At 43.0% G+C, this 72,089-nt stretch overlaps 8 non-coding genes across 8 annotated transcripts; all 8 read left to right on the top strand.

Annotated features, from left to right (window-relative positions):
* Positions 1–48,909: 48,909 nt before the first annotated feature.
* On the top strand, positions 48,910–49,073 carry LOC135003793 (U1 spliceosomal RNA). Its single transcript, XR_010204679.1, has one exon. It is a non-coding gene; the product is annotated as a U1 spliceosomal RNA (small nuclear RNA).
* A 152-nt stretch (positions 49,074–49,225) lies between these two features.
* On the top strand, positions 49,226–49,388 carry LOC135003797 (U1 spliceosomal RNA). Its single transcript, XR_010204683.1, has one exon. It is a non-coding gene; the product is annotated as a U1 spliceosomal RNA (small nuclear RNA).
* Positions 49,389–50,061: 673 nt separating this feature from the next.
* On the top strand, positions 50,062–50,225 carry LOC135003799 (U1 spliceosomal RNA). The gene has a single exon (XR_010204685.1). It is a non-coding gene; the product is annotated as a U1 spliceosomal RNA (small nuclear RNA).
* Positions 50,226–50,377: 152 nt separating this feature from the next.
* Positions 50,378–50,540, top strand: LOC135003798 (U1 spliceosomal RNA). Its single transcript, XR_010204684.1, has one exon. It is a non-coding gene; the product is annotated as a U1 spliceosomal RNA (small nuclear RNA).
* A 671-nt stretch (positions 50,541–51,211) lies between these two features.
* On the top strand, positions 51,212–51,375 carry LOC135003794 (U1 spliceosomal RNA). The gene has a single exon (XR_010204680.1). It is a non-coding gene; the product is annotated as a U1 spliceosomal RNA (small nuclear RNA).
* Positions 51,376–51,527: 152 nt separating this feature from the next.
* On the top strand, positions 51,528–51,690 carry LOC135003796 (U1 spliceosomal RNA). Its single transcript, XR_010204682.1, has one exon. It is a non-coding gene; the product is annotated as a U1 spliceosomal RNA (small nuclear RNA).
* A 671-nt stretch (positions 51,691–52,361) lies between these two features.
* On the top strand, positions 52,362–52,525 carry LOC135003792 (U1 spliceosomal RNA). Its single transcript, XR_010204678.1, has one exon. It is a non-coding gene; the product is annotated as a U1 spliceosomal RNA (small nuclear RNA).
* A 152-nt stretch (positions 52,526–52,677) lies between these two features.
* On the top strand, positions 52,678–52,840 carry LOC135003795 (U1 spliceosomal RNA). Its single transcript, XR_010204681.1, has one exon. It is a non-coding gene; the product is annotated as a U1 spliceosomal RNA (small nuclear RNA).
* Positions 52,841–72,089: the final 19,249 nt, after the last annotated feature.

The following is a 72,089-nucleotide window of genomic DNA, read 5'->3' as shown; positions in this document are numbered from 1 at the left end:
GGGGGGGTAAATATCTGGCACTGGGGGCATATATGGCACGGGGGGGGGAGGAATATCTGGCACTGGGGCATTTCTGGCACTGGGGGGAATATCTGGCACTGGGGGCATATCTGGCACTGGGGGGGATATCTGGCACTGGGGCATATATGGCACTGGGGGGAATATCTGGCACTGGGGGCATATATGGCACTGGGGGGGGGTATCTGGCACTGGGGGCATATATGGCACGGGGGGCATATATGGCACTGGGGGGAATATCTGGCACTGGGGGCATATATGGCACTGGGGGGGAATATCTGGCACTGGGGGCATATGTGTACCTGGCACATGGGGGGGACGACTATATTTGGCACTGGGGCATGTAAGTACCTGGCACCGTGGGGGAATATCTGGCACTGGGGACATATGTGGCACTGGGAGCACTGCCCTAGCAACAAAGACTACCTCCTAGCAACGAGCATGACACCCAGTGCATGAAACATCTGGCAACGAGCATGACACCCAGTGCATGAAACACCTGGCAACGAGCATGACACCCAGTGCATGAAACCCCTGGCAACGAGCATGACACCCTGAGCATGAAAACCCCTGGCACCGTGCATGGAACCAAGAGCATGAAACCCCTGGCAACGAGCATGACACCCAGTGCATGAAACCCCTGACAACGAGCAGGTAATTGAAAAGTAATTAGAAGCCTTACTGTAGACTTAATGTGTAATGGGCATTACGGTGTGTGGCATAATGTATCACGGACATTGCGGTGTGTGTCATAATGTGTCGCAGGCATTACGGTGTATGGTATACTATATCGCGGGCATTGTGATATGTGGTATAATGTCTCAGGGTCATTGCAGTGTGTGGCATAATGTATCACGGACATTGCGGTGTGTGTCATAATGTGTCAGGCATTACGGTGTGTGGTATACTATATCACGGGCATTGTGGTATGTGGTATAATGTCTCAGGGTCATTGCAGTGTGGCATAATACATAACGGGCATTGCGATGTGTGGCATAGGGTATAACGGGCAGGGCATTGCGGTATGTGTCACAGGCATTACGGTGTATGGTATACTATATCACGGGCATTGTGGTATAATGTCTCAAGGTCATTGCAGTGTGTGGCATAATGTGTCACAGGCATTGTATGTGCTATAATGTATCGGGCATTGCAGTGTGTGGCATAATGTATCACGGACATTGCGGTGTGTGTCATAATGTGTCACAGACATTGTATGTGCTATAATGTATCAGGGGCATTGCAGTGTGTAGCATAATGTATAACGGGCATTGCGATTCCTGTCATAATGTGTCACAGGCATTACGGTGTGTGGCATAATGTGTCACAGACATTACGGTGTGTGGCATAATGTGTCGGGGGCATTACAGTGTGTGCATATTGTGTCGTGCATTATTGTGTGCGGCATAATGTCTAAGGGCCATTGCAGTATGTGGCATAATGTATACTGGGCATTACTATAAGGAGGAAAAATGACAAATAATGTAAGGGGCATGAATCAGGATAATTTTTCTTTCCTGTGGTGGCCAACGTATGGGCGTGCAGGTTGCAAAACTGGGGTATAAGGTAGTCTTTTCCTGCAATGCCACGCCCCTTTATGCGAAATCACGCCCACTCCAACAAAACCACGCCCCTTTTTTGACGCGCGCGCCTTAGGCGCGCGCATATTTATCCCTTTCTTGCTCCCAATTATGGAGCATGAAGGGGGGGGGGGGGGGCGCCGAAGAATTTTTTGGCTTGGGGGAGAAAAATTTCTAGTTACGCCACTGGATTGGACATATCCAGTGTGATGCGGCTGTAGATGATTTTTGCTGTTTCTAACTTCTACATCAATGAATAAGTTTCAAAATAGAATGCATCAAGAGAACGGTGTTGGTAGTATAAAACTACCTACAGCACCTGGTATTCCCAGGTGGTCTCACATCCAAGAACAAACCAGGCCTAAGATCAGGTGATATTGGGCATATACAGTGTGGTGTGGCTGTAGATGAGCTTAGTGGTTTCTGTTAGAGTTCTTCTACTTCTAACTACTCGTACATAAATGAATAAGCGGACGATTTATTAAACCTGAGAAACACCTACTGTATTTGCACCTGCCAGTGACAACCTAATCTACCACTCACGCCGAGCATCAGGAGGACTTTGGACGTATCTCCGGATAAGGCTCGTTTGGAACGGTAAATTAGCACCAGAGCCGGGAGGGTTACAAAGACGGAAACCTGAGGCGGAGTGGTAATTAAAACTTAACATGGCCATGTCTTATAAAAACTGTGACTATATCCATTAATCCTACTGCTTCACGATGAAATTGCTGTTAATCTGATCAGCGTCATTTAAAGTGGACAAAAAAGCTGCTAAATACTATACGTACTATATATGATTGAAAGCAAGCCCTATTCCATATTCCATTTTTGCAATATGGACAAAAGGCGCATGCCTTGTGGGGAAGGGGCATAACAAGATTGGTCTCAGAGAAAGCACATGAGATTACCATCACCAAAGAAAGGAAACAGCAGTAAACTAAATGAAACTAAGTAACCAGATATTGGACTCAGCTGTTGCAGTTGTAGCAGTTAAGTGAAACACTGGGACTCATTGAAACTATTGTATCTCTTTCTGTACTAAGAGGGCTAGCTAAACCAATTTGTGGAGCAGAGCATTTTCTTATATATTATTAATTGATGTCAATGTGGTTTTAGTTTTTTTATATATGTAAATTTGTTGTCAAGGCAAGGGAAAGATATTTTTTTTTTTATTAATCTATATCCTTGGTACTATAATAGTACTAGTGAAGAATTATCATTGAGATAATAGTTAATTAATAAATTTATAATAATAAATCTGCAAGCGCTATCTGTACTTCTTTTGTTTTGATTTATTAAACCTGGTGAAATGATAATTTGCATGGTGATAAAGTACCAGCCAATCAGCTCCTAATTGCCATGTCACAGGCTGGGTTTGAAAAATGACAGTTAGGAGCTGACTGGCTGGTACTTTATCACCTTGCACTTTATCAGTTCACCAGGCTTAATAGATCTGCCCCAATGTTTCAAAATGGAATGCATCAAGAGAACGGTGTTGGTATTGTAAAAATACACACAGCTCCTGGTATTTCCTGGTGGTCTCCCATCCAAGTACTAAAACCAGGACCAACACTGCTCAGCTTCCATGATCAGGAGAGATTGGGCAAATCCAGTGTGCTGTGGCTGTAGATGACCTCGTGGTTTCTGTTAGAGCTCTTCTACTTCTAACTTCTGGTACATAAAAGAATATGTGTAAAAATTAAATGTACAGTACCAAGAAAAGGGTGTTGGTAGTTTAAAAACACCTAAATAATCTGATAATACATGGATGGGAGACTGCTTGGTAGTAACAAAGTCCAATACTGCTTTGCTTCAAAGATCAAATGAGATTGGGCATATCCAGCGTGGTGTGGCTTTAGATAAGCTTTGTGGTTTCTGTTAGAGCTCTTCTACTTCTAACTACTGGTACATTAATGAATATGTATAAGGTTGTAGTTTATCCAATATCCCTTTACTACCTTACCTCCCCCCCCCCTCCCCTCCCCTCCCCTCCTTATAGCTTCCTTTGTTCTCTCCTCCTCGTGTGTGCGTTATTTGTTTTCTCATACGTCCTAGAGGATGCTGGGATCACATTAAGAACCATGGGGTATAGACGGGATCCGCAGGAGACATGGGCACTTTAAGACTTTCAAAGGGTGTGAACTGTCTCCTCCCTCTATGCCCCTCCTCCAGACTCCAGTTTTAGAATTGTGCCCAGTGAGACTGGATGCACTACAGGGGAGCTCTACTGAGTTTCTCTGAAAAGACTTATGTTAGTTTTTCTTATTTTCAGGGAGGCTGCTGGCAACAGTCTCCCTGCTTCGTGGAACTTAGGGGAGAGAAGTATGACCAACTTCTAGTGAGTTCAATGGCTCTGCTTCTGGCTGACAGGACACCATTAGCTCCTGAGGGTGCTGATCGCTGGGTACGCCTAGATGCCCACTCCCGTAGCCTGCCATCACCCCCTTACAGAGCCAGAAGTCAGAAGACAGGCGAGTAGCAGAAGAACAGAAGACTTCTTCTCCAGTGACGGCATTCTGAGGTACCACGCAGCGAGCGGAATGCTGTGCGCCATGCTTCCACACAAACACAGGCACTGCAGGGTGCAGGGCATGTGGGTGGGTGGGGGGGGGCACCCTGGGCAGCATAAATTCCTCACAAAAGGCTGGCAAAAGTGGACATTAGTGCCTGGGCACTGTCCTTACCCCGCCAGCGTAATTAATTATTTGTTTCTGAGCGGGACAGAAGCGTGCCATTACAGCGGCGGGGCTTCTTCCTCACCTCACCAGCACATCTATAGAGCGTTACAAGTCTATCACTATAGAGTTTATTATTTCCCAGACTGTGTACTTTTGGCGCTGGGTTGTGAGCTAAAAAATCCTCTCTGTCCCTCTGACAGATTTACTGTAGGTCTATCCCCCATAAGCTGATGTGTCTGTGGGTACTTGGTACATGTGTGTCAACATGTCGGTGGCTGAATGTTTTTCCCAAGAGGAAACTATATTAGGAATGCAGACATATGATGGTGGCCCTGTTGGCACCACCAATAACTGACTGGGTGAAAGTTTCAATAATATCAGAGTGAGGTTGGATAAATCTGTGTCCCAGACACAGACGTAGAGAATAGATGTGATGTTCATGGCTATGCTTCTTTTCCCTCAGGCCCGCAAAAATGTTACTACACACTGATACTGACTCGGATACTGATTCCTATGTCGACCATAATATTTCCTGATTAGATCCAATATTGGCAAGGAGCATTCAGTACATGATTGTGGATATTAAGGACATATTAACATCACTGAGGACCCTGCTGTTCCTGACAAAGGGGTCTATATGTATGTAAATATAGATATATAATGAAAGCTGATGTAACGTTCCTCCATCTCTGTTTGAGAAAGTCTGGGCCAGCTCGACAAGATGGTTTCAAATCCCCAAAAGGTTTCCGATTGTTTATTCATTTCCTGCTGCGGACAGAATAAAGTGGGAGTCACCCCCTGTTCTGCACGGGGCCCTGTCACAAATCCAGCAGATCGTATGCAGGAAGCTACATTATTTCTAGTTATGTAACCACGGGTACATTACTTAGACCTGCCATTACATGCGCATGGGTGAGTAGTAGTATTCAAGAATTGGTCGAATACCTTGTCTTCCGATATAGATATCTTGGAGAGATGGGATACTCCTTACGTTGGATCATATCAAGGACACTGCAGCATACTTACAACTGCAAGGGATATAGGACTCTTGAGTTCACGGGCCAATTTCATGGCAGTCTCGGATAGGAGGGCAGTGTGGATTCACCAAGGGAATGCTGATGCTGACTCCAAGAAGAAAGGGAGTCTCTTCCCTATGAAGGTGAAGCCTTGTTTGGCAACGGCCTAGTTAATTTGATCTCGGCAGCTCCCGCAGGTAAGTCAACCTTCTTGCCCTATGTTCCCTCTCAACGGATGAAGACGCATCATTGTCTAACGCAGTCATTTTGTCCCAATAGATATGCAAGAAGTTAAGATTCCCCTTTCTTTGCATTAGAGGAAGGAGAAGAGGGAAGAGGTCTGTAGCCTCTTCAAGATCGCAGGAGCAGAGTTCGTCCTCTGCTTCTGCCAAATCCACTGCATGACGCTGGGGCTCTCTTGCAGGAGCCCACACCAGTGGGGGCACGTCTAAAACACTTCAGTCAGTTCTGGATTAATTTGGACCTGGACTCGTGGGTTTTACAAATAGTGTCACAAGGGTACAAACTGGGGTTTCAAGACGTTCCCCCTCACCGATTGTTCAAATCGGCCTTAGTCAGCAGGGAGAAGGTTTTTATTCAAGCCTCTTCGTGCTCCCGAAGCCGGACGGCTCAGTCAGACCAATCTTAAATCTGAAATCCCTCAATTTCTACCTAAAGAAATTCAATTTCAAGATGGAATCTCTCAGGGTAGGGATCTCCAGTCCGGAGGAAGGAGATTTCATGGTTTTGGTAGACATAAGGTTGCCTAATTACATGTTCCCGTTTAGCCACTGCATCAAGCTACCTGAGGTTTGCAATTCAGGATTGTCATTACCAATTTCAGACGTTGCCGTTTGGTCTGTCCACGGCTCTGAGGATTTTCACCAGGGTGATGGTGGAAATGATGGTTCTCCTTCACAAGCAAGGAGTCACAATTATGCCGTACTTGGATGATCTCCTGATAAAGGCGAGATCCAGGGACCAGTTGGTGCAAAACATCTACTCTCCCTGACAGTTCTTCAACAACATGGTTGGCTCCTAAACTTGCCAAAATCGCAGTTGGTCCCAATGACGCGGTTGTTGTTTCTGGGAGTCATACTGGACACAGAAGAGGCTTTCTTCCAGTGGAAAGGCTATGGAGTTCCAGAGTCTGGTCAAACAAATTCTGAAACCAGCAAGAGTGTTAATCCATCAATGCATTCTGTTGCTGGGGAAGATGGTTGCGGCCTACGAGGCCATTCAGTTTGGCAGGTTCCATGCCAGAGTGTTCCAGTGGGACCTGTTGGACAAGTGGTCCGGATCCCACCTACACATGCACCGGAGGATAATCCTGTCTTCCAAGACCAGAATCTTACTCCATTGGTGGCTGCACAGTTCTCACCTCCTAGAGGGGCGATGGTTCGGGATCCAGGACTGGATCCTAGGGACCATGGATGCAACCCTCCGAGGCTGGGGAGCAGTCACACAGGGGGAAAACATCCAAGGAAGATGGTCAAGTCAGGAAAGTTTTCTCCACATAAATGTTCTGGAGTTAAGGGCCATTTAATAACTGCAGACACAGTACGCACTGGGACGGGTGCCCAGCATCCTCTACGGACTAAGAGAAAAGGATTTACCGGTAGGTATTAAAATCCTATTTTCTCTAACGTCCTAGAGGATGCTGGGGACTCCGTAAGGACCATGGGGATAGATAGGCTCCGCAGGAGACATGGGTACTTTAAGAAAGACTTTAGTTCTGGGTGTGCACTGGCTCCTCCCTCTATGCCCCTCCTCCAGACCTCAGTTTGATACTGTGCCCAGTGGAGACTGGGTGCTTTTCAGGAGCTCTCCTGAGCTTTCTGACAGAAAGTATTTTGTTAGGTTTTTAATTTTCAGGGAGCACTGCTGGCAACAGACTCCCTCATCGAGGGACTGAGGGGAGAGAAGCAGCCCTACTCTCTGAGTTGCAAGGTCCAGCTTCTTAGGCTACTGGACACCATTAGCTCCAGAGGGATTGGTACGCAGGATCTCACCCTCGCCGTCCGTCCCAGAGCCGCGCCTCCGTCCCCCTTGCAGAGCCGGAAGATAGAAGCCGGGTGAGTATGAGAAGAAAAGAAGACTTCAGAGGCGGCAGAAGACTTCATGATCTTCACTGAAGTAACGCACAGCACTGCAGCTGTGCGCCATTGCTCCCATACACCTCACACACTCCGGTCACTGTAAGGGTGCAGGGCGCAGGGGGGGGGGGCACCCTGGGCAGCAATATAAACCTCTTTTTGGCAAAAATATAACACATATACAGCGGGGCACTGTATATATGTATGAGCCCCCGCCAATTTTACAGTTTAAGCGGGACAGAAGCCTGCCGCCGAGGGTGCGGGGCTTCTCCCTCAGCACTCACCAGCGCCATTTTTTCTTCACAGCACCGCTGAGAGGAAGCTCCCCGGACTCTCCCCTGCTTATACCACGGTAGACAAGAGAGTTGAAAAGAGGGGGGGGGCACATAATTTGGCGCAAATTACATACAGCAGTACTACTGGGCAAACATTAAGTTACTGTGTATTCCTGGGTTATATAGCGCTGGGGTGTGTGCTGGCATACTCTCTCTCTGTCTCTCCAAAGGGCATTGTGGGGAACTGTCTTCAGAAAAAGCATTCCCTGTGTGTGTGGTGTGTCGGTACACGTGTGTCGACATGTCTGAGGAAGAAGGCTATATTAGAGAGGAGCAGGAGCAAATGAATGTGGTGTCTCCGCCGACAGCTGATTGGATGGATATGTGGAATGTTTTAAATGCTAGTGTAAACTCATTGCACAAAAGATTAGACAAGGCTGAAGCTTTGGGACAGTCAGGGTCTCAACCCATGCCTGATCCTATGTTGCAGGGACTGTCAGGGTCTCATAAGCGCCCACTATCCCAGATTGTTGACACAGATACAGACACGGATTCTGACTCCAGTGTCGATTACGATGATGCAAAGTTACAGCCAAAATTGGCAAAATCCATTCGATATATGATTATGGCAATAAAAGATGTTTTGCACATCAGAGAGGAACCCCCTGTCCCTGACAAGAGGGTACATATGTACAAGGTGAAAAAGCCTGAGGTAACCTTTGAGGGGGTCACACGAGCTGAACGAGTTATGTGAAAAAGCTTGGGAATCTCCAGATAAAAGACTGCAGATTTCCAAAAGGATTCTTATGGCGTATCCTTTCCCATCAATGGATAGGTTACGATGGGAATCCTCCCCTAGGGTGGACAAAGCATTAACACACTTATCCAAGAAGGTAGCCCTCCCGTCCCAGTATACGGCTACCCTCAAAGAGTCTGCTGACCGCAAACAGGAGATTACCCTGAAGTCCATTTATACACATTCAGGTACCTTACTCAGACCGGCAATTGCGTCGGCCTGGGTGTGTAGTGCTGTAGCGGCATGGACGGATACCTTATCTGAGGGGATGGATACCCTAGATAAGGATACTATTTTATTGACCCTGGGGCATATAAGAGATGCTGTCCTATATATGTGTGTATGCAAACTACAGGTGGTGCTGCAGGGCTCACACCCTTTTACTTGTCTTGTAGAGCAACTCTGGAGCTGTTTCTGGGTCCAGCTGCTGCAAGAAATCAGCTTGAATGCTTCAGGGGCTGGGGCATGGCCAACATGAGCCCACACTGATGGGGGGTGGGGGTGTATAAAGCGATTTAGGGGTCATCCAAGCGCAACCCCACAAAGGCCGCCATGCCCTGCGTGACCCTTTTCTCTTTTCATATGCAGACGAGGGTTGCAGCCAACTATGCCCACTGCTTGGATGACATCACTATATGCAAATCCATCTGCTGCAGGCCTTCCCCCAGGAATGCTTGCAGTAGTTGTTGCATTTGGTTTGTTGTTTGGGGGTGCTTCAGTATTAGGCAGCCTTCTGCCCTCCCACATTCGTCTGAAAATGTGTTCTCCCTGCAGTTGTTGTTCCCAGATAAGAGTTCCCTTGTGCTTCCTCAGTTGAATCTCCTTAACTTGACAGGGGTGTGCCCGAGCAGCCGCCCTCCACAGCCCTATCCCAACACTTACTTATCTTGCATATGAGATCTCTTGATCATGAAGATAGTTCTCACTGGGTGAGGTTCATCCATTACATTTTAAAGTAGGAAGGTACAAATTACATATTCAAATTACATATATTTGCTGGATTCAAATGTTTTCCCCCCTTCCTTTCTCAATTGTGCCCATCAGCAGCTATTCTAATGTTGCTGCCAATGGGTGTGACGCATTCATTTCTTCTGTGGGGTACACTGGACTCCACAAGGATTCACATTGTATATGTACACCAGAGTAGGATCTTGATCTGAGGCACCAACAGGCTCAAAGCTTTTGACTGTTCCCAAGATGCTCAGCGCCCCCTCCTCTATAACCTCGCTTCCATGAACAGGGAGCTCAGTTTGTAGTTGGTTCCTTCAGTAGCAGGCCACTTAACAGGGGGCTGCCTCAGGCTGCCTATTCTTAGCTATTAATTTTGGAAAGAAAAGAAGAACTTTTTTTATAAGAATCTACAAGGGCTGCAGCAGGCTAGGTCTAATAGACCTCTTTACTGCAGCTCCATCACTCCCAGTGGCGCAGTATACTCCCGTGCCCCGGTTGCTGGGTCACTGCAGCGGAGGCTCCGGTTTCTTCCTAAGGTCAGTCAGACACACACCGCCCTCCGGGATCACGAGGCCGCTGATGGGGGCGGGCCGTGTGCGCACTGGCGTGGACACTGATTACTGGGCAGCCGCTCCACTAGCCACCAGGGACAGTTAAGGAGCACAGCTCTGGGGTTTTTTCTCCTATATTAACCCCATTTTGTACTACCCGCAGTGCATTGTGATAGGTAATGGGGCCTGATTCAGGTTGGATCGCAATCCAACTGCAAAAACTGCTAAGAGCATACGCCTGCATTTTCTGCGGCACCCCGCAGATAATGCGATCACCTCTGCCTGTGAATCGGTGAAGGGGGGGGGGGGAGGGGGGTCAACAACACTCCATTTCCAAGTCAGAGATGGAGCGGTGCGGGGGCACGGTTTCAAAATGGGGTCGGCAACGGAGAAACAGGAGGCGTGGTCAGAGCAGCTGCATGACATCACATGGGCCGGACTCTGCCAGTGGAGCCCCAGCGTCATGAGGTAGATTTTGTAGAGGCCGGGGAGGACTTTTGTTCCTGGGAACTAGCTGTGTTGTGCAGCTTTATTCCTCTGCCCCTACCTCTGGCAAGAAAGGACGCACCTTGCACTTTCTTGTTTCTTTGTGACCGAAAGGACTGCATTTGATAATGCGGAGCTTTCTTATGCTGTGAGGGAACATAAGGTAAAAAATTGGATTTTCCAACTGTAGCTGTGCGTGTTAATGCTTTGTCCATCCTACGGGAGGATTTCCATCGTAACCTATCCGTTGATGGAATAGGATACGCCATAAGAATCCTCTGGGAAATCTGCAGTCTTTTATCTGGAGATTCCCAAGCTTTTTCACATAACTCGTTCAGCTCGTGTGACCCCCTCAAAGGTTACCTCAGGCTTCTTTCCCTTGTACATATGTACCCTCTTGTCAGGGACAGGGGGTTCCTCTGTGATGTGCAAAACATCTTTTATTGCCATAATCATATATCGAATGGATTTTGCCAATTTTGGCTGTAACTTTGCATCATCGTAATCGACACTGGAGTCAGAATCCGTGTCGGTATCTGTGTCAACAATCTGGGATAGTGGGCGCTTATGAGACCCTGACAGTCCCTGCAACATAGGATCAGGCATGGGTTGAGTCCCTGACTGTCCCAAAGCTTCAGCCTTGTCTAATCTTTTGTACAATGAGTTTACACTAGCATTTAAAACATTCCACATATCCATCCAATCAGGTATCAGCGGAGACACCACATTCATTTGCTCCCGCTCCTCTCTAATATAGCCTTCTTCCTCAGACATGTCGACACACGTGTACCGACACACCACACACACAGGGAATACTTTTTCTGAAGACAGTTTCCCCACAAGGCCCTTTGGAGAGACAGAGAGAGAGTATGCCAGCACACTCCCCAGCGCTATATAACCCAGGAATAACACAGTAACTTAATGTTTGTCCAGTAGCGCTGCTGTATGTAATTTGCGCCGAATTATGTGCCCCCCCTCTCTTTTCAACCCTCTTCTCTACCGTGGTATAAGCAGGGGAGAGTCCGGGGAGCTTCCTCTCAGCGGTGCTGTGGAGAAAAAATGGCGCTGGTGAGTGCTGAGGGAGAAGCCCCGCCCCCTCGGCGACGGGCTTCTGTCCCACTTAAACTGTAAAATTGGTGGGGGCTCATACATGTGCCCAGCTGTATATATGTTATATTTTTGCCAAAAAGAGGTTTATATTGCTGCCAAGGGCGCCCTCCCTGCGCCCTGCACCCTTACAGTGACCGGAGTATGTGAGGTGTATGGGAGCAATGGCGCAAAGCTGCAGTGCTGTACGCTACCTCAGTGAAGATCATGAACTCTGTGGAGCCCGTCTATCCCCATGGTCCTTACGGAGTCCCCAGCATCCTCTAGGACGTTAGAGAAAATAGGATTTTAATACCTACCGGTAAATCCTTTTCTCTTAGTCTGTTGAGGATGCTGGGCACCCGTCCCAGTGTGTACTGTGTCTGCAGTTATTAAATGGCCCTTAACTCCAGAACATTTATGTGGAGACAACTTTCCTGACTTGACCATCTTCCTTGGACGTTTTCCCCCTGTGTGACTGCTCCCCAGCCTCGGAGGGTTGCATCTGTGGTCCCTAGGATCCAGTCCTGGATCCCGAACCATCGCCCCTCTAGGAGGTGAGAACTGTGCAGCCACCAATGGAGTGAGATTCTGGTCTTGGAAGACAGGATTATCCTCCGTTGCATGTGTAGGTGGGATCCGGACCAATTGTCCAACAGGTCCCACTGGAACACTCTGGCATGGAACCTGCCAAACTGAATGGCCTCGTAGGCCACAACCATCTTCCCCAGCAACTGAATGCATTGATGGATTAACACTCTTGCTGGTTTCAGAATTTGTTTGACCAGACTCTGGATCTCCATAGCCTTTCCACTGGAAGAAAACCTCTTCTGTGTCCAGTATGTGTTATGATTCCAGCACTCTGGTCAGAGAAGATCTTATGGCAAGGACCGGAGCACTGGAACGGAATGCTGGGGAAGGGAGCAGGACAGGAAAATAGCCCCTGGCGCCCTAACTCTGTTGTCTCACCCGTGTTGTCAGAAATCCCCTGCGAGACTATGGTTTCTTGAGCCCTTGGCAGCCGCGTTTGAAGGGCGGATTATGTCTGCCCAACTTCGATGCCCCCCGGTCTTAATGAGAGACAAAGGGAAACCCGAGACAGGGTGATAACAAGAGGCCCTCTAACTAAACAACCAGGCCAGGGGATAAGCAAACTCAAAACTATAATATGTGCGGAGAAACCGCCAGGAAAAAGGACAACCAAAATATCCACTTGTCCAATTCTCCTACCCGGCACCGCCGAGTACCAGAGAGGACTTGTGGAAGCGGAACCCTCCGCAAATGCTCCAAACACAAAATATAAAAGGTAAAGCGGCTGAGCCGCAACACACGGCAGAGCCGCAACTCACGAACACCACTGGATATAAAACGGTGATCAGTCAGGACTCCAGGGAACCAAACGACCTCTTGGGATGAGATGACAACTCCCGAATACCGGACTTCTGCGGACTGGAATGACCGGATACAGCAGGACTGGAAACAGACTCTCAGCAAACAAAGGCAGCATGCAGGAAGCTTTTACCGGCATCTGTGAGAAGCCCTGGGAGTGTATTTAACAAGGAGTCCTCCAATCAGCTGCTAATGGCTGATTAGAATAAATGCCGTGCAGCTGCCTTGCTGCACGGCCAGAGAGCAGGTGAATATCTTAATTTCCTAAAGCCTAGCAACGGGGAACGCGGTCCGCCAGTGGCGTCCCCGTTGCTAGGGTCCGTGCGGCTCAGCGCGCCCGGCGTCTAGCGTTGCTAGGGAGCCGGCGGCTGTACGTGCACGGCATCTCTAGTTGCTAGGCGCCGGGCCGCGCAGACCATCAAGCGGACCCCGGCGCTTAACAGTACCCCCCCCCCTTGAGGAGGGGTCAAGGAACCCCTAAAGCCAGGTTTCTGAGGAAATTCACGAAAAAATGCCCTCTTGAGCCTCGGGGCATGAAGATCCTTATCCAGGACCCAAGACCTTTCCTCCAGACCATAGCCTTTCCAGTGAACCAGAAAATACAGCCGATCCCGGGACAATTTGGAATCGAGAACCTTCTCTACCAAGAACTCCTGTTGTCCCTGTACATCCACTGGAGATCTACCCTGAGAGATCTTCCGAGGAAATCTACTGGAAGAAACGTATTGTTTCAACAGGGAACAATGAAACGTATTTCCAATCCTGAGAGATCTTGGTAAACGTAACCGAAAGGCAACTGGGTTGACTCTTTTAATAATAAGAAATGGCCCAATAAATTTGGGTCCCAGTCTAGCTGAGGATTGTCGAAGCCTGATGTTGCGAGTCGACAACCACACCCTATCTCCCACCTTAAAAGTGCAAGGACGTCGGAGCCTGTCAGAAAATTTCTTCTCTCGAAAGGCCGCTTTTCTGAGAGCAAGGTGCACCTTTTTCCAAATGGCTCTGAGATGGGAGGTTAAGGTAAGCGAGGAGACTGAGGAATGATGAAAAAAAGAATTAGCTCTGGGGTGAAAACCAAAAACTGAAAAGAATGGAGACTCTTTAGTGGAGGAATGACAAGAATTATTGTAAGCAAATTCAGCCAACGGAAGAAACTCGGACCAATCATTCTGGAGTTTGGCTGAATACAAGCGCAAATATTGTTTCAATGATTGGTTAACTCGTTCGGTTTGCCCGTTGGATTGTGGGTGGTAACCGGATGTTAACGACAATTTCATCTTCAATGAGGCACAAAAACATTTCCAGAATTGTGCGATGAATTGTGGACCCCGATCAGAAACAATATCAGTAGGCAACCCATGAAGCCTGAATACATGGCGGAGAAACAAAACTGCCAACCCTTGGGCAGAAGGCAATCGGGGAAGAGCAATAAAATTAGCCATTTTACTAAAACGGTCCACTACCACCCATATGACTCGGAATCCGGCTGAAAGGGGAAGGTCAACCACAAAATCCATGGAAATATGAGACCACGGCCTGAGAGGAACATTTAAGGGCATAAGTTGCCCGATGGGCAAGGAACGGGGAACCTTATGCTGTGCACAAACCTGACATGAATAAACAAATTCCTTGACGTCTTTAGAAAGACCAGGCCACCATACTGAGCGAGAGACTAACTCCAATGTCTTAGAGACTCCTGGATGCCCTGAAACTTTGTTATCATGGAATTCCGTTAAAACAGTAACTCTCAAAAACTCAGGGACGTAAAGACAACCAGCAGGAGTAATTCTAGGAGCTTGGTGTTGAAGCTGTTTTAACTGGGTAAATAAATCTTGTGTGAGGCCCGCCCAGATGACCGAAGATGGAAGTATGGGGGTAACAGGATTGTTATTGTGAACCGGAAGAAAGCTATGTGACAGGGCATCAGCCTTAGTATTCTTGGAACCAGGCCTGAAAGTGATTATAAATTTGAAACGCGTAAAAAATAATGCCCAACGTGCCTGCCGGGCATTAAGCCGCTTAGCCGATTCAATGTATTGCAGGTTCTTATGGTCAGTCAATACCGAAATAGTATGTTTTGCTCCCTCCAGCCAATGCCTCCACTCCTCGAAAGCCCATTTTACCGCCAGTAACTCCCGATTACCAACGTCATAGTTGGATTCAGCGGAGGAGAATTTCCTGGACATAAAGGCACAAGGATGTAATTCCAGAGACTCCGGATCCTTTTGAGAAAGGATAGCCCCCACTCCAACCTCCGAGGCATCAACCTCCACCACAAAGGGCAATTCCGGATTAGGACGTCTGAGGACTGGAGCCGAGACAAAGGCTTGTTTCAAGGCCCGGAAGGACAACTCAGCTTCACGCGACCAGTTGGTAGGATCCGCTCCTTTCTTTGTCAGAGCTACAATGGGAGCAACCAGGTCAGAAACAGAATGAATGAACCTCCTATAATAATTCGCAAACCCTAAAAAACGCTTAATTGCTTTTAAATTGGTGGGTTGCGCCCAACTAAGGATGGCCTGGAGTTTCTTTGGTTCCATGGAAAATCCCTGAGGGGAAATTATGTACCCTAAAAAAGATACTTCCGTGACATGAAACTCACACTTCTCCAGCTTGGCATATAAATGATTCTCACATAACTTTTGAAGAACCAGACGCACCTGGGTAACATGTTGTTCCATTGATTTAGAAAAAATCAGGATGTCGTCTAAGTAAACGACCACGAATTTCCCTAGGAAGTCACGGAGCACATCGTTAATGAGGTCTTGAAAAACTGCCGGAGCATTGGACAGGCCGAACGGCATCACCAGGTATTCGTAGTAACCCGACTGAGTACTGAAGGCCGTTTTCCACTCATCTCCAGATTTAATTCGGATGAGGTTGTACGCTCCTCTAAGGTCAATTTTAGAAAAAAATCACAGCAGAACGTAACTGATCAAAGAGTACAGAAATCAACGGCAAAGGATAGGTGTTTTTAACTGAGATCTTATTCAGGGCTCTAAAATCAATGCAAGGTCTAAGCGAGCCATCCTTTTTCTCCACAAAGAAGAAGCCTGCACTTAAAGGAGATTTTGATGGTCTAATAAATCCTTTCTCAAGGCTCTCATTTACATAATCATTCATAGCCGCAGTTTCTGGCCCGGATAATGCATATAATCTTCCCTTTGGCAATGCGGCACCAGGAATTAACTCAATAGCACAATCATAAGGCCGATGGGGAGGCAGAATGTCCGCATTGCCTTTGGAGAAAACATCAGCAAACTCCTGGTATTCCACCGGAATGAGTTCTGGAATGATAGCTGCTACTCTGACTGGAAACGTGATACATTCCTTATCACAAAAAGTACCCCAATGTGAAATCTCCCCCGACCGCCAATCAATGGTGGGATTATGAAAGGCCAGCCAAGGGTGACCCAGAACAACTGGAACTGCTGGGCAATGTGTAAGAAAGAACTCGATTTTCTCGGAATGTAGAGCTCCTACTGTAAGTAGTACAGGGGGTGTACGGAGAGAAATAATCCCATTAGACAGCGGACTCCCATCTAAGCCATGCATGGTGACACACCTACCCAAAGGTAACTGAGGAATGCCTAAGGCCTTAGCCCAAGTTAAATCCATAAAGTTTCCTGCAGCTCCACTGTCAACAAAAGCCGACACCGAAGAACTGAGGCTGCCAAAGGAAACTTTAACTGGGACTAAAAGGGAGTTATTCGAGGAGATAAGCTGCAGACCTAGGTGAACCCCCTCACAATTCACCTGGTCAAAGCGTTTCCCGACTTGTTCGGACAATTACGAGCAAAATGTCCCTTACCCCCACAGTACAGACAAAGACCAGAATTTTGCCTTCTGGCTCTTTCTTCAGGAGACAGCCGGGAGAGACCCATCTGCATGGTCTCCTCTACGTCTTCAGGAATGGAATATACACACGGACTTGACCTTACAGGTGCTCCTTTTTCAGCCCTCCGCTCTCTGAGACGACGATCAATCTTAATAGAAAGCTCCATGAGTTTATCGAGAGTCTCAGGAGCGGGGTACTGACGGAGACTGTCTTTTATAGACTCTGATAAGCCGAGGCGAAACTGACTGCGCAGGGCTGGGTCATTCCAGCCACAGTCGTTCGACCAACGGCGAAACTCCGTACAATAAACCTCTGCAGGATTTCTACCCTGTCTGAGAGCGCGCAACTGACTTTCAGCGGACGCCTCTCTATCAGGGTCATCATACAAGAGCCCTAAAGACTCAAAAAAAGCGTCAACTGACAACAATGCCGGATCCTCTGCTCTTAAACCAAATGCCCAGGTCTGAGGATCCCCCTGGAGCAAAGAAATAATAAACCCGACCCGCTGAGATTCAGTACCCGAGGAAGTCGGTCTTAAACGAAAATAAAGTTTACAGGATTCTTTAAAATTAAAAAACTCTTTTCTATCACCAGAAAAACGGTCAGGCAAATGCATCTTTGGTTCAGGGACTACCCTTGGGGAAGCTCGCAAAAGATCTTCCTGCGACTTCACCCGAAGAGAAAGATCCTGAACCATCTGAGTAAGTTCTTGAATCTGGCTGACTAAGAGCTGACCAGAATTTGGCCCTAAACCTGTTGGATTCATGAGGCCGATAAACTCTCACAAAACTGAATGAGAAAAAATTAAACCCCGTTTAATTTTAAGTTTTGGTATGGCCGGTAATAATGTTATGATTCCAGCACTCTGGTCAGAGAAGATCTTATGGCAAGGACTGGAGCACTGGAACGGAATGCTGGGGAAGGGAGCAGGACAGGAAAATAGCCCCTGGCGCCCTAACTCTGTTGTCTCACCCGTGTTGTCAGAAATCCCCTGTGAGACTATGGTTTCTTGAGCCCTTGGCAGCCGCGTTTGAAGGGCGGATTATGTCTGCCCAACTTCGATGCCCCCCGGTCTTAATGAGAGACAAAGGGAAACCCGAGACAGGGTGATAACAAGGGGCCCTCTAAATAAACAACCAGGCCAGGGGCTAAGCAAACTCAAAACTATAATATGTGCGGAGAAACCGCCAGGAAAAAGGACAACCAAAATATCCACTTGTCCAATTCTCCTACCCGGCACCGCCAAGTACCAGAGAGGACTTGTGGAAGCGGAACCCTCCGCAAATGCTCCAAACACAAAATATAAAAGGTAAAGCGGCTGAGCCGCAACACACGGCAGAGCCGCAACTCACGAACACCACTGGATATAAAACGGTGATCAGTCAGGACTCCAGGGAACCAAACGACCTCTTGGGATGAGATGACAACTCCCGAATACCGGACTTCTGCGGACTGGAATGACCGGATACAGCAGGACTGGAAACAGACTCTCAGCAAACAAAGGCAGCATGCAGGAAGCTATTACCGGCGTCTGTGAGAAGCCCTGGGAGTGTATTTAACAAGGAGTCCTCCAATCAGCTGCTAAAGGCTGATTAGAATAAATGCCGTGCAGCTGCCTTGCTGCACGGCCAGAGAGCAGGTGAATATCTTAATTTCCTAAAGCCTAGCAACGGGGAACGCGGTCCGCCAGTGGCGTCCCCGTTGCTAGGGTCCGTGCGGCTCAGCGCGCCCGGCGTCTAGCGTTGCTAGGGAGCCGGCGGCTGTACGTGCACGGCGTCTCTAGTTGCTAGGCGCCGGGCCGCGCAGACCATCAAGCGGACCCCGGCGCCTAACAGTATGACTCCCAAAAACAACAACCGCGTCATTGGGACCAACTGCGATTTTGGCAAGTTTAGGAGCCAACCATGTTGTTGAAGAACTGTCAGGGAGAGTGCAATGTTTTGCACCAACTGGTCCCTGGATCTCGCCTTTATCAGGAGATCATCCAAGTACGGGATAATTGTGACTCCTTGCTTGCGAAGGAGAACCATAATTTCCGCCATCACCCTGGTGAAAATCCTCGGAGCCGTGGACAGACCAAACGGCAATGTCTGAAATTGGTAATGACAATCCTGAATTGCAAACCTTAGGTAGCTTGAGGCAGTGGCTAAATGGGAACATGTAAGTAGGCATCCTTTATGTCTACCAAAACCATGAAATCTCCGTCCTCCGGACTGGAGATCACTGCCCTGAGAAATTCCATCTTGAAATTGAATTTCTTTAGGAAGAAATTGAGGGATTTCAGATTTAAGATTGGTCTGACTGAGCCGTCCGGCTTCGGGACCACGAAGAGGCTTGAATAAAAACCTTCTCCCTGCTGACTAAGGCCAATTTGAACAATCGGTGAGGGGGAACGTCTTGAAACCCCAGTTTGTACCCTTGGGACACTATTTGTAAAACCCACGAGTCCAGGTCCGAATGAATCCAGAACTGACTGAAGAGTTTTAGACGTGCCCCCACTGGTGTGGGCTCCTGCAAGAAAGCCCCAGTGTCATGCAGTGGATTTGGCAGAAGCAGAGGACAATCTCTGGTCCTGCGATCTTGAAGAGGCTACAGACCTCTTCCTTTTCCTTCCTCTACCTGCAAAGAAAGGGGAATCTTAACTTCTTGCATATCTATTGGGCCAAAATGACTGCGGTAGATAATGATGCGTCTTCATCCGTTGAGAGGGAACATAGGGCAAGAAGGTTGACTTACCATTGAAATGAGGATGCATCTTGCTGCCTTTCCAATGAAGCAAGTTTAATTTAGTAATAGGTGAAAAACCATCCTTACAAAGGTGTTAATCAGAGACTTGGCTTTGTGGACACTTTTCAGAGAACAAATTTGTTAGCATAAAAATAAAGCCAGAAAATGAAGAGCTGTTTAATCACTCAATTGGATTTTTCTGCCAGCATATTTTTTTTCTCTGCAACCCACTGCTAAATTGTGCTTCCTAGCTGTTTTTATAAAATCACTGAATCAAATCTAACTCTGATTACATCAGAGAAGGCCAGGTACCCTACACCATAACAGGGGGTTTGAAATTTTGACTTGTCTACTTAAAGATCACCAAAATCTGATAACAAGGTCAATTAGGTCCCTGGGTGGGATTGAACCACCAACCTTATGGTTAATAGCCGTACACACTAACTGATTGCGCCACAGAGACACTTTGCAAAAGTACATACTGACAAATGCTAATAAGCATTCATCTAAAACGTTTCCTAGAAAAACTTAAAAAAGTCAATAATCTGGTGAGTTTTTGTAAGATGTTTCTTCTATCAACCAACGAAGAAACACATTGGTACTTTCCCATGATGATTGAGTGCTTCAGGATCTCTTGCACTTACATGTGCAGCAGAGTACAGCAATGGAAGCATGCTGGGCCCATAACCCAGAGGTAGGCAGATTGAAACTATCCTCTGCTATATGCATTTTTTTGTTTGTTAATTAAGGTAATCCAAAACTGGGATTGATATTTTGGCTCTTTTATTTTTACTTAAAGTACAATAACTTTTACCATTTTAATTTGTTTTAATAGTATATTGACAGTATTGTTTTCTTTCAAAAATCCACTTAATTTTCTTTACCCTATTATTAAAATGGTAATTGACAAAAACAAACTACATTGTCACCAGAAGAGCAATACAAAATGTACAAGTGATATATTAAAATCATCTTTCCAGCTTGAATTTCAATGATGCATTGGGGCAACGATTTTGTGAGAAACATCTTCACCCTTAAATAAAGATTTTCTTAATTCCTTACCTGTGTGCTAATTAGATATCACCTTGTTTTCACATTAAACAGACTTCCACATGAGAAAGCAGCAAGGATGCAGTGGCGTTAATGTTTCCTGGTGTCAACCTGTATTATTTCAGTAGACATTGAAATGAGGATGCATCTTGCTGCCTTTCCAATGAAGCAAGTTTAATTTAGTAATAGGTGAAAAACCATCCTTACAAAGGTGTTAATCAGAGACTTGGCTTTGTGGACACTTTTCAGAGAACAAATTTGTTAGCATAAAAATAAAGCCAGAAAATAAAGAGCTGTTTAATCACTCAATTGGATTTTTCTGCCAGCATATTTTTTTTCTCTGCAACCCACTGCTAAATTGTGCTTCCTAGCTGTTTTTATAAAATCACTGAATCAAATCTAACTCTGATTACATCAGAGAAGGCCAGGTACCCTACACCATAACAGGGGGTTTGAAATTTTGACTTGTCTACTTAAAGATCACCAAAATCTGATAACAAGGTCAATTAGGTCCCTAGGTGGAATTGAACCACCAAACTTTTGGTTAATAGCCGTACATACTAACTGATTGCGCCACAGAGACACTTTGCAAAAGTACATACTGACAAAGGCTAATAAGCATTCATCTAAAACGTTTCCTAGAAAAACTTAAAAAAGTCAATAATCTGGAGCGTTTTTGTAAGATGTTTCTTCTATCAACCAACGAAGAAACACATTGGTACTTTCCCATGCTGAGTGAGTGCTTCAGGATCTCTTGCACTTACATGTGCAGCAGAGTACAGCAATGGAAGCATGCAGGGCCCATAACCCAGAGGTAGGCAGATTGAAACTATCCTCTGCTATATGCATTTTTTTTTGTTAATTAAAGTAATCCAAAACTGGGATTGATATTTTGTCTCTTTTATTTTTACTTAAAGTACAATAACTTTTACCATTTTAATTTGTTTTAATAGTATATTGACAGTATAGTTTTCTTTCAAAAATCCACTTAATTTTCTTTACCCTGTTATTAAAATGGTAATTGACAAAAACAAACTACATTGTCACCAGAAGAGCAATACAAAATGTACAAGTGATATATTAAAATCATCTTTCCAGCTTGAATTTCAATGATGCATTGGGGCAACAATTTTGTGAGAAACATCTTCACCCTTAAATAAAGATTTTCGTAATTCCTTACCTGTGTGCTAATTAGATATCACCTTGTTTTCACATTAAACAGACTTCCACATGAGAAAGCAGCAAGGATGCAGTGGCGTTAATGTTTCCTGGTGTCAACCTGTATTATTTCAGTAGACATTGAAATGAGGATGCATCTTGCTGCCTTTCCAATGAAGCAAGTTTAATTTAGTAATAGGTGAAAAGCCATCCCTACAAAGGTGTTAATCAGAGACTTGGCTTTGTGGACACTTTTCAGAGAACAAATTTGTTAGCATAAAAATAAAGCAAGAAAATTAAGAGCTGTTTAATCACGCAATTTGGTTTTTTTGCCAGCATATTTCTTTTTCTCTGCAACCCACTGCTAAATTGTGCTTCCTAGATGTTTTTATAAAATCACTGAATCAAATCTAACTCTGATTACATCAGCGAAGGCCAGGTACCCTACACCATAACAGGGGGTTTGAAATTTGACTTGTCTACTTAAAGATCACCAAAATCTGATAACAAGGTCAATTAGGTCCCTGGGTGGGATTGAACCACCAACCTTTTGGTTAATAGCCGTACATACTAACTGATTGCGCCACAGAGACACTTTGCAAAAGTCCATACTGACAAAGGCTAATAAGCATTCATCTAAAACGTTTCCTAGCAAAACTTTAAAAAGTCAATAATCTGGAGAGTTTTTGTAAGATGTTTCTTCCATCAACCAACGAAGAAACACATTGGTACTTTCCCATGATGAGTGAGTGCTTCAGGATCTCTTGCACTTACATGTGCAGCAGAGTACTGCAATGGAAGCATGCTGGGCCCATAACCCAGAGGTAGGCAGATTGAAACTATCCTCTGCTATATGCATTTTTTGTTGTTAATTAAAGTAATCCAAAACTGGGATTGATATTTTGTCTCTTTTATTTTTACTTAAAGTACAATAACTTTTACCATTTTAATTTGTTTTAATAGTATATTGACAGTATTGTTTTCTTTCAAAAATCCACTTAATTTTCTTTACCCTATTATTAAAATGGTAATTGACAAAAACAAACTACATTGTCACCAGAAGAGCAATACAAAATGTACAAGTGATATATTAAATTCATCTTTCCAGCTTGAATTTCAATGATGCATTAGGTCAACAATTTTGTGAGAAACATCTTCACCCTTAAATAAAGATTTTCTTAATTCCTTACCTGTGTGCTAATTAGATATCACCTTGTTTTTCACATTAAACAGACTTCCACATGAGAAAGCAGCAAGGATGCAGTGGCGTTAATGTTTCCTGGTGTCAACCTGTATTATTTCAGTAGACATTGAAATGAGGATGCATCTTGCTGCCTTTCCAATGAAGCAAGTTTAATTTAGTAATAGGTGAAAAACCATCCTTACAAAGGTGTTAATCAGAGACTTGGCTTTGTGGACACTTTTCAGAGAACAAATTTGTTAGCATAAAAATAAAGCCAGAAAATGAAGAGCTGTTTAATCACTCAATTGGATTTTTCTGCCAGCATATTTTTTTTCTCTGCAACCCACTGCTAAATTGTGCTTCCTAGCTTTTTTTTATAAAATCACTGAATCAAATCTAACTCTGATTACATCAGAGAAGGCCAGGTACCTTACACAATAAGAGGGGGTTTGAAATTTTGACTTGTCTACTTAAATATCACCAAAATCTGATCACAAGGTCAATTACGTCCCTGGGTGGGATTGAACCACCAACCTTTTGGTTAATAGCCGAACACACTAACCGATTGCGCCACAGAGACACTTTGCAAAAAGTACATACTGACAAAGGCTAATAAGCATACATCTAGAACGTTTCCTAGAAAAACATTAAAAAATCAATAATCTGGAGAGTTTTTGTAAGATGTTTCTTCCATCAACCAACGAATAAACACATTGGTACTTTCCCATGATGAGTGAGTGCTTCAGGATCTCTTGCACTTACATGTGCAGCAGAGTACTGCAATGGAAGCATGCTGGACCAATAACCCAGAGGTAGGCAGATTGAAACTATCCTTTGCTATATGCATTTTTTTTTGTTAATTTAAGTAATCAAAACTGGGATTGATATTTTTGCTCTTTTATTTTTACTTAAAGTACAATAACTTTTACCATTTTAATTTGTTTTAATAGTATATTGACAGTATAGTTTTCTTTTAAAAATCCACTTAATTTTCTTTACCCTATTATTAAAATGGTAATTGACAAAAAAAACTACATTGTCACCAGAAGAGAAATACAAAATGTACAAGTGATATATTAAAATCATCTTTCCAGCTTGAATTTCAATGATGCATTGGGGCAACAATTTTGTGAGAAACATCTTCACCCTTAAATAAAGATTTTCGTAATTCCTTACCTGTGTGCTAATTAGATATCACCTTGTTTTCACATTAAACAGACTTCCACATGAGAAAGCAGCAAGGATGCAGTGGCGTTAATGTTTCCTGGTTTCAACCTGTATTATTTCAGTAGACATTGAAATGAGGATGCATCTTGCTGCCTTTCCAATGAAGCAAGTTTAATTTAGTAATAGGTGAAAAACCATCCCTACAAAGGTGTTAATCAGAGACTTGGCTTTGTGGACAATTTTCAGAGAACAAATTTGTTAGCATAAAAATAAAGCCAGAAAATGAAGAGCTGTTTAATCACGCAATTTGATTTTTTTGCCAGCATATTTCTTTTTCTCTGCAACCCACTGCTAAATTGTGCTTCCTAGATGTTTTTATAAAATCACTGAATCAAATCTAACTCTGATTACATCAGAGAAGGCCAGGTACCCTACACAATAACAGGGGGTATGAAATTTGACTTGTCTACTTAAAGATCACCAAAATCTGATAACAAGGTCAATTACGTCCCTGGGTGGGATTGAACCACCAACATTTTGGTTAATAGCCGTACACACTAACTGATTGCGCCACAGAGACACTTTGCAAAAGTACATACTGACAAATGCTAATAAGCATTCATCTAAAACGTTTCCTAGAAAAACTTAAAAAAGTCAATAATCTGGAGAGTTTTTGTAAGATGTTTCTTCTATCAACCAACGAAGAAACACATTGGTACTTTCCCATGATGAGTGAGTGCTTCAGGATCTCTTGCACTTACATGTGCAGCAGAGTACAGCAATGGAAGCATGCTGGGCCAACCCAGAGGTAGGCAGATTGAAACTATCCTCTGCTATATGCATTTTTTTTTGTTAATTAAAGTAATCCAAAACTGGGATTGATATTTTGGCTCTTTTATTTTTACTTAAAGTACAATAACTTTTACCATTTTAATTTGTTTTAATAGTATTTTGACAGTATTGTTTTCTTTCAAAAATCCACTTCATTTTCTTTACCCTATTATTAAAATGGTAATTGACAGAAACAAACTACATTGTCACCAGAAGAGCAATACAAAATGTACAAGTGATATATTAAAATCATCTTTCCAGCTTGAATTTCAATGATGCATTGGGGCAACGATTTTGTGAGAAACATCTTCACCCTTAAATAAAGATTTTCTTAATTCCTTACCTGTGTGCTAATTAGATATCACCTTGTTTTCACATTAAACAGACTTCCACATGAGAAAGCAGCAAGGATGCAGTGGCGTTAATGTTTCCTGGTGTCAACCTGTATTATTTCAGTAGACATTGAAATGAGGATGCATCTTGCTGCCTTTCCAATGAAGCAAGTTTAATTTAGTAATAGGTGAAAAACCATCCCTACAAAGGTGTTAATCAGAGACTTTGCTTTGTGGACACTTTTCAGAGAACAAATTTGTTAGCATAAAAATAAAGCCAGAAAATGAAGAGCTGTTTAATCACTCAATTGGATTTTTTTGCCAGCATATTTCTTTTTCTCTGCAACCCACTGCTAAATTGTGCTTCCTAGCTGTTTTTATAAAATCACTGAATCAAATCTAATTACATCAGAGAAGGCCAGGTACCCTACACCATAACAGGGGGTTTGAAATTTTGACTTGTCTACTTAAAGATCACCAAAATCTGATCACAAGGTCAATTACGTCCCTGGGTGTGATTGAACCACCAACCTTTTGGTTAGTAGCCGTACACACTAACTGATTGCGCCACAGAGACACTTTGCAGAAGTAAATACTGACAAAGGCTAATAAGCATTCATCTAAAACGTTTCCTAGAAAAACTTTAAAAAGTCAATAATCTGGAGAGTTTTTGTAAGATGTTTCTTCCATCAACCAACGAAGAAACACATTGGTACTTTCCCATGATGAGTGAGTGCTTCAGGATCTCTTGCACTTACATGTGCAGCAGAGTATAGCAATGGAAGCATGCTGGGCCCATAACCCAGAGGTAGGCAGATTGAAACTATCCTCTGCTATATGCATTTTTTTTTGTTAATTAAAGTAATCCAAAACTGGGATTGATATTTTGCCTCTTTTATTTTTACTTAAAGTACAATAACTTTTACCATTTTAATTTGTTTTAATAGTATATTGACAGTATTGTTTTCTTTCAAAAATCCACTTAATTTTCTTTACCCTATTATTAAAATGGTAATTGACAAAAACAAACTACATTGTCACCAGAAGAGCAATACAAAATGTACAAGTGATATATTAAAATCATCTTTCCAGCTTGAATTTCAATGATGCATTGGGGCAACGATTTTGTGAGAAACATCTTCACCCTTAAATAAAGATTTTCTTAATTCCTTACTTATGTGCTAATTAGATATCACCTTGTTTTCACATTAAACAGACTTCCACATGAGAAAGCAGCAAGGATGCAGTGGCGTTAATGTTTCCTGGTGTCAACTTGTATTATTTCAGTAGACATTGAAATGAGGATGCATCTTGCTGCCTTTCCAATGAAGCAAGTTTAATTTAGTAATATGTGAAAAACCATCCCTACAAAGGTGTTAATCAGAGACTTGGCTTTGTGGACACTTTTCAGAGAACAAATTTGTTAGCATAAAAATAAAGCCAGAAATGAAGAGCTGTTTAATCACTCAATTGGATTTTTTTGCCAGCATATTTCTTTTTCTCTGCAACCCACTGCTAAATTGTGCTTCCTAGCTGTTTTTATAAAATCACTGAATCAAATCTAACTCTGATTACATCAGAGAAGGCTAGGTACCCTACACAATAAGAGGGGGTTTGAAATTTTTACTTGTCTACTTAAATATCACCAAAATCCGATCACAAGGTCAATTACATCCCTGGGTGGGATTGAACCACCAACCTTTTGGTTAATAGCCGAACACACTAACCGATTGCGCCACAGAGACACTTTGCAAAAAGTACATACTGACAAAGGCTAATAAGCATTCATCTAGAACGTTTCCTAGAAAAACTTTAAAAAGTCAATAATCTGGAGAGTTTTTGTAAGATGTTTCTTCCATCAACCAATGAAGAAACACATTGGTACTTTCCCATAATGAGTGAGTGCTTCAGGATCTCTTGCACTTACATGTGCAGCAGAGTACTGCAATGGAAGCATGCTGGGCCCATAATCCAGAGGTAGGCAGATTGAAACTATCCTTTGCTATATGCATTTTTTTTGTTAATTAAAGTAATCCAAAACTGGGATTGATATTTTGGCTCTTTTATTTTTACTTAAAGTACAATAACTTTTACCATTTTAATTTGTTTTGATAGTATATTGACAGTATTGTTTTCTTTCAAAAATCCACTTAATTTTCTTTACCCTATTATTAAAATGGTAATTGACAAAAACAAACTACATTGTCACCAGAAGAGCAATACAAAATGTACAAGTGATATATTAAAATCATCTTTCCAGCTTGAATTTCAATGATGCATTGGGGCAACGATTTTGTGAGAAACATCTTCACCCTTAAATAAAGATTTTCTTAATTCCTTACCTGTGTGCTAATTAGATATCACCTTGTTTTCACATTAAACAGACTTCCACATGAGAAAGCAGCAAGGATGCAGTGGCGTTAATGTTTCCTGGTGTCAACCTGTATTATTTCAGTAGACATTGAAATGAGGATGCATCTTGCTGCCTTTCCAATGAAGCAAGTTTAATTTAGTAATAGGTGAAAAACCATCCCTACAAAGGTATTAATCAGAGACTTGGCTTTGTGGACACTTTTCAGAGAACAAATTTGTTAGCATAAAAATAAAGATAGAAAATGAAGAGCTGTTTAATCACTCAATTGTATTTTTTTGCCAGCATATTTTTTTTATCTGCAACCCACTGCTAAATTGTGCTTCCTAGCTGTTTTTTTATAAAATCACTGAATCAAATCTAACTCTGATTACATCAGAGAAGGCCAGGTACCCTACACAATAAGAAGAGGTTTGAAATTTTGACTTGTCTACTTAAAGATCACCAAAATCTTATCACAAGGTCAATTACGTCCCTGGGTGTGATTGAACCACCAACCTTTTGGTTAGTAGCCATACACACTAACTGATTGCGCCACAGAGACACTTTGCAGAAGTAAATACTGACAAAGGCTAATAAGCATTCATCTAAAACGTTTCCTAGAAAAACTTAAAAAAGTCAATAATCTGGAGAGTTTTTGTAAGATGTTTCTTCCATCAACCAACGAAGAAACACATTGGTACTTTCCCATGATGAGTGAGTGCTTCAGGATCTCTTGCACTTACATGTGCAGCAGAGTACTGCAATGGAAGCATGCTGGGCCCATAACCCAGAGGTAGGCAGATTGAAACTATCCTTTGCTATATGCATTTTTTTTGTTAATTAAAGTAATCCAAAACTGGGATTGATATTTTTGCTCTTTTATTTTTACTTAAAGTACAATAACTTTTACCATTTTAATTTGTTTTAATAGTATATTGACAGTATTGTTTTCTTTCAAAAATCCACTTAATTTTCTTTACCCTATTATTAAAATGGTAATTGACAAAAACAAACTACATTGTCACCAGAAGAGCAATGCAAAATGTACAAGTGTTATATTAAAATCATCTTTCCAGCTTGAATTTCAATGATGCATTGGGGCAACGATTTTGTGAGAAACATCTTCACCCTTAAATAAAGATTTTCTTAATTCCTTACCTGTGTGCTAATTAGATATCACCTTGTTTTCACATTAAACAGACTTCCACATGAGAAAGCAGCAAGGATGCAGTGGCGTTAATGTTTCCTGGTGTCAACCTGTATTATTTCAGTAGACATTGAAATGAGGATGCATCTTGCTGCCTTTCCAATGAAGCAAGTTTAATTTAGTAATAGGTGAAAAACCATCCCTACAAAGGTGTTAATCAGAGACTTGGCTTTGTGGACACTTTTCAGAGAACAAATTTGTTAGCATAAAAATAAAGCCAGAAAATGAAGAGCTGTTTAATCACTCAATTGGATTTTTTTGCCAGCATATTTCTTTTTCTCTGCAACCCACTGCTAAATTGTGCTTCCTAGCTGTTTTTATAAAATCACTGAATCAAATCTAACTCTGATTACATCAGAGAAGGCCAGTACCAGTACACCATAACAGGGGGTTTGAAATTTTGACTTGTCTACTTAAAGATCACCAAAATCTGATCACAAGGTCAATTACGTCCCTGGGTGTGATTGAACCACCAACCTTTTGGTTAGTAGCCGTACACACTAACTGATTGCGCCACTAAGACACTTTGCAGAAGTAAATACTGACAAAGGCTAATAAGCATTCATCTAAAACGTTTCCTAGAAAAACTTTAAAAAGTCAATAATCTGGAGAGTTTTTGTAAGATGTTTCTTCCATCAACCAACGAAGAAACACATTGGTACTTTCCCATGATGAGTGAGTGCTTCAGGATCTCTTGCACTTACATGTGCAGCAGAGTACAGCAATGGAAGCATGCTGGGCCCATAACCCAGAGGTAGGCAGATTGAAACTATCCTCTGCTATATGCATTTTTTTTTGTTAATTAAAGTAATCCAAAACTGGGATTGATATTTTGCCTCTTTTATTTTTACTTAAAGTACAATAACTTAAAAGTACCCAGTCTCCACTGGGCACAGTATCAAACTGAGGTCTGGAGGAGGGGCATAGAGGGAGGAGCCAGTGCACACCCAGAACTAAAGTCTTTCTTAAAGTACCCATGTCTCCTGCGGAGCCTATCTATCCCCATGGTCCTTACGGAGTCCCCAGCATCCTCTAGGACGTTAGAGAAAATAGGATTTTAATACCTACCGGTAAATCCTTTTCTCTTAGTCCGTAGAGGATGCTGGGCACCCGTCCCAGTGCGTACTGTGTCTGCAGTTATTAAATGGCCCTTAACTCCAGAACATTTATGTGGAGAAAACTTTCCTGACTTGACCATCTTCCTTGGATGTTTTCCCCCTGTGTGACTGCTCCCCAGCCTCGGAGGGTTGCATCCATGGTCCCTAGGATCCAGTCCTGGATCCCGAACCATCGCCCCTCTAGGAGGTGAGAACTGTGCAGCCACCAATGGAGTAAGATTCTGGTCTTGGAAGACAGGATTATCCTCCAGTGCATGTGTAGGTGGGATCCGGACCACTTGTCCAACAGGTCCCACTGGAACACTCTGGCATGGAACCTGCCAAACTGAATGGCCTCGTAGGCCGCAACCATCTTCCCCAGCAACAGAATGCATTGATGGATTAACACTCTTGCTGGTTTCAGAATTTGTTTGACCAGACTCTGGAACTCCATAGCCTTTCCACTGGAAGAAAGCCTCTTCTGTGTCCAGTATGACTCCCAGAAACAACAACCGCGTCATTGGGACCAACTGCGATTTTGGCAAGTTTAGGAGCCAACCATGTTGTTGAAGAACTGTCAGGGAGAGTAGATGTTTTGCACCAACTGGTCCCTGGATCTCGCCTTTATCAGGAGATCATCCAAGTACGGCATAATTGTGACTCCTTGCTTGTGAAGGAGAACCATCATTTCCACCATCACCCTGGTGAAAATCCTCGGAGCCGTGGACAGACCAAACGGCAACGTCTGAAATTGGTAATGACAATCCTGAATTGCAAACCTCAGGTAGCTTGATGCAGTGGCTAAACGGGAACATGTAATTAGGCAACCTTATGTCTACCAAAACCATGAAATCTCCTTCCTCCGGACTGGAGATCCCTACCCTGAGAGATTCCATCTTGAAATTGAATTTCTTTAGGTAGAAATTGAGGGATTTCAGATTTAAGATTGGTCTGACTGAGCCGTCCGGCTTCGGGAGCACGAAGAGGCTTGAATAAAAACCTTCTCCCTGCTGACTAAGGCCGATTTGAACAATCGGTGAGGGGGAACGTCTTGAAACCCCAGTTTGTACCCTTGTGACACTATTTGTAAAACCCACGAGTCCAGGTCCAAATTAATCCAGAACTGACTGAAGTGTTTTAGACGTGCCCCCACTGGTGTGGGCTCCTGCAAGAGAGCCCCAGCGTCATGCAGTGGATTTGGCAGAAGCAGAGGACGATCTCTGCTCCTGCGATCTTGAAGAGGCTACAGACCTCTTCTCCTTCCTCTAATGCAAAGAAAGGGGAATCTTAACTTCTTGCATATCTATTGGGACAAAATGACTGCGTTAGACAATGATGCGTCTTCATCCGTTGAGAGGGAACATAGGGCAAGAAGGTTGACTTACCTGCGGGAGCTGCCGAGATCAAATTAACTAGGCCGTTGCCAAACAAGGCTTCACCTTCATAGGGAAGAGACTCCCTTTCTTCTTGGAGTCAGCATCAGCATTCCCTTGGTGAATCCACACTGCCCTCCTATCCGAGACTGCCATGAAATTGGCCCGTGAACTCAAGAGTCCTATATCCCTTGCAGTCGTAAGTATGCTGCAGTGTCCTTGATATGATCCAACGTAAGGAGTATCCCATCTCTCCAAGATATCTATATCGGAAGACAAGGTATTCGACCAATTCTTGAATACTACTACTCACCCATGCGCATGTAATGGCAGGTCTAAGTAATGTACCCGTGGTTACATAACTAGAAATAATGTAGCTTCCTGCATACGATCCGCTGGATTTGTGACAGGGCCCCGTGCAGAACAGGGGGTGACTCCCACTTTATTCTGTCCGCAGCAGGAAATGAATAAACAATCGGAAACCTTTTGGGGATTTGAAACCATCTTGTCGAGCTGGCCCAGACTTTCTCAAACAGAGATGGAGGAACGTTACATCAGCTTTCATTATATATCTATATATACATACATATAGACCCCTTTGTCAGGAACAGCAGGGTCCTCAGTGATGTTAATATGTCCTTAATATCCACAATCATGTACTGAATGCTCCTTGCCAATATTGGATCTAATCAGGAAATATTATGGTCGACATAGGAATCAGTATCCGAGTCAGTATCAGTGTGTAGTAACATTTTTGCGGGCCTGAGGGAAAAGAAGCATAGCCATGAACATCACATCTATTCTCTACGTCTGTGTCTGGGACACAGATTTATCCAACCTCACTCTGATATTATTGAAACTTTCACCCAGTCAGTTATTGGTGGTGCCAACAGGGCCACCATCATATGTCTGCATTCCTAATATAGTTTCCTCTTGGGAAAAACATTCAGCCACCGACATGTTGACACACATGTACCAAGTACCCACAGACACATCGGCTTATGGGGGATAGACCTACAGTAAATCTGTCAGAGGGACAGAGAGGATTTTTTAGCTCACAACCCAGCGCCAAAAGTACACAGTCTGGGAAATAATAAACTCTATAGTGATAGACTTGTAACGCTCTATAGATGTGCTGGTGAGGTGAGGAAGAAGCCCCGCCGCTGTAATGGCACGCTTCTGTCCCGCTCAGAAACAAATAATTAATTACGCTGGCGGGGTAAGGACAGTGCCCAGGCACTAATGTCCACTTTTGCCAGCCTTTTGTGAGGAATTTATGCTGCCCAGGGTGCCCCCCCCCACCCACCCACATGCCCTGCACCCTGCAGTGCCTGTGTTTGTGTGGAAGCATGGCGCACAGCATTCCGCTCGCTGCGTGGTACCTCAGAATGCCGTCACTGGAGAAGAAGTCTTCTGTTCTTCTGCTACTCGCCTGTCTTCTGACTTCTGGCTCTGTAAGGAGGTGATGGCAGGCTACGGGAGTGGGCATCTAGGCGTACCCAGCGATCAGCACCCTCAGGAGCTAATGGTGTCCTGTCAGCCAGAAGCAGAGCCATTGAACTCACTAGAAGTTGGTCATACTTCTCTCCCCTAAGTTCCACGAAGCAGGGAGACTGTTGCCAGCAGCCTCCCTGAAAATAAGAAAAACTAACATAAGTCTTTTCAGAGAAACTCAGTAGAGCTCCCCTGTAGTGCATCCAGTCTCACTGGGCACAATTCTAAAACTGGAGTCTGGAGGAGGGGCATAGAGGGAGGAGACAGTTCACACCCTTTGAAAGTCTTAAAGTGCCCATGTCTCCTGCGGATCCCGTCTATACCCCATGGTTCTTAATGTGATCCCAGCATCCTCTAGGACGTATGAGAAAACAAATAACGCACACACGAGGAGGAGAGAACAAAGGAAGCTATAAGGAGGGGAGGGGAGGGGGGGGGGGTAAGGTAGTAAAGGGATATTGGATAAACTACAACCTTATACATATTCATTAATGTACCAGTAGTTAGAAGTAGAAGAGCTCTAACAGAAACCACAAAGCTTATCTAAAGCCACACCACGCTGGATATGCCCAATCTCATTTGATCTTTGAAGCAAAGCAGTATTGGACTTTGTTACTACCAAGCAGTCTCCCATCCATGTATTATCAGATTATTTAGGTGTTTTTAAACTACCAACACCCTTTTCTTGGTACTGTACATTTAATTTTTACACATATTCTTTTATGTACCAGAAGTTAGAAGTAGAAGAGCTCTAACAGAAACCACGAGGTCATCTACAGCCACAGCACACTGGATTTGCCCAATCTCTCCTGATCATGGAAGCTGAGCAGTGTTGGTCCTGGTTTTAGTACTTGGATTGGAGACCACCAGGAAATACCAGGAGCTGTGTGTATTTTTACAATACCAACACCGTTCTCTTGATGCATTCCATTTTGAAACATTGGGGCAGATCTATTAAGCCTGGTGAACTGATAAAGTGCAAGGTGATAAAGTACCAGCCAGTCAGCTCCTAACTGTCATTTTTCAAACCCAGCCTGTGACATGGCAATTAGGAGCTGATTGGCTGGTACTTTATCACCATGCAAATTATCATTTCACCAGGTTTAATAAATCAAAACAAAAGAAGTACAGATAGCGCTTGCAGATTTATTATTATAAATTTATTAATTAACTATTATCTCAATGATAATTCTTCACTAGTACTATTATAGTACCAAGGATATAGATTAATAAAAAAAAAAAATATCTTTCCCTTGCCTTGACAACAAATTTACATATATAAAAAAACTAAAACCACATTGACATCAATTAATAATATATAAGAAAATGCTCTGCTCCACAAATTGGTTTAGCTAGCCCTCTTAGTACAGAAAGAGATACAATAGTTTCAATGAGTCCCAGTGTTTCACTTAACTGCTACAACTGCAACAGCTGAGTCCAATGTCTGGTTACTTAGTTTCATTTAGTTTACTGCTGTTTCCTTTCTTTGGTGATGGTAATCTTAGGATAGATGTTATAACGTTAGATAATGTATGATATATGGAATAGGGCTTGCTTTCAATCATATATAGTACGTATAGTATTTAGCAGCTTTTTTGTCCACTTTAAATGACGCTGATCAGATTAACAGCAATTTCATCGTGAAGCAGTAGGATTAATGGATATAGTCACAGTTTTTATAAGACATGGCCATGTTAAGTTTTAATTACCACTCCGCCTCAGGTTTCCGTCTTTGTAACCCTCCCGGCTCTGGTGCTAATTTACCGTTCCAAACGAGCCTTATCCGGAGATACGTCTAAAGTCCTCCTGATGCTCGGCGTGAGTGGTAGATTAGGTTGTCACTGGCAGGTGCAAATACAGTAGGTGTTTCTCAGGTTTAATAAATCGTCCGCTTATTCATTTATGTACGAGTAGTTAGAAGTAGAAGAACTCTAACAGAAACCACTAAGCTCATCTACAGCCACACCACACTGTATATGCCCAATATCACCTGATCTTAGGCCTGGTTTGTTCTTGGATGTGAGACCACCTGGGAATACCAGGTGCTGTAGGTAGTTTTATACTACCAACACCGTTCTCTTGATGCATTCTATTTTGAAACTTATTCATTGATGTAGAAGTTAGAAACAGCAAAAATCATCTACAGCCGCATCACACTGGATATGTCCAATCCAGTGGCGTAACTAGAAATTTTTCTCCCCCAAGCCAAAAAATTCTTCGGCGCCCCCCCCCCCCCCCCCCTTCATGCTCCATAATTGGGAGCAAGAAAGGGATAAATATGCGCGCGCCTAAGGCGTGCGCGGCAAAAAAAGGGGCGTGGTTTTGTTGGAGTGGGCGTGATTTCGCATAAAGGGGCGTGGCATTGCAGGAAAAGACTACCTTATACCCCAGTTTTGCAACCTGCACGCCCATACGTTGGCCACCACAGGAAAGAAAAATAATCCTGATTCATGCCCCTTACATTATTTGTCATTTTTCCTCCTTATAGTAATGCCCAGTATACATTATGCCACATACTGCAATGGCCCTTAGACATTATGCCGCACACAATAATGCACGACACAATATGCACACACTGTAATGCCCCCGACACATTATGCCACACACCGTAATGTCTGTGACACATTATGCCACACACCGTAATGCCTGTGACACATTATGACAGGAATCGCAATGCCCGTTATACATTATGCTACACACTGCAATGCCCCTGATACATTATAGCACATACAATGTCTGTGACACATTATGACACACACCGCAATGTCCGTGATACATTATGCCACACACTGCAATGCCCGATACATTATAGCACATACAATGCCTGTGACACATTATGCCACACACTGCAATGACCTTGAGACATTATACCACAATGCCCGTGATATAGTATACCATACACCGTAATGCCTGTGACACATACCGCAATGCCCTGCCCGTTATACCCTATGCCACACATCGCAATGCCCGTTATGTATTATGCCACACTGCAATGACCCTGAGACATTATACCACATACCACAATGCCCGTGATATAGTATACCACACACCGTAATGCCTGACACATTATGACACACACCGCAATGTCCGTGATACATTATGCCACACACTGCAATGACCCTGAGACATTATACCACATATCACAATGCCCGCGATATAGTATACCATACACCGTAATGCCTGCGACACATTATGACACACACCGCAATGTCCGTGATACATTATGCCACACACCGTAATGCCCATTACACATTAAGTCTACAGTAAGGCTTCTAATTACTTTTCAATTACCTGCTCGTTGTCAGGGGTTTCATGCACTGGGTGTCATGCTCGTTTCCAGGGGTTTCATGCTCTTGGTTCCATGCACGGTGCCAGGGGTTTTCATGCTCAGGGTGTCATGCTCGTTGCCAGGGGTTTCATGCACTGGGTGTCATGCTCGTTGCCAGGTGTTTCATGCACTGGGTGTCATGCTCGTTGCCAGATGTTTCATGCACTGGGTGTCATGCTCGTTGCTAGGAGGTAGTCTTTGTTGCTAGGGCAGTGCTCCCAGTGCCACATATGTCCCCAGTGCCAGATATTCCCCCACGGTGCCAGGTACTTACATGCCCCAGTGCCAAATATAGTCGTCCCCCCCATGTGCCAGGTACACATGTGCCCCCAGTGCCAGATATTCCCCCCCAGTGCCATATATGCCCCCAGTGCCAGATATTCCCCCCAGTGCCATATTTGCCCCCCGTGCCATATATGCCCCCAGTGCCAGATACCCCCCCCCGTGCCATATATGCCCCCAGTGCCAGATATTCCCCCCCAGTGCCATATATGCCCCAGTGCCAGATATCCCCCCCAGTGCCAGATATGCCCCCAGTGCCAGATATTCCCCCCAGTGCCAGAAATGCCCCAGTGCCAGATATTCCTCCCCCCCCCGTGCCATATATGCCCCCAGTGCCAGATATTTACCCCCCCCCCCCGCCGTCGCTTTTTGGAGGGACACGGAGGGCACAGCTCGTCTCTCCTGTGTCCCTCCTGCTGCATCATCTCCGGCGGCCGCGGGTCTAATAGGGGGAAGTGCCGGTTCGTGAGCCAATTAGAGCTCACGGACGGCACTTCCCCCTATTAGACCCGCGGCCGCCGGAGATGATGCAGCAGGAGGGACACAGGGAGGCACGCTGTGTGCCCTCCGTGTCCCTCCAAAAAGCGGCGGAGGGAAGGAGACTGCAGACTGACATGCGGACGCTCGTCCGCATGTCAGTCTGCTGTAAATCAGTGGCGCCCCCGCAGCCCCTCGCCCCCAAGCCACCGCGAGGACTGCGGGGGCAGTAGTTACGCCACTGGTCCAATCTCATCTGATGATGGAAGCTAAGCAGTGTTGTGCCTGGTTTGTTTTTGGATTTCAAGTCCTGCCTTCTGGTTTGGCCACGGCACCTCGGATATTCACCAAGGTCATGGCCGTGATGACGACCCTTCACCATCAGAGAATCAGGATCCTGACAAATCTGGACGACTTGCTGATCCTGGTGAACTCCCAAGAGGTTCTCCACAGTTATCTGGAACTGGCGGTCCAATTCCTAAAAGTCCACGGGTGGCTATTCAACTGAAAAAAGTCCTCGCTGGTCCCTGCTCGGAACATTGTGCACCTAGGGGCACTGCTGGACACACACAGCCAACAATTGTTTCTGTCTCCAGAGAAAGTCCTGAAAATTCAGGACAGTATCGTCCTCTCTCGCCCAAGAGTGTTGATACACACGGCGATGCAAGTACTAGACCTCATGGTGTCGGCTTTCGATATGGTAGAGTACGCTCAATTTCATTACCGCCCTCTGCAGAGGTTAATCCTCTCCAAGTGCCTGCCTGCCTCATCGGATGATGTCTCAAATGATCTCCTTGACTCCGGAGGTTCGTCTGACACTGAGCTGGTGGCTACAGGACCAACAGTTGAGCAGGGGCCATCCCTTCTGGATCTCCAACTGTGTCCTCTTGACAATGGATGCCAGTCTTTTGGGCTGGGCCATGGTGTTGGAGCAACACTTTCTCCAGGGTCGGTGGACCAGGGAGGAATCTCTCCTCCTGATATACATTCTGGAATTGCAGGCAGTGTTCAATTAATTGACACTGGCCCTGCCTCTAGTACAGAACAGGCCTGTTCAAGTACAATCTGACAACGCCACCACGGTAGTGTACACAAATCATCAAGGCGGCACTCGAAACTGCATGGCAAAGCTGGAAGTATCAAAAATCCTCCGTTGGGTAGAAAGTCATCTGACAGCAATATCGGCAGTGTTCATTCCAGGAGTCCTCAACTAGGAAGCGGATTTCCTCAGTCGTCAGGACGTTCACGCTGGAGAGTGGAGAGGCCGCAGCAGAAATGTCTGCACTGGTGTCAGTAGGTGACTGAGGCAGGGATGACTGGGAGATAGTGGGTGACTGAAGCATGTATGAGTGGGAGATAGTGGGTGACTGAGGCCGGGGTGACTGGGAGATAGTGGGTGACAGGGAGATAGTGGGTTACTGAGGGAGGGGTGATAGGAAGGGGTTGGGTAAGTATGGGAAGAAAGTGGGTGACAGGTATAATAAATGACTAAGGCAGGGGTGATAGGGAGATAGTGGATGACTGTGGCAGGGGTGACAGGGACAGTAAGAGACTGAGGCAGGGGTGACAGGGATAGTGGCTGACTGAGGCAGGGGTGACTGGGAGATAGTGGGTGACTGAGGCAGGGTTGACAGGGATAGTGGGTGACTGAAGCAGGGGTGATAGGGTGACAGTGGGTGACTAAAGCAGGGGTGACTGGTATAGTGGGTGACTGAGGCAGGGATCGCAGATATAGTGGTTGACTGAGGCAGCGGTGACTGGGAGATAGTGGGTAACTGAGGCAGGGGTGACAGGGAAAGTGTGTGACTCAGGCAGGGGTGATAGGGAGATAGTGGGCTGCATATCTCTGCCTCACTGCAGCAGCACATTCCTGCTTCAATGACAGCAGCACATCCCTACCTCACTTATAGCAGCACATCCCTGCCTCGCTGACAGCAGCACATCCCTGCCTCGCTGACAGCAGCACATCCCTGCCTCGCTGACAGCAGCACATCCCTGCTTCGCTGACAGCAGCACATCCCTGCTTCGCTGACAGCAGCACATCCCTGCTTCGCTGACAGCAGCACATCCCTGCCTCGCTGACAGCAGCACATCCCTGTCTCGCTGACAGCAGCACAGCACTGCTTCGCTGACAGCAGCACATCACTGCTTCACTACCAGCAGCACATCCCTGCCTCACTGGCAGCAGCACATCCCTGCCTTACTGACAGCTGTATATAGGGCCTAATTCAGACCTGATCCCTGCTGTGCATATTCACACAACAGGAGATCAGGTCTGAAGTGCGTGTGTGCTGGTGCCGCAGTGCACCGGCACATGCCAGAGATGCGATCAGCATCTCTGCCCAGTGAGCGCCTCTGCCTGATTGACAGGCAGAGGCGGTCACTGGGCAGGAGGAGTCGGGCCAGCGGCGTTGTGCCGCCATTTTGGGGGCACAGTCAGGACAACGCAGACATGACCGGACCGTATGGGGGCGGGCCGTGACGGCTGCGTGACCCGGACAGCAACGGGCCTTATTTACTAAAATCTCAGATAAATTTTATGGCATTTATGTGCAGTCTAGTTTGCACAGTTGATAGAGTGTTGATCTTGCACTATCAATGTAAGCCTCACATAGGTTTGATACACATGTAAGTTTGTTTTTATTTTACTACATTGTGGTTTGTGGCTCTATACCATGTAATGCATGTCTTTTAACAGTAGTCAAGTCTTCCAATGTGCTTGTTAGTGAAACCCAATAGATAGCTTTATTTTATTTTGTTTCTTCAAATATTGAATGCATATGTCTTATAACTTTTTTTTTTTTTTCAATATACAGGTTGAGTATCTGTATATACATTTTTATTATAAGATTTTCAATGATACAAGTACATCCAAGTTGCAGATTATGGATTGTGAAGGACAAATCAACCATATAAACAATTTAAGCAATTTAAATTGCATGCAGGTAGTAGAATATCAAACTCCTTGGATGAGAGTTGGTCGTAATAAACTAGGATAGAAAAGAATAAAGTAGAAAATAAGATTTTAAACCTACCGGTAAATCTTTTTCTCGTAGTCCGTAGAGGATGCTGGGGACTCCGTAAGGACCATGGGGATAGACGGGCTCCACAGGAGACATGGGCACTTTAAGAAAGACTTTAGTTCTGGGTGTGCACTGGCTCCTCCCTCTATGCCACAGTTAGAGAAACTGTGCCCAGAGGAGACGGACAGTATGAGGAAAGGATTTTGTTAATCCAGGGCAAGATTCATACCAGCCACACCAATCACACCGTATAACTTGTGATAAACTACCCAGTTATCAGTATGAAAAAACAACATAGCATCAGTGCAGGACCGATGCAACTATAACATAACCCTTATTGAAGCAATAACTATATACAAGTATTGCAGAAGTAGTCCGCACTTGGGACGGGCGCCCAGCATCCTCTACGGACTACGAGAAAAAGATTTACCAGTAGGTTTAAAATCTTATTTTCTCTAACGTCCTAGAGGATGCTGGGGACTCCGTGAGGACCATGGGGATTATACCAATGCTCCAAAACGGGCGGGAGAGTGCGGATGACTCTGCAGCACCGATTGAGCAAACATGAGTTCCTCCTCAGCCAGGGTATCAAACTTATAGTATTTTGCAAAGGTGTGTGAACCCGACCAAGTAGCAGCTTGACACAGCTGTAGTGCCGAGACCCCTCGGGCAGCCGCCCAAGAAGAGCCCACTTTCCTCGTGGAATGGGCCTTGACCGATTTCAGTAACTGCAATCCAGCCATAGAATGCGCTTGCTGAATCGTGTTACAAATCCGGCGAGCAATAGCCTGCTTTGAAGCAGGGGCACCAATCTTGTTGGTTGCATACAGGACAAACAGCGCTTCAGTTTTCCTGACTCTAGCCGTCCTGGCCACGTAAATTTTCAAAGCCCTAACCACATCAAGTAACTCGGAATCCTCCAAGTCACGCGTAGCCACAGGCACCACAATAGGTTGGTTCATATGAAAAGATGAGACCACTTTTGGTAGGAATTGAGGACGGGTCTGCAATTCCGCTCTATCCACATGGAATACCAAATATGGGCTTTTATGTGACAAAGCCGCTAATTCCGACACTCGCCTAGCCGAAGCCAAGGCTAATAACATGACCACCTTCCATGTGAGATATTTTAACTCCACTGTTTTAAGTGGTTCAAACCAGTGTAATTTTAGAAAACTTAACACCACGTTAAGGTCCTAAGGTGCCACCGGAGGCACAAAAGGAGGCTGAATATGCAGCACTCCTTTTACAAAAGTCTGAACTTCTGGAAGAGAAGCCAATTCTTTTTGAAAGAAAATGGATAAGGCCGAAATCTGGACCTTAATAGAGCCTAATTTTAGGCCCAAATTCACTCCAGTTTGTAGGAAGTGAAGGAAACGGCCCAGATGGAATTCTTCCGTAGGAGCATTCCTGGCCTCACACCAAGAAACATAATTTCGCCATATACGGTGTAATGTTTTAACGTTACATCCTTCCTAGCCTTTATCAGCGTAGGGATGACCTCAACCGGAATGCTAGGATCCGGCATTCAACCGCCATGCCGTCAAACGCAGCCGCGGTAAGTCTTGGAACAGACAGGGCCCCTGATGCAACAGGTCCTGTCTTAGAGGGAGAGGCCACAGATCTTCTGTGAGCATTTCCTGCAGATCCGGATACCAGGTCCTCCGTGGCCAATCTGGAACAATGAGGATTGTTCTCACTCCTCTTTGTCTTATTATCCTCAACACCTTGGGTATGAGAGGAAGAGGAGGAAATACATAGACCGACCGGAACACCCACGGTGTCACTAGGGCGTCTACAGCTACTGCCTGAGGGTCTCTTGACCTTGCGCAATACCTCTGTAGCTTTTTGTTGAGCCGGGACGGCATCATGTCTATCTGTGGCAGTTCCCACCGACTTGTAATCTGTGCAAAGACTTCCTGATGAAGTCCCCACTCTCCCGGATGTAGGTCGTGTCTGCTGAGGATGTCTGCTTCCCAGTTGTCCACTCCCGGAATGAACACTGCTGACAGTGCGCTTGCGTGATTCTCCACCCAGCGAAGAATTCTGGTGGCTTGTGCCATCGCCACTCTGCTTCTTGTGCCGCCTTGGCGGTTTACATGAGCCACTGCGGTGACGTTGTCTGACTGGATCAGAACCGGTTGGTCGCAAAGTAAGGTCTCCGCTTGACGTAGGGCATTGTATATGGCCCTTAGTTCCAGGATGTTGATGTGAAGACAAGTCTCTTGACTTGACCAAAGACCTTGGAAATTTCTTCCCTGTGTGACTGCTCCCCAACCTTGGAGGCTTGCGTCTGTGGTCACCAGGATCCAGCCCTGAATGCTGAATCTGCGTCCCTCGAGAAGGTGAGCACTCTGCAGCCACCACAAGAGTGATACCCTGACCCTGGGGGACAGGGTGATCAACCAGTGCATCTGTAAATGTGACCCGGACCACTTGTCCAGTAGGTCCCATTGGAAAGTCCTCGCATGGAACCTGCCGATTGGAATGGCCTCGTATGATGCCACCATCTTTCCCAGGACTCGAGTGCAGTGATGCACTGACACCTGTTTTGGTTTCAATAGGTTCCTGACAAGAGTCATGAGTTCCTGGGCCTTTTCTATCAGGAGATAAACCCTCTTCTGGTCTGTGTCCAGAATCATGCCCAAGAAAGACAGACGAGTAGTAGGAATCAACTGCGACTTCGGGATATTGAGAATCCAGCCGTGTTGCTGTAACACATTCAGTGAAAGTGATACGCTGTTCAGCAACTGCTCTCTTGATCTCGCTTTTATGAGATCGCCCAAGTACGGGATAATTGTGACACCTTGCTTGCACAGGAGCACCATCATTTCCGCCATTACCTTGGTGAAAATTCTCAGGGCCATGGAGAGACCAAACAGCAACGTCTGAAATTGGCAATGACAGTCCTGTACCGCAAATCTGAGTTACGCCTGATGAGGTGGATAAATGGGGACATGAAGGTATGCATCCTGTACACAAATGCGGACAACAGGTGTCAAGCCGTGTGTTGCCTTTGTCAAGCTGTAATAAGTAGGGATAAGGACGTTAACCACCTCGGAACATCCTCCCTTATATGTCACCTGCAGCGCATTCATCATAAGTCAGTGACAAGTTCAAAAACTTTGGATGACAGCGGAAGCAGTCCACTAACCACTAAATCCCTTCCTCTTGTAACCAAGCTCCTGCAAACCACACCACCAACTCCCTCAGTGTCAATTTCCTCCTTAGACAGGAGAGCCAATAGTCCTGCAGGCCATGTCACTGGCAACTCTGACGAGTCCTCTCCTGCCTGGGATTCCTCCGATGCATCCTTGAGTGTAACGCCTACTGCTGCTGGCGCTGCTGTTGTTGCTGCTGGGAGTCGATCGTCATCCCAGAGGGGAAGTCGGAAGACCACTTGTACTTCTTCAAGTAAGCAATTGACTGTCCAACAGTCCTTTGCGAGGAAGATGAAATATCACAGCAGTCATCCTGCTGCAAAGCGGATAACTCAGGTCTGGGTGGTGAGAAACGTGGTTCCGGTATCCATCGTTAATTTAGAGGCAACTAGAGACTTGATTGAGGTACTGTGTCCCCGGTACCAAATACCCTCTAGGTTCCATTTCTCTAGGCAGGCGATACCGAAAATGTACACAGACCTCAGAAAAAGAGTCACCAGTGTCCTAAAAAATGCAGTTGTACCCAATGTCCACTTGTCTGTGGTTAAGTGGAGCAGGGCAGACTCAGGACTATATGACTGTGACAGCCCACTGGGTAGATGTATTGCCTCCCGCAGCAAGAACAGCAGCGGCGGCACCAGTAGCAGCATCTCGCAATTGCCAACTCGTTCCTAGGCAGGCTACGCTTTGTATCACCGCTTTCCATAAGAGGCACACAGCTGACAACCTCTTACGGAAACTGAGGAACATCATCGCAGAATGGCTTACCCCAATTGAACTCTCCTGGGGATTTGTGACATCGGACAACGCCACCAATATTGTGCGTGCATTACATCTGGGCAAATTCCAGCACGTCCCATGTTTTGCACATACATTGAACTTGGTGGTGCAGAATTATTTAAAAAACGACAGGGGCGTGCAAGAGATGCTGTCGGTGGCCCGAAGAATTGCGGGCCACTTTCTGCCTTCAGCCACCGCATGCCGAAGACTGGAGCACCACCAAACATTCCTGAACCTGCCCTGCCATCATCTGAAGCAAGAGGTGGTAACGAGGTGGAATTCAACCCTCTATATGCTTCAGAGGATGGAGGAGCAGCAAAAGGCCATTCAAGCCTATACATCTGCCCACGATATAGGCAAAGGAGGGGGAATGCACCTGACTCAAGCGCAGTGGAGAATGATTTCAACGTTGTGCAAGGTTCTGCAACCCTTTGAACTTTCCACACGTGAAGTCAGTTCAGACACTGCCAGCCTGAGTCAGGTTATTCCCCTCATCAGGCTTTTGCAGAAGAAGCTGGAGACATTGAAGGAGGAGCTAAAACAGAGCGATTCAACTAGGCATGTGGGACTTGTGGATGGAGCCCTTAATTTGCTTAACCAGGATTCAATCTGTTGAAATCAGAGCACTACATTTTGGCCGCCGTGCTCGATCCTAGATTTAAAACCTACATTGTATCTCTCTTTCCGGCAGACACAAGTCTGCAGAGGTTCAAAGACCTGCTGGTGAGAAAATTGTCAAGTCAAGCGGAACGTGACCCGTCAACAGCTCCTCCTTCACATTCTCCCGCAACTGGGGGTGCGAGGAAAAGGCTAAGAATTCCGAGCCCACCCGCTGGCGGTGATGCAGGGCAGTCTGGAGTGAGTGCTGACATCTGGTCCAGACTGAAGGACCTGGCAACGATTACTGACATGTCGTCTACTGTCACTGCATATGATTCTGTCACCTTTGAAAGAATGGTGGAGAAAAAGAGGCAATTTGGAGGCCCTTGCACAAACTGGCTTTATTCTACTTAAGTTGCCCTCCCTCCAGTGTGTACTCCGAAAGAGTGTTTAGTGCGGCCGCTCACCTTGTCAGCAATCGGCGTACAAGGTTACTTCCAGAAAATGTGGAGAAGATGATGATCATCAAAATTAATTATAATCAATTCCTCCGTGGAGACATTCACCAGCATTTGCCTCAAGAAAGTACACAGGGATCTGAGATGGTGGATTCCAGTGGGGACGAATTAATAATCTGTGAGGAGGGGGATGTACACAGTGAAAGGGGTGAGGAATCGGAGGATGATGAGGTGGACATCTTGCCTCTGTAGAGCCAGTTTGTGCAAGGAGAGATTGATTGATTCTTTTTTGGTGGGGGCCCAAACCAACCAGTCATTTCAGTCAGTCGTGTGGCAGACCCTGTCGCTGAAATGATGGGTTCGTCAATGTTTTTCTTTTCAATCTAAGCCCCTGCAGTTTTCTGTAAGCATCTGCTTCGCTATGATGATCAACAAGTCACAAGGGAAAACACTCAGGGCTGGAGGCGTAGATCTTAGGACCAGCTGCTACAAGCATGGCAGAGGTGTCACTATCACTGGTGACACCCAGAGAGGCGGCGAGGGAGATTGTAATGCAGTGCGCGCAGATAAGCAGCGCAATGGTAAAAAGGAGGCATGGTCTCATAGGTAGGGGCGTGGCCTGAATCACCATTTTGTTGCTGCGGGTATCCCGGGGGTTGGGGGCTGTACCCGGGGACTAGTGTGTGAGTGGTGCTGGCTTCTGCACAGTGACAGAAACTGGGTGTTGCACGTAATGTCACAGTGAAACACCCATATTCTATCACTGAAGAAGAGCCGGCACTTTGGTGTCACCCCACTTGGCGGGTGACACTCGGGTGTGTGCCGCAACCCCGTTGTGATGCCACTGACCCATGGGAAGCTTTACGTGGCTTACCCATGTGTTAGTAGCCCCAAGCATCTTTTGTGTTAGTCCCTGAAGAAAAACTTCAAATATTGTTTACAATTTTGTAATCAATGGCCTAATTCAGTAAGGATTGCAAATTCTGCTAAGTAACAGAATTTGCAATCCTTTGGTTCGCATGCTGGGGCCACCCATCACAGGGCATGGCCACCCAGCATGCCGCCTCCCTTCTTGACCACGCTGAAATTGCAGTCTCAGTGCAGTTCAGCGTGATCATAAAAAATGGGTTAGCCTCCTGTTGGTGCAGACTGTACGTGTGCGCAGGAAGCCGCCACCATTTTTGTGATCGCAACGCCTGCATGTGATGTCATGCAGCCGCTCTGACCACGCCTCCTGTTTCTCCGTTGAAGCCCTGCCCCCGCACCGCTCCATCTCCGACTTTGAAATGGAGTGTTGCTGACCCCCCCCCCGCCACACCGATTGACAGTCACAGAAAATGCAGGCGCATGCGTATGCTCTTAGCAATTTTTGCAGTTGGATTGCTTATTGTGATTGCAATCCAACCTGAATCAGGCTCTATTACCTATCACAATGCACTGCAGGTAGTACAAAATGGGGTTAATATAGGAGAAAAACCCCCAGAGCTGTGCTCCTTAACTGTCCCTGGTGGCTAGTGGAGCGGCTGCCCAGTAATCAGTGTCCACGCCAGTGCGCACACGGCCCGCCCCCTACTGCCACGCTGGATCACGGTATAGTGTGGGCACAGAAGCCCCTTACCTCCCTTTCATCAGCGGCCTCGTGATCCCGGAGGGCGGTGTGTGTGTGACTGACCTTAGGAAGAAACCGGAGCCTCTGCTGCAGTGACCCAGCAACCAGGGCACGGGAGTATACTGCGCCGCAGGGAGTGATGGAGCTGCAGTAAAGATGTCTATTAGACCTAGCCTGCTGCAGCCCTTGTACATTCTTATAAAAAAAGTTCTTCTTTTCTTGTCAAAATTAATAGCTAAGTATAGGCTGCCTGAGGCAGCCCCCTGTTAAGTGTCCTGCTACTGAAGGCACCAACTACAAACTGAGCTCCCTGTTCATGGAAGCGAGGTTATAGAGCAGGGGGCGCTGAGCATCTTGGGAACAGTCAAAAGCTTTGAGCCTGTTGGTGCCTCAGATCAAGATCCTACTCTACACCCCAATGTGAATCCTTGTGGAGTCTAGTGTACCCCACAGAAGAAATGAATGTGTCACACCCATTGGCAGCAACATTAGAATAGCTGCTGATGGGCACAATTGAGAAAGGAAGGGGGGAAAACATTTGAATCCAGCACATATATGTAATTTGAATATGTAATTTGTACCTTCCTACTTTAAAATGTAATGGATGAACCTCACCCTGTGAGAACTATCTTCATGAACAAGAGATCTCATATGCAAGATAAGTATGTGTTGGCAGAGGCGCTCACTGGGCAGAGATGCTGATCGCATCTCTGGCATGTGCCGGTGCACTGCGGCACCAGCACACACACACACACTTCAGACCTGATCTCCTGTTGTGTGAATATGCACAGCAGAGATCAGGTCTGAATTAGGCCCTATATACAGCTGTCAGTAAGGCAGGGATCTGCTGCTGCCAGTGAGGCAGGGATGTGCTGCTGTCAGTGAAGCAGTGATCTGCTGCTGCCAGTGAGGCAGGGATCTGCTGCTGCCAGTGAGGCAGGGATGTGCTGCTATAAGTGAGGCAGGTATGTGCTGCTGTCAATGAGGCAGGGATGTGCTGCTGTCAGTGAAGCAGGGATGTGCTGCTGTCAGCGAGGCAGTGATCTGCTGCCCACTATCTCCCTATCACCCCTGCCTGAGTCACACACTTTCCCTGTCACCCCTGCCCCAGTTACCCACTATCTCCCAGTCACCGCTGCCTCAGTTAACCACTATACCTGCGACCCCTGCCTCAGTCACCCACTATACCAGTCACCCCTGCTTTAGTCACCCACTATCTCTGTCACCCCTGCCTCAGTCAACCACTATCTCCATATCACCCCTACCTCAGTCACCCACTATCCCTGTCACCTCTGCCTCAGTCACCCACTGTCACCCTATCACCCCTGCCTCAGTCACCCACTATCCCTGTCACCCCTGCCTCAGTCTCCTACTGTCCCTGTCACCCCTGCCACAGTCATCCACTATATCCCTATCACCCCTGCCTTAGTCACTGACTATCTCCCAGTCACCCCGGCCTCAGTCACCCACTATCTCCCAGTCATACATGCTTCAGTCACCCACTATCTCCCAGTCATCCCTGCCTCAGTCACCTACTGACACCAGTGCAGACATTTCTGCTGCGGCCTCTCCACTCTCCAGCGTGAACGTACTGACGACTGAGGAAATCCGCTTCCCAGTTGAGGACTCCGGGAATGAACACTGCCGATATTGCTGTAGGTGCTTCTCCCAGGGCAAGGCTCACCTATTGCACTCTGGGTGTGCTGCCCCTTTGATTTCCCCAAATGTGGGAAACTTGACTGCATAATTTGTGTTTCCCTTGGTCGGCTCTCATATAATTCAGATCTCTTTGTCTCAGGTCTCTCTCCAGCCTAGTTTGCTGTCTGTTTCCACTTCTCTTTTCTTGAGCCGCTCCCTTCTATGCCCTTGCGCACTATCCTGACTTCTCCCGTCTGCTTACTTTGTGCCTTCCAACGCACAATGCGAACTACAGGTAGTGCTGCAGGGCCCACACCCTTTTACTTGCCTTACAGAGCAGCTCTGGAGCTGTTACAGTGCCCAGCTGCTGCAAGAAATCAGCTTGAATGCTTCAGGGGCTGGGGCATAGCCAACATGAGCCCCACACCGAATGAGGGTGGAGGTGTTTAATGCGAACTAGGGGTCATCCAAGCGCCGCAAAAGGCCGCCATGCCCTGCACGCCCCTTTTCTCTTTTCATATGCAGATGAGGGTTGAAGCCAACTTTGACCCACTGCTTGGATGACATCACCCTATACAAATCCATCTGCTGCAGGCCTTCCCCCAGGAATGCTTGTACTAGTTGTTGCATTTGGTTTGTTGTTTGGGGGTGCTTCAGTATTAGGCAGCCTTCTGCCCTCCCATGTTCATCTGAAAATATGTGTTCTCCCTGCAGTTGTTGTCCCCAGATGAGAGTTCCCTTGTGCTGCCTCAGTTGAATCTCCTTTACTTGACAGAGATGTGCCTGAGCAGCGGCCCTCCCCAGCCCTATCCCAAATCATACTTATTTTGCATAGGAGATACCATGGTCATGAAGATTGTTCTCCCAGGGTGAGGTTCATTCATTGCATTCTGGGTATGCTGACCCCTGTGATTTCCCCAAATGTGGGAAACTCGACTGCATTATTTGTGGTAGAGGGGGACTGTGTTTGTGCTTTCCTCTGGTCAGCTCTGATAAAAGTCAGATTTCTTTGTCTCAGATCTTCCTCTAGCCTTGTTCCTCTTTCAAGAGTTCCCTTGTGCTGCCTCAGTTGGATCTCCTTCACTTGACAGGGGGGTGCCCGAGCAGCGACCCTCCCCAGCTCTAGCCCAACTCCTACTTACCTGCCAGGTGAGATACTATGATCATGAAGGTGCTACTCCCAGGGCAAGGCTCACCCATTGCACTCTGGGTGTGCTGCTCCTGCAATTTCCCCAAATGTGGGACACTTGACTGCATAATTTGTGTTTCCCCTGGTCGGCTCTCGTATAATTCAGATCTCTTTGTCTCAGGTCTCTCTCCAGCCTAGTTTGCTGTCTGTTTCCACTTCTCTTTTCTTGAGCCGCTCCCTTCTATGCCCTTGCGCACTATCCTGACTTCTCCCGTCTGCTTACTTTGTGCCTTCCAATGCACAATGCAAACTACAGGTAGTGCTGCAGGGCCCACACCCTTTTACTTGCCTTACAGAGCAGCTCTTGAGCTGTTACAGTGCCCAGCTGCTGCAAGAAATCAGCTTGAATGCTTCAGGGGCTGGGGCATAGCCAACATGAGCCCCACACCGAAGGAGGGTGGAGGTGTTTAATGCAAACTAGGGGTCATCCAAGCGCCGCAAAAGGCCGCCATGCCCTGCACGCCCCTTTTCTCTTTTTTGATATGCAGACGAGGGTTGAAGCCAACTTTGACCCACTGCTTGGATGGCATTACCATATGCAAATCAATCTGCTGCAGGCCTTCCCCCAGGATTGCTTGCACTAGTTGTTGCATTTGGTTTGTTGTTTGGGGGTGCTTCAGTATTAGGCAGCCTTCTGCCCTCCCATGTTCATCTGAAAATATGTGTTCTCCCTGCAGTTGTTGTCCCCAGATGAGAGTTCCCTTGTGCTGCCTCAGTTGAATCTCCTTTACTTGACAGAGATGTGCCTGAGCAGCGGCCCTCCCCAGCCCTATCCCACATCATACTTATTTTGCATAGGAGATACCATGGTCATGAAGATTGTTCTCCCAGGGTGAGGTTCATTCATTGCATTCTGGGTATGCTGACCCCTGTGATTTCCCCAAATGTGGGAAACTCAACTGCATTATTTGTGGTAGTGGGGGACTGTGTTTGTGCTTTCCTCTGGTCAGCTCTGGTAAAAGTCAGATTTCTTTGTCTCAGATCTTCCTCTAGCCTTGTTCTTCTTTCGAGAGTTCCCTTGTGCTGCCTCAGTTGGATCTCCTTCACTTGACAGTGGGGTGCACGAGCAGCGACCCTCCCCAGCTCTAGCCCAACTCCTATTTACCTGCCAGGTGAGATACTATGATCAGGAAGGTGCTTCTCCCAGGGCAAGGCTCACCCATTGCACTCTGGGTGTGCTGCTCCTGCGATTTCCCCAAATGTGGGACACTTGACTGCATAATTTGTGTTTCCTCTGGTCGGCTCTCATATAATTCAGATCTCTTTGTCTCAGGTCTTTCTCCAGCCTAGTTTGCTGTCTGTTTCCACTTCTCTTTTCTTGAGCCGCTCCCTTCTATGCCCTTGCGCACTATCCTGACCTCTCCCGTCTGCTTACTTTGTGCCTTCCAACGCACAATGCATACTACAGGTAGTGCTGCAGGGCCCACACCCTTTTACATGCTTTACAGAGAAGCTCTGGAGCTGCTACAGTGCCCAGCTGCTGCAAGAAATCATCTTGAATGCTTCAGGGGCTGGGGCATAGCCAACATGAGCCCCACACCGAAGGAGGGTGGAGATGTTTAATGCGAATTAGGGGTCATCCAAGCGCCACAAAAGGACGCCATGCCCTGCACATCCCTTTTTTCTTTTCATATGCAGACGAGGGTTGAAGCCAACTTTGACCCACTGCTTGGATGACATCACCATATGCAAATCCATCTGCTGCAGGCCTTCCCCCAGGAATGCTTGCACTAGTTGTTGCATTTGGTTTGTTGTTTGGGGGTGCTTCAGTATTAGGCAGCCTTCTGCCCTCCCATGTTCATCTGAAAATATGTGTTCTCCCTGCAGTTGTTGTCCCCAGATGAGAGTTCCCTTGTGCTGCCTCAGTTGAATCTCCTTTACTTGACAGAGATGTGCCTGAGCAGCGGCCCTCCCCAGCCCTATCCCAAATCATACTTATTTTGCATAGGAGATACCATGGTCATGAAGATTGTTCTCCCAGGGTGAGGTTCATTCATTGCATTCTGGGTATGCTGACCCCTGTGATTTCCCCAAATGTGGGAAACTCAACTGCATTATTTGTGGTAGTGGGGGACTGTGTTTGTGCTTTCTTCTGGTCAACTCTGGTAAAAATCAGATTTCTTTGTCTCAGATCTTCCTCTAGCCTTGTTCCTCTTTCGAGAGTTCCCTTGTGCTGCCTCAGTTGGATCTCCTTCACTTGACAGGGGGGTACCCGAGCAGCGACCCTTCGCAGCTCTAGCCCAACTCCTACTTACCTGCCAGGTGAGATACTATGATCATGTAGGTGCTTCTCCCAGGGCAAGGCTCACCCATTGCACTCTGGGTGTGCTGCCCCTGTGATTTCCCCAAATGTGGGAAACTTGACTGCATAATTTGTGTTTCCTCTGGTCGGCTCTCGTATAATTCAGATCTCTTTGTCTCAGGTCTCTCTCCAGCCTAGTTTGCTGTCTGTTTCCACTTCTCTTTTCTTGAGCCGCTCCCTTCTATGCCCTTGCGCACTATCCTGACTTCTCCCGTCTGCTTACTTTGTGCCTTCCAACACACAATGCAAACTACAGGTAGTGCTGCAGGGCCCACACCCTTTTACTTGCCTCACAGAGCAGCTCTGGAGCTGTTACAGTGCCCAGCTGCTGCAAGAAATCAGCTTGAATGCTTCAGGGGCTGGGGCATTGCCAACATGAGCCCCACACCGAAGGAGGGTGGGGGTGTTTAATGCGAACTAAGGGTCACCCAAGCGCCGCAAAAGGCCGCCATGCCCTGCACGCCCCTTTTCTCTTTTCATATGCAGACGAGGGTTGAAGCCAACTTTGACCCACTGCTTGGATGGCATTACCATATGCAAATCAATCTGCTGCAGGCCTTCCCCCAGGAATGCTTGCACTAGTTGTTGCATTTGGTTTGTTGTTTGGGGGTGCTTCAGTATTAGGCAGCCTTCTGCCCTCCCATGTTCATCTGAAAATATGTGTTCTCCCTGCAGTTGTTGTCCCCAGATGAGAGTTCCCTTGTGCTGCCTCAGTTGAATCTCCTTTACTTGACAGAGATGTGCCTGAGCAGCGGCCCTCCCCAGCCCTATCCCAAATCATACTTATTTTGCATAGGAGATACCATGGTCATGAAGATTGTTCTCCCAGGGTGAGGTTCATTCATTGCATTCTGGGTATGCTGACCCCTGTGATTTCCCCAAATGTGGGAAACTCGACTGCATTATTTGTGGTAGTGGGGGACTGTGTTTGTGCTTTCCTCTGCTCAGCTCTGGTAAAAGTCAGATTTCTTTGTCTCAGATCTTCCTCTAGCCTTGTTCTTCTTTCGAGAGTTCCCTTGAGCTGCCTCAGTTGGATCTCCTTCACTTGACAGGGGGGTGCCCGAGCAGCGACCCTCCCTAGCTCTAGCCCAACTCCTACTTACCTGCCAGGTGAGATACTATGATCAGGAAGGTGCTTCTCCCAGGGAAAGGCTCACCCATTGCACTCTGGGTGTGCTGCTCCTGCGATTTCCCCAAATGTGGGAAACTTGACTGCATAATTTGTGTTTCCTCTGGTCGGCTCTCGTATAATTCAGATCTCTTTGTCTCAGGTCTTTCTCCAGCCTAGTTTGCTGTCTGTTTCCACTTCTCTTTTCTTGAGCCGCTCCCTTCTATGCCCTTGCGCACTATCCTGACCTCTCCCGTCTGCTTACTTTGTGCCTTCCAACGCACAATGCGAACTACAGGTAGTGCTGCAGGGCCCACACCCTTTTAGTTGCCTTACAGAGCAGCTCTGGAGCTGTTACAGTGCCCAGCTGCTGCAAGAAATCAGCTTGAATGTTCTTCGTTGATTGATGGAAGAAACATCTTACAAAAACTCTCCAGATTATTGACTTTTTAAAGTTTTTCTAGGAAACGTTCTAGATGAATGCTTATTAGCGTTTGTCAGAATGTACGTTTGCAAAGTGTCACTGTGGCGCAATCAGTTAGTGTGTTCGGTTATTATCCAAAAGATTGGTGGTTCAATCCCACCCAGGGACCTAATTGACCTTGTTATCAGATTTTGGTGATCTTTAAGTAGACAAGTCAAAATTTCAAACCCCCTCTTGTGGTGTAGGGTACCTGGCCTTCTCTGATGTAATTAGAGTTAGATTTGATTCAGTGATTTTATAAAAACAGCTAGGAAGCACAATTTAGCAGTGGGTTGCAGAGAAAAAGAAATATGCTGGCAAAAAAATCCAATTGAGTGATTAAACAGCTCTTCATTTTCTGGCTTTATTTTTATGCTAACAAATTTGTTCTCTGAAAAGTGTCCACAAAGCCAAGTATCTGATTAACACCTTTGTAGGGATGGTTTTTCACCTATTACTAAATTAAACTTGCTTCATTGGAAAGGCAGCAAGATGCATCGTCATTTCAATATCTACTGAAATAATACAGGTTGACACCAGGAAACATTAACGCCACTGCATCCTTGCTGCTTTCTCATGTGGAAGTCTGTTTAATATGAAAACAAGGTGATATCTAATTAGCACACAGGTAAGGAATTAAGAAAATCTTTATTTAAGGGTGAAGATGTTTCTCACAAAATCGTTGCCCCAATGCATCATTGAAATTCAAGCTGGAAAGATGATTTTAATATATCACTTGTACATTTTGTATTGCTCTTCTGGTGACAATGTAGTTTGTTTTTGTCAATTACCATTTTAATAATAGGGTAAAGAAAATTAAGTGGATTTTTGAAAGAAAACAATACTGTCAATATACTATTAAACAAATTAAAATGGTAAAAGTTATTGTACTTTAAGTAAAAATAAAAGAGCTAAAATATCAATCCCAATTTTGGATTACTTTAATTAAAAAAAAATGCATATAGCAGAGGATAGTTTCAATCTGCCTACCTCTGGGTTATCGGCCCAGCATGCTTCCATTGCAGTACTCTGCTGCACATGTAAGTGCAAGAGATCCTGAAGCACTCACTCATCATGGGAAAGTACCAATGTGTTTCTTCGTTGGTTGATGGAAGAAACATCTTACAAAAACTCTCCAGATTATTGACTTTTTAAAGTTTTTCTAGGAAACGTTCTAGATGAATGCTTATTAGCCTTTGTCAGTATGAACTTTTTGCAAAGTGTCTCTGTGGCGCAATCGGTTAGTGTGTTCGGCTATTAACCAAAAGGTAGGTGGTTCAATCCCACCCAGGGATGTAATTGACCTTGTGATCAGATTTTGGTGATATTTAAGTAGACAAGTCAAAATTTCAAACCCCCTGTTATGGTGTGGGTACCTGGCCTTCTCTGATGTAATCAGAGTTAGATTTGATTCAGTGATTTTATAAAAATAGATAGGAAGCACAATTTAGCAGTGGGTTGCAGAGAAAAAGAAATATGCTGGCAAAAAAATCCAATTGAGTGATTAAACAGCTCTTCATTTTCTGGCTTTATTTTTATGCTAACAAATTTGTTCTCTGAAAAGTGTCCACAAAGCCAAGTCTCTGTTTAACACCTTTGTAGGGATGGTTTTTCACCTATTACTAAATTAAACTTGCTTCATTGGAAAGGCAGCAAGATGCATCGTCATTTCAATATCTACTGAAATAATACAGGTTGACACCAGGAAACATTAACGCCACTGCATCCTTGCTGCTTTCTCATGTGGAAGTCTGTTTAATGTGAAAACAAGGTGATATCTAATTAGCACACAGGTAAGGAATTAAGAAAATCATTATTTAAGGGTGAAGATGTTTCTCACAAAATCGTTGCCCCAATGCATCATTGAAATTCAAGCTGGAAAGATGATTTTAATATATCACTTGTACATTTTGTATTGCTCTTCTGGTGACAATGTAGTTTGTTTTTGTCAATTACCATTTTAATAATAGGGTAAAGAAAATTAAGTGGATTTTTGAAAGAAAACAATACTGTCAATATACTATTAAACAAATTAAAATGGTAAAAGTTATTGTACTTTAAGTAAAAATAAAAGAGCTAAAATATCAATCCCAATTTTGGATTACTTTAATTAAAAAAAAATGCATATAGCAGAGGATAGTTTCAATCTGCCTACCTCTGGGTTATCGGCCCAGCATGCTTCCATTGCAGTACTCTGCTGCACATGTAAGTGCAAGAGATCCTGAAGCACTCACTCATCATGGGAAAGTACCAATGTGTTTCTTCGTTGGTTGATGGAAGAAACATCTTACAAAAACTCTCCAGATTATTGACTTTTTAAAGTTTTTCTAGGAAACGTTCTAGATGAATGCTTATTAGCCTTTGTCAGTATGAACTTTTTGCAAAGTGTCTCTGTGGCGCAATCGGTTAGTGTGTTCGGCTATTAACCAAAAGGTAGGTGGTTCAATCCCACCCAGGGATGTAATTGACCTTGTGATCAGATTTTGGTGATATTTAAGTAGACAAGTCAAAATTTCAAACCCCCTGTTATGGTGTGGGTACCTGGCCTTCTCTGATGTAATCAGAGTTAGATTTGATTCAGTGATTTTATAAAAACAGATAGGAAGCACAATTTAGCAGTGGGTTGCAGAGAAAAAGAAATATGCTGGCAAAAAAATCCAATTGAGTGATTAAACAGCTCTTCATTTCTGGCTTTATTTTTATGCTAACAAATTTGTTCTCTGAAAAGTGTCCACAAAGCCAAGTCTCTGTTTAACACCTTTGTAGGGATGGTTTTTCACATATTACTAAATTAAACTTGCTTCATTGGAAAGGCAGCAAGATGCATCCTCATTTCAATGTCTACTGAAATAATACAAGTTGACACCAGGAAACATTAACGCCACTGCATCCTTGCTGCTTTCTCATGTGGAAGTCTGTTTAATGTGAAAACAAGGTGATATCTAATTAGCACACAAGCAAGGAATTAAGAAAATCTTTATTTAAGGGTGAAGATGTTTCTCACAAAATCGTTGCCCCAATGCATCATTGAAATTCAAGCTGGAAAGATGATTTTAATGTATCACTTGTACATTTTGTATTGCTCTTCTGGTGACAATGTAGTTTGTTTTTGTCAATTACCATTTTAATAATAGGGTAAAGAAAATTAAGTGGATTTTTGAAAGAAAACAATACTGTCAATATACTATTAAAACAAATTAATTGGTAAAAGTTATTGTACTTTAAGTAAAAATAAAAGAGGCAAAATATCAATCCCAGTTTTGGATTACTTTAATTAACAAAAAAAAATGCATATAGCAGAGGATAGTTTCAATCTGCCTACCTCTGGGTTATGGGCCCAGCATGCTTCCATTGCTGTACTCTGCTGCACATGTAAGTGCAAGAGATCCTGAAGCACTCACTCATCATGGGAAAGTACCAATGTGTTTCTTCGTTGGTTGATGGAAGAAACATCTTACAAAAACTCTCCAGATTATTGACTTTTTAAAGTTTTTCTAGGAAACGTTTTAGATGAATGCTTATTAGCCTTTGTCAGTATTTACTTCTGCAAAGTGTCTCTGTGGCGCAATCAGTTAGTGTGTACGGCTACTAACCAAAAGGTTGGTAATTCAATCACACCCAGGGACGTAATTGACCTTGTGATCAGATTTTGGTGATCTTTAAGGAGACAAGTCAAAATTTCAAACCCCCTGTTATGGTGTAGGGTACCTGGCCTTCTCTGATGTAATCAGAGTTAGATTTGATTCAGTGATTTTATAAAAACAGCTAGGAAGCACAATTTAGCAGTGGGTTGCAGAGAAAAAGAAATATGCTGGCAAAAAAATCCAATTGAGTGATTAAACAGCTCTTCATTTTCTGGCTTTATTTTTATGCTAACAAATTTGTTCTCTGAAAAGTGTCCACAAAGCCAAGTCTCTGATTAACACCTTTGTAGGGATGGTTTTTCACCTATTACTAAATTAAACTTGCTTCATTGGAAAGGCAGCAAGATGCATCCTCATTTCAATGTCTACTGAAATAATACAGGTTGACACCAGGAAACATTAACGCCACTGCATCCTTGCTGCTTTCTCATGTGGAAGTCTGTTTAATGTGAAAACAAGGTGATATCTAATTAGCACACAGGTAAGGAATTAAGAAAATCTTTATTTAAGGGTGAAGATGTTTCTCACAAAATCGTTGCCCCAATGCATCATTGAAATTCAAGCTGGAAAGATGATTTTAATATATCACTTGTACATTTTGTATTGCTCTTCTGGTGACAATGTAGTTTGTTTTTGTCAATTACCATTTTAATAATAGGGTAAAGAAAATTAAGTGGATTTTTGAAAGAAAACAATACTGTCAATATACTATCAAAACAAATTAAAATGGTAAAAGTTATTGTACTTTAAGTAAAAATAAAAGAGCAAAAATATCAATCCCAGTTTTGGATTACTTTAATTAACAAAAAAAATGCATATAGCAAAGGATAGTTTCAATCTGCCTACCTCAGGGTTATGGGCCCAGCATGCTTCCATTGCAGTACTCTGCTGCACATGTAAGTGCAAGAGATCCTGAAGCACTCACTCATCATGGGAAAGTACCAATGTGTTTCTTCATTGGTTGATGGAAGAAACATCTTACAAAAACTCTCCAGATTATTGACTTTTTAAAGTTTTTCTAGGAAACGTTCTAGATGAATGCTTATTAGCCTTTGTCAGTATGTACTTTTGCAAAGTGTCTCTGTGGTGCAATTGGTTAGTGTGTAAGGCTATTAACCAAAAGGTTGGTGGTTCAATCCCACCCAGGGACGTAATTGACCTTGTGATCAGATTTTGGTGATATTTAAGTAGACAAGTCAAAATTTCAAACCCCCTCTTATTGTGTAGGGTACCTGGCCTTCTCTGATGTTATCAGAGTTAGATTTGATTCAGTGATTTTATAAAAAAACAGCTAGGAAGCACAATTTAGCAGTGGGTTGCAGAGAAAAAAAATATGCTGGCAAAAAAATCCAATTGAGTGATTAAACAGCTCTTCATTTTCTGGTTTATTTTTATGCTAACAAATTTGTTCTCTGAAAAGTGTCCACAAAGCCAAGTCTCTGATTAACACCTTTGTAGGGATGGTTTTTCACCTATTACTAAATTAAACTTGCTTCATTGGAAAGGCAGCAAGATGCATCCTCATTTCAATGTCTACTGAAATAATACAGGTTGACACCAGGAAACATTAACGCCACTGCATCCTTGCTGCTTTCTCATGTGGAAGTCTGTTTAATGTGAAAACAAGGTGATATCTAATTAGCACACAGGTAAGGAATTACGAAAATCTTTATTTAAGGGTGAAGATGTTTCTCACAAAATCGTTGCCCCAATGCATCATTGAAATTCAAGCTGGAAAGATGATTTTAATATATCACTTGTACATTTTGTATTGCTCTTCTGGTGACAATGTAGTTTGTATTTGTCAATTACCATTTTAATAATAGGGTAAAGAAAATTAAGTGGATTTTTGAAAGAAAACAATACTGTCAATATACTATTAAAACAAATTAAAATGGTAAAAGTTATTGTACTTTAAGTAAAAATAAAAGAGCAAAAATATCAATCCCAGTTTTGGATTACTTTAATTAACAAAAAAAATGCATATAGCAAAGGATAGTTTCAATCTGCCTATCTCTGGGTTATGGGCCCAGCATGCTTCCATTGCAGTACTCTGCTGCACATGTAAGTGCAAGAGATCCTGAAGCACTCACTCATCATGGGAAAGTACCAATGTGTTTCTTCATTGGTTGATGGAAGAAACATCTTACAAAAACTCTCCAGATTATTGACTTTTTAAAGTTTTTCTAGGAAACGTTCTTGATGAATGCTTATTAGCCTTTGTCAGTATGTACTTTTTGCAAAGTGTCTCTGTGGTGCAATTGGTTAGTGTGTAAGGCTATTAACCAAAAGGTTGGTGGTTTAATCCCACCCAGGAACGTAATTGACCTTGTGATCAGATTTTGGTGATATTTAAGTAGACAAGTCAAAATTTCAAACCCCCTCTTATTGTGTAGGGTACCTGGCCTTCTCTGATGTAATCAGAGTTAGATTTGATTCAGTGATTTTATAAAAAAACAGCTAGGAAGCACAATTTAGCAGTGGGTTGCAGAGAAAAAAAATATGCTGGCAAAAAAAATCCAATTGAGTGATTAAACAGCTCTTCATTTTCTGGCTTTATTTTTATGCTAACAAATTTGTTCTCTGAAAAGTGTCCACAAAGCCAAGTCTCTGATTAACACCTTTGTAGGGATGGTTTTTCACCTATTACTAAATTAAACTTGCTTCATTGGAAAGGCAGCAAGATGCATCCTCATTTCAATGTCTACTGAAATAATACAAGTTGACACCAGGAAACATTAACGCCACTGCATCCTTGCTGCTTTCTCATGTGGAAGTCTGTTTAATGCGAAAACAAGGTGATATCTAATTAGCACACAGGTAAGGAATTAAGAAAATCTTTATATTAGGGTGAAGATGTTTCTCACAAAATCGTTGCCCCAATGCATCATTGAAATTCAAGCTGGAAAGATGATTTTAATATATCACTTGTACATTTTGTATTGCTCTTCTGGTGACAATGTAGTTTGTTTTTGTCAATTACCATTTTAATAATAGGGTAAAGAAAATGAAGTGGATTTTTGAAAGAAAACAATACTGTCAATATACTATTAAAACAAATTAAAATGGTAAAAGTTATTGTACTTTAAGTAAAAATAAAAGAGCCAAAATATCAATCCCAGTTTTGGATTACTTTAATTAACAAAAAAAAAATGCATATAGCAGAGGATAGTTTCAATCTGCCTACCTCTGGGTTATGGGCCCAGCATGCTTCCATTGCAGTACTCTGCTGCACATGTAAGTGCAAGAGATCCTGAAGCACTCACTCATCATGGGAAAGTACCAATGTGTTTCTTCGTTGGTTGATGGAAGAAACATCTTACAAAAACTCTCCAGATTATTGACTTTTTAAAGTTTTTCTAGGAAACGTTTTAGATGAATGCTTATTAGCCCTTGTCGGTATATACTTTTGCAATGTGTCTCTGTGGCGCAATTAGTTAGTGTGTACGGCTATTAACCAAAAGGTTGGTGGTTCAATCCCACCCAGGTACGTAATTGACCTTGTTATCAGATTTTGGTGATCTTTAAGTAGACAAGTCAAAATTTCAAACCCCCTGTTATGGTGTAGGGTACCTGGCCTTCTCTGATGTAATCAGAGTTAGATTTGATTCAGTGATTTTATAAAAACAGCTAGGAAGCACAATTTAGCAGTGGGTTGCAGAGAAAAAGAAATATGCTGGCAGAAAAATCCAATTGAGTGATTAAACAGCTCTTCATTTTCTGGCTTTATTTTTATGCTAACAAATTTGTTCTCTGAAAAGTGTCCACAAAGCAAAGTCTCTGATTAACACCTTTGTAGGGATGGTTTTTCACCTATTACTAAATTAAACTTGCTTCATTGGAAAGGCAGCAAGATGCATCCTCATTTCAATGTCTACTGAAATAATACAGGTTGACACCAGGAAACATTAACGCCACTGCATCCTTGCTGCTTTCTCATGTGGAAGTCTGTTTAATGTGAAAACAAGGTGATATCTAATTAGCACACAGGTAAGGAATTAAGAAAATCTTTATTTAAGGGTGAAGATGTTTCTCACAAAATCGTTGCCCCAATGCATCATTGAAATTCAAGCTGGAAAGATGATTTTAATATATCACTTGTACATTTTGTATTGCTCTTCTGGTGACAATGTAGTTTGTTTTTGTCAATTACCATTTTAATAATAGGGTAAAGAAAATGAAGTGGATTTTTGAAAGAAAACAATACTGTCAATATACTATTAAAACAAATTAAAATGGTAAAAGTTATTGTACTTTAAGTAAAAATAAAAGAGCCAAAATATCAATCCCAGTTTTGGATTACTTTAATTAACAAAAAAAAATGCATATAGCAGAGGATAGTTTCAATCTGCCTACCTTTGGGTTATGGGTCCAGCATGCTTCCATTGCAGTACTCTGCTGCACATGTAAGTGCAAGAGATCCTGAAGCACTCACTCATCATGGGAAAGTACCAATGTGTTTATTCGTTGGTTGATGGAAGAAACATCTTACAAAAACTCTCCAGATTATTGATTTTTTAATGTTTTTCTAGGAAATGTTCTAGATGTATGCTTATTAGCCTTTGTCAGTATGTACTTTTTGCAAAGTGTCTCTGTGGCGCAATCGGTTAGTGTGTTCGGCTATTAACCAAAAGGTTGGTGGTTCAATCCCACCCAGGGACGTAATTGACCTTGTGATCAGATTTTGGTGATATTTAAGTAGACAAGTCAAAATTTCAAACCCCCTCTTATTGTGTAGGGTACCTGGCCTTCTCTGATGTAATCAGAGTTAGATTTGATTCAGTGATTTTATAAAAAACAGCTAGGAAGCACAATTTAGTAGTGGGTTGCAGAGAAAAAAAATATGCTGGCAGAAAAATCCAATTGAGTGATTAAACAGCTCTTCATTTTCTGGATTTATTTTTATGCTAACAAATTTGTTCTCTGAAAAGTGTCCACAAAGCCAAGTCTCTGATTAACACCTTTGTAAGGATGGTTTTTCACCTATTACTAAATTAAACTTGCATCATTGGAAAGGCAGCAAGATGCATCCTCATTTCAATGTCTACTGAAATAATACAAGTTGACACCAGGAAACATTAACGCCACTGCATCCTTGCTGCTTTCTCATGTGGAAGTCTGTTTAATGTGAAAACAAGGTGATATCTAATTAGCACACAGGTAAGGAATTAAGAAAATCTTTAATTAAGGGTGAAGATGTTTCTCACAAAATTGTTGACCCAATGCATCATTGAAATTCAAGCTGGAAAGATGAATTTAATATATCATTTGTACATTTTGTATTGCTCTTCTGGTGACAATGTAGTTTGTTTTTGTCAATTACCATTTTAATAATAGGGTAAAGAAAATGAAGTGGATTTTTGAAAGAAAACAATACTGTCAATATACTATTAAAACAAATTAAAATGGTAAAAGTTATTGTACTTTAAGTAAAAATAAAAGAGACAAAATATCAATCCCAGTTTTGGATTACTTTAATTAACAAACAAAAAAATGCATATAGCAGAGGATAGTTTCAATCTGCCTACCTCTGGGTTATGGGCCCAGCATGCTTCCATTGCTGTACTCTGCTGCACATGTAAGTGCAAGAGATCCTGAAGCACTCACTCATCATGGGAAAGTACCAATGTGTTTCTTCGTTGGTTGATAGAAGGAACATCTTACAAAAACTCTCCAGATTATTGACTTTATTAATTTTTTCTAGGAAACGTTTTAGATGAATGCTTATTAGCCTTTGTCAGTATGTACTTTTGCAAAGTGTCTCTGTGGCGCAATCAGTTAGTATGTACGGCTATTAACCAAAAGGTTGGTGGTTCAATCCCACCCAGGGACCTAATTGACCTTGTTATCAGATTTTGGTGATCTTTAAGTAGACAAGTCAAAATTTCAAACCCCCTGTTATGGTGTAGGGTACCTGGCCTTCTCTGATGTAATCAGAGTTAGATTTGATTCAGTGATTTTTTAAAAACAGCTAGGAAGCACAATTTAGCAGTGGGTTGCAGAGAAAAAAAATATGCTGGCAGAAAAATCCAATTGAGTGATTAAACAGCTCTTTATTTTCTGGCTTTATTTTTATGCTAACAAATTTGTTCTCTGAAAGGTGTCCACAAAGCCAAGTCTCTGATTAACACCTTTGTAAGGATGGTTTTTCACCTATTACTAAATTAAACTTGCTTCATTGGAAAGGCAGCAAGATGCATCCTCATTTCAATGTCTACTGAAATAATACAGGTTGACACCAGGAAACATTAACGCCACTGCATCCTTGCTGCTTTCTCATGTGGAAGTCTGTTTAATGTGAAAACAAGGTGATATCTAATTAGCACACAGGTAAGGAATTAAGAAAATCTTTATTTAAGGGTGAAGATGTTTCTCACAAAATCGTTGCCCCAATGCATCATTGAAATTCAAGCTGGAAAGATGATTTTAATATATCACTTGTACATTTTGTATTGCTCTTCTGGTGACAATGTAGTTTGTTTTTGTCAATTACCATTTTAATAATAGGGTAAAGAAAATTAAGTGGATTTTTGAAAGAAAACAATACTGTCAATATACTATTAAAACAAATTAAAATGGTAAAAGTTATTGTACTTTAAGTAAAAATAAAAGAGCCAAAATATCAATCCCAGTTTTGGATTACTTTAATTAACAAACAAAAAAATGCATATAGCAGAGGATAGTTTCAATCTGCCTACCTCTGGGTTATGGGCCCAGCATGCTTCCATTGCTGTACTCTGCTGCACATGTAAGTGCAAGAGATCCTGAAGCACTCACTCATCATGGGAAAGTACCAATGTGTTTCTTCGTTGGTTGATAGAAGAAACATCTTACAAAAACTCTCCAGATTATTGACTTTATTAAGTTTTTCTAGGAAACGTTTTAGATGAATGCTTATTAGCCTTTGTCAGTATGTACTTTTGCAAAGTGTCTCTGTGGCGCAATCAGTTAGTGTGTACGGCTATTAACCAAAAGGTTGGTGGTTCAATCCCACCCAGGGACGTAATTGACCTTGTTATCAGATTTTGGTGATCTTTAAGTAGACAAGTCAAATTTTATACCCCCTGTTATGGTGTAGGGTACCTGGCCTTCTCTGATGTAATCAGAGTTAGATTTGATACAGTGATTTTATAAAAACATCTAGGAAGCACTATTTAGCAGTGGGTTGCAGAGAAAAAGAAATATGCTGGCAGAAAAATCCAATTGAGTGATTAAACAGCTCTTCATTTTCTGGCTTTATTTTTATGCTAACAAATTTGTTCTCTGAAAAGTGTCCACAAAGCAAAGTCTCTGATTAACACCTTTGTAGGGATGGTTTTTCACCTATTACTAAATTAAACTTGCTTCATTGGAAAGGCAGCAAGATGCATCCTCATTTCAATGTCTACTGAAATAATACAGGTTGACACCAGGAAACATTAACGCCACTGCATCCTTGCTGCTTTCTCATGTGGAAGTCTGTTTAATGTGAAAACAAGGTGATATCTAATTAGCACACAGGTAAGGAATTAAGAAAATCTTTATTTAAGGGTGAAGATGTTTCTCACAAAATCGTTGCCCCAATGCATCATTGAAATTCAAGCTGGAAAGATGATTTTAATATATCACTTGTACATTTTGTATTGCTCTTCTGGTGACAATGTAGTTTGTTTTTGTCAATTACCATTTTAATAATAGGGTAAAGAAAATGAAGTGGATTTTTGAAAGAAAACAATACTGTCAATATACTATTAAAACAAATTAAAATGGTAAAAGTTATTGTACTTTAAGTAAAAATAAAAGAGCAAAAATATCAATCCCAGTTTTGGATTACTTTAATTAACAAAAAAAATGCATATAGCAAAGGATAGTTTCAATCTGCCTATCTCTGGGTTATGGGCCCAGCATGCTTCCATTGCAGTACTCTGCTGCACATGTAAGTGCAAGAGATCCTGAAGCACTCACTCATCATGGGAAAGTACCAATGTGTTTCTTCATTGGTTGATGGAAAAAACATCTTACAAAAACTCTCCAGATTATTGACTTTTTAAAGTTTTTCTAGGAAACGTTCTTGATGAATGCTTATTAGCCTTTGTCAGTATGTACTTTTTGCAAAGTGTCTCTGTGGTGCAATTGGTTAGTGTGTAAGGCTATTAACCAAAAGGTTGGTGGTTCAATCCCACCCAGGAACGTATTTGACCTTGTGATCAGATTTTGGTGATATTTAAGTAGACAAGTCAAAATTTCAAACCCCCTCTTATTGTGTAGGGTACCTGGCCTTCTCTGATGTAATCAGAGTTAGATTTGATTCAGTGATTTTATAAAAAAACAGCTAGGAAGCACAATTTAGCAGTGGGTTGCAGAGAAAAAAAATATGCTGGCAAAAAAAATCCAATTGAGTGATTAAACAGCTCTTCATTTTCTGGCTTTATTTTTATGCTAACAAATTTGTTCTCTGAAAAGTGTCCACAAAGCCAAGTCTCTGATTAACACCTTTGTAGGGATGGTTTTTCACCTATTACTAAATTAAACTTGCTTCATTGGAAAGGCAGCAAGATGCATCCTCATTTCAATGTCTACTGAAATAATACAAGTTGACACCAGGAAACATTAACGCCACTGCATCCTTGCTGCTTTCTCATGTGGAAGTCTGTTTAATGCGAAAACAAGGTGATATCTAATTAGCACACAGGTAAGGAATTAAGAAAATCTTTATTTAAGGGTGAAGATGTTTCTCACAAAATCGTTGCCCCAATGCATCATTGAAATTCAAGCTGGAAAGATGATTTTAATATATCACTTGTACATTTTGTATTGCTCTTCTGGTGACAATGTAGTTTGTTTTTGTCAATTACCATTTTAATAATAGGGTAAAGAAAATGAAGTGGATTTTTGAAAGAAAACAATACTGTCAATATACTATTAAAACAAATTAAAATGGTAAAAGTTATTGTACTTTAAGTAAAAATAAAAGAGACAAAATATCAATCCCAGTTTTGGATTACTTTAATTAACAAAAAAAAAATGCATATAGCAGAGGATAGTTTCAATCTGCCTACCTCTGGGTTATGGGCCCAGCATGCTTCCATTGCAGTACTCTGCTGCACATGTAAGTGCAAGAGATCCTGAAGCACTCACTCATCATGGGAAAGTACCAATGTGTTTCTTCGTTGGTTGATGGAAGAAACATCTTACAAAAACTCTCCAGATTATTGACTTTTTAAAGTTTTTCTAGGAAACGTTTTAGATGAATGCTTATTAGCCCTTGTCAGTATATACTTTTGCAATGTGTCTCTGTGGCGCAATCAGTTAGTGTGTACGGCTATTAACCAAAAGGTTGGTGGTTCAATCCCACCCAGGTACGTAATTGACATTGTTATCAGATTTTGGTGATCTTTAAGTAGACAAGTCAAAATTTCAAACCCCCTGTTATGGTGTAGGGTACCTGGCCTTCTCTGATGTAATCAGAGTTAGATTTGATTCAGTGATTTTATAAAAACAGCTAGGAAGCACAATTTAGCAGTGGGTTGCAGAGAAAAAGAAATATGCTGGCAGAAAAATCCAATTGAGTGATTAAACAGCTCTTCATTTTCTGGCTTTATTTTTATGCTAACAAATTTGTTCTCTGAAAAGTGTCCACAAAGCAAAGTCTCTGATTAACACCTTTGTAGGGATGGTTTTTCACCTATTACTAAATTAAACTTGCTTCATTGGAAAGGCAGCAAGATGCATCCTCATTTCAATGTCTACTGAAATAATACAGGTTGACACCAGGAAACATTAACGCCACTGCATCCTTGCTGCTTTCTCATGTGGAAGTCTGTTTAATGTGAAAACAAGGTGATATCTAATTAGCACACAGGTAAGGAATTAAGAAAATCTTTATTTAAGGGTGAAGATGTTTCTCACAAAATCGTTGCCCCAATGCATCATTGAAATTCAAGCTGGAAAGATGATTTTAATATATCACTTGTACATTTTGTATTGCTCTTCTGGTGACAATGTAGTTTGTTTTTGTCAATTACCATTTTAATAATAGGGTAAAGAAAATGAAGTGGATTTTTGAAAGAAAACAATACTGTCAATATACTATTAAAACAAATTAAAATGGTAAAAGTTATTGTACTTTAAGTAAAAATAAAAGAGCCAAAATATCAATCCCAGTTTTGGATTACTTTAATTAACAAAAAAAAATGCATATAGCAGAGGATAGTTTCAATCTGCCTACCTCTGGGTTATGGGCCCAGCATGCTTCCATTGCTGTACTCTGCTGCACATGTAAGTGCAAGAGATCCTGAAGCACTCACTCATCATGGGAAAGTATCAATGTGTTTCTTCGTTGGTTGATAGAAGAAACATCTTACAAAAACTCTCCAGATTATTGACTTTTTTAAGTTTTTCTAGGAAACGTTTTAGATGAATGCTTATTAGCATTTGTCAGTATGTACTTTTGCAAAGTGTCTCTGTGGCGCAATCAGTTAGTGTGTACGGCTATTAACCAAAAGGTTGGTGGTTCAATCCCACCCAGGGACGTAATTGACCTTGTTATCAGATTTTGGTGATCTTTAAGTAGACAAGTCAAATGTCATACCCCCTCTTATTGTGTAGGGTACCTGGCCTTCTCTGATGTAATCAGAGTTAGATTTGATTCAATGATTTTATAAAAACATCTAGGAAGCACAATTTAGCAGTGGGTTGCAGAGAAAAAGAAATATGCTGGCAAAAAAATCAAATTGCGTGATTAAACAGCTCTTCATTTTCTGGCTTTATTTTTATGCTAACAAATTTGTTCTCTGAAAAGTGTCCACAAAGCCAAGTCTCTGATTAACACCTTTGTAGGGATGATTTTTCACCTATTACTAAATTAAACTTGCTTCATTGGAAAGGCAGCAAGATGCATCCTCATTTCAATGTCTACTGAAATAATACAGGTTGAAACCAGGAAACATTAACGCCACTGCATCCTTGCTGCTTTCTCATGTGGAAGTCTGTTTAATGTGAAAACAAGGTGATATCTAATTAGCACACAGGTAAGGAATTAAGAAAATCTTTATTTAAGGGTGAAGATGTTTCTCACAAAATTGTTGCCCCAATGCATCATTGAAATTCAAGCTGGAAAGATGAATTTAATATATCACTTGTACATTTTGTATTGCTCTTCTGGTGACAATGTAGTTTGTTTTTGTCAATTACCATTTTAATAATAGGGTAAAGAAAATGAAGTGGATTTTTGAAAGAAAACAATACTGTCAATATACTATTAAAACAAATTAAAATGGTAAAAGTTATTGTACTTTAAGTAAAAATAAAAGAGACAAAATATCAATCCCAGTTTTGGATTACTTTAATTAACAAACAAAAAAATGCATATAGCAGAGGATAGTTTCAATCTGCCTACCTCTGGGTTATGGGCCCAGCATGCTTCCATTGCTGTACTCTGCTGCACATGTAAGTGCAAGAGATCCTGAAGCACTCACTCATCATGGGAAAGTACCAATGTGTTTCTTCGTTGGTTGATAGAAGAAACATCTTACAAAAACTCTCCAGATTATTGACTTTATTAATTTTTTCTAGGAAACGTTTTAGATGAATGCTTATTAGCCTTTGTCAGTATGTACTTTTGCAAAGTGTCTCTGTGGCGCAATCAGTTAGTATGTACGGCTATTAACCAAAAGGTTGGTGGTTCAATCCCACCCAGGGACCTAATTGACCTTGTTATCAGATTTTGGTGATCTTTAAGTAGACAAGTCAAAATTTCAAACCCCCTGTTATGGTGTAGGGTACCTGGCCTTCTCTGATGTAATCAGAGTTAGATTTGATTCAGTGATTTTATAAAAACAGCTAGGAAGCACAATTTAGCAGTGGGTTGCAGAGAAAAAAAATATGCTGGCAGAAAAATCCAATTGAGTGATTAAACAGCTCTTTATTTTCTGGCTTTATTTTTATGCTAACAAATTTGTTCTCTGAAAGGTGTCCACAAAGCCAAGTCTCTGATTAACACCTTTGTAAGGATGGTTTTTCACCTATTACTAAATTAAACTTGCTTCATTGGAAAGGCAGCAAGATGCATCCTCATTTCAATGTCTACTGAAATTATACAGGTTGACACCAGGAAACATTAACGCCACTGCATCCTTGCTGCTTTCTCATGTGGAAGTCTGTTTAATGTGAAAACAAGGTGATATCTAATTAGCACACAGGTAAGGAATTAAGAAAATCTTTATTTAAGGGTGAAGATGTTTCTCACAAAATCGTTGCCCCAATGCATCATTGAAATTCAAGCTGGAAAGATGATTTTAATATATCACTTGTACATTTTGTATTGCTCTTCTGGTGACAATGTAGTTTGTTTTTGTCAATTACCATTTTAATAATAGGGTAAAGAAAATGAAGTGGATTTTTGAAAGAAAACAATACTGTCAATATACTATTAAAACAAATTAAAATGGTAAAAGTTATTGTACTTTAAGTAAAAATAAAAGAGCCAAAATATCAATCCCAGTTTTGGATTACTTTAATTAACAAACAAAAAAATGCATATAGCAGAGGATAGTTTCAATCTGCCTACCTCTGGGTTATGGGCCCAGCATGCTTCCATTGCTGTACTCTGCTGCACATGTAAGTGCAAGAGATCCTGAAGCACTCACTCATCATGGGAAAGTACCAATGTGTTTCTTCGTTGGTTGATAGAAGAAACATCTTACAAAAACGCTCCAGATTATTGACTTTTTTAAGTTTTTCTAGGAAACGTTTTAGATGAATGCTTATTAGCATTTGTCAGTATGTACTTTTGCAAAGTGTCTCTGTGGCGCAATCAGTTAGTGTGTACGGCTGTTAACCAAAAGGTTGGTGGTTCAATCCCACCCAGGGACGTAATTGACCTTGTTATCAGATTTTGGTGATCTTTAAGTAGACAAGTCAAATTTCATACCCCCTGTTATGTTGTAGGGTACCTGGCCTTCTCTGATGTAATCAGAGTTAGATTTGATTCAGTGATTTTATAAAAACATCTAGGAAGCACAATTTAGCAGTGGGTTGCAGAGAAAAAGAAATATGCTGGCAAAAAAATCAAATTGCGTGATTAAACAGCTCTTCATTTTCTGGCTTTATTTTTATGCTAACAAATTTGTTCTCTGAAAAGTGTCCACAAAGCCAAGTCTCTGATTAACACCTTTGTAGGGATGGTTTTTCACCTATTACTAAATTAAACTTGCTTCATTGGAAAGGCAGCAAGATGTATCCTCATTTCAATGTCTACTGAAATAATACAGGTTGACACCAGGAAACATTAACGCCACTGCATCCTTGCTGCTTTCTCATGTGGAAGTCTGTTTAATGCGAAAACAAGGTGATATCTAATTAGCACACAGGTAAGGAATTAAGAAAATCTTTATTTAAGGGTGAAGATGTTTCTCACAAAATCGTTGCCCCAATGCATCATTGAAATTCAAGCTGGAAAGATGATTTTAATATATCACTTGTACATTTTGTATTGCTCTTCTGGTGACAATGTAGTTTGTTTTTGTCAATTACCATTTTAATAATAGGGTAAAGAAAATTAAGTGGATTTTTGAAAGAAAACAATACTGTCAATATACTATTAAAACAAATTAAAATGGTAAAAGTTATTGTACTTTAAGTAAAAATAAAAGACAAAATATCAATCCCAGTTTTGGATTACTTTAATTAACAAAAAAAAAATGCATATAGCAGAGGATAGTTTCAATCTGCCTACCTCTGGGTTATGGGCCCAGCATGCTTCCATTGCAGTACTCTGCTGCACATGTAAGTGTAAGAGATCCTGAAGCACTCACTCATCATGGGAAAGTACCAATGTGTTTCTTCGTTGGTTGATAGAAGAAACATCTTACAAAAACTCTCCAGATTATTGACTTTATTAATTTTTTCTAGGAAACGTTTTAGATGAATGCTTATTAGCCTTTGTCAGTATGTACTTTTGCAAAGTGTGTCTGTGGCGCAATCAGTTAGTATGTACGGCTATTAACCAAAAGGTTGGTGGTTCAATCCCACCCAGGGACCTAATTGACCTTGTTATCAGATTTTGGTGATCTTTAAGTAGACAAGTCAAAATTTCAAACCCCCTGTTATGGTGTAGGGTACCTGGCCTTCTCTGATGTAATCAGAGTTAGATTTGATTCAGTGATTTTATAAAAACAGCTAGGAAGCACAATTTAGCAGTGGGTTGCAGAGAAAAAAAATATGCTGGCAGAAAAATCCAATTGAGTGATTAAACAGCTCTTTATTTTCTGGCTTTATTTTTATGCTAACAAATTTGTTCTCTGAAAGGTGTCCACAAAGCCAAGTCTCTGATTAACACCTTTGTAAGGATGGTTTTTCACCTATTACTAAATTAAACTTGCTTCATTGGAAAGGCAGCAAGATGCATCCTCATTTCAATGTCTACTGAAATTATACAGGTTGACACCAGGAAACATTAACGCCACTGCATCCTTGCTGCTTTCTCATGTGGAAGTCTGTTTAATGTGAAAACAAGGTGATATCTAATTAGCACACAGGTAAGGAATTAAGAAAATCTTTATTTAAGGGTGAAGATGTTTCTCACAAAATCGTTGCCCCAATGCATCATTGAAATTCAAGCTGGAAAGATGATTTTAATATATCACTTGTACATTTTGTATTGCTCTTCTGGTGACAATGTAGTTTGTTTTTGTCAATTACCATTTTAATAATAGGGTAAAGAAAATGAAGTGGATTTTTGAAAGAAAACAATACTGTCAATATACTATTAAAACAAATTAAAATGGTAAAAGTTATTGTACTTTAAGTAAAAATAAAAGAGCCAAAATATCAATCCCAGTTTTGGATTACTTTAATTAACAAACAAAAAAATGCATATAGCAGAGGATAGTTTCAATCTGCCTACCTCTGGGTTATGGGCCCAGCATGCTTCCATTGCTGTACTCTGCTGCACATGTAAGTGCAAGAGATCCTGAAGCACTCACTCATCATGGGAAAGTACCAATGTGTTTCTTCGTTGGTTGATAGAAGAAACATCTTACAAAAACGCTCCAGATTATTGACTTTTTTAAGTTTTTCTAGGAAACGTTTTAGATGAATGCTTATTAGCATTTGTCAGTATGTACTTTTGCAAAGTGTCTCTGTGGCGCAATCAGTTAGTGTGTACGGCTATTAACCAAAAGGTTGGTGGTTCAATCCCACCCAGGGACGTAATTGACCTTGTTATCAGATTTTGGTGATCTTTAAGTAGACAAGTCAAATTTCATACCCCCTGTTATGTTGTAGGGTACCTGGCCTTCTCTGATGTAATCAG

This window comes from Pseudophryne corroboree, unplaced genomic scaffold (assembly GCF_028390025.1).
Source record: "Pseudophryne corroboree isolate aPseCor3 unplaced genomic scaffold, aPseCor3.hap2 scaffold_1905, whole genome shotgun sequence".
NCBI classification, from domain to species: Eukaryota; Metazoa; Chordata; class Amphibia; order Anura; family Myobatrachidae; genus Pseudophryne; species Pseudophryne corroboree.
Note: the sequence above shows the minus strand (reverse complement) of the source record. Positions and strands in the feature narration are given on the sequence as shown.